At 37.4% G+C, this 68,381-nt stretch overlaps 2 protein-coding genes across 4 annotated transcripts in view; both read right to left on the minus strand.

Annotated features, from left to right (window-relative positions):
• Positions 1-12,865: 12,865 nt before the first annotated feature.
• Positions 12,866-55,753, minus strand: pax7b (paired box 7b). 3 transcript variants are annotated; one of them, XM_047807623.1, is made up of 10 exons: positions 55,282-55,753; positions 54,014-54,249; positions 53,203-53,347; positions 52,754-52,882; positions 36,755-36,954; positions 30,212-30,377; positions 29,928-30,124; positions 17,490-17,739; positions 16,865-16,910; positions 12,866-15,032 (listed from the first exon to the last, which is right to left on the minus strand). In XM_047807623.1, the coding sequence occupies exons 1-10, from the start codon at positions 55,364-55,366 to the stop codon at positions 14,909-14,911; spliced, it is 1,578 nt and encodes a 525-aa protein (XP_047663579.1). In that variant the 5' UTR covers positions 55,367-55,753; the 3' UTR covers positions 12,866-14,908. The 3 variants fall into 3 exon arrangements, with proteins under 3 accessions (XP_047663579.1, XP_027026075.1, XP_027026074.1); XM_027170274.2 differs by lacking the exon at positions 16,865-16,910 and having other exon boundaries at positions 12,868-15,032; positions 53,218-53,347; positions 55,282-55,749; XM_027170273.2 differs by lacking the exon at positions 16,865-16,910 and having other exon boundaries at positions 12,868-15,032; positions 55,282-55,749.
• An 8,154-nt stretch (positions 55,754-63,907) lies between these two features.
• LOC113658258 (ERBB receptor feedback inhibitor 1) overlaps positions 63,908-68,381 on the minus strand; it is a 7,704-nt gene continuing 3,230 nt past the window's right edge. Inside the window, exons 2-4 of the mRNA XM_027170573.2 lie at positions 67,067-67,236; positions 66,798-66,871; positions 63,908-66,177 (exon numbers count right to left, since the gene is read on the minus strand). Of these exons, the coding sequence (XP_027026374.1) occupies positions 65,219-66,177; positions 66,798-66,871; positions 67,067-67,113 (1,080 nt within the window). The 5' untranslated portion in view covers positions 67,114-67,236 and the 3' untranslated portion in view covers positions 63,908-65,218. The remainder of the gene's footprint in view (positions 66,178-66,797; positions 66,872-67,066; positions 67,237-68,381) is intronic.

Raw genomic sequence — 68,381 nt, forward strand, 5'->3', positions numbered from 1 at the left:
TAATTCAGATTTCCCTGTGCCGTTTATCCAAATCAGCATGTAACATAGAATCATTCACGTCTTAGAAATATGGCAAAACAGAATCTTTCACAAGTGTCCGGTTGAGTTGAGATATCAACTGCCAAATGCTGTAAATGTAAATGTAAATGAGATATTATTACTATGATGTCCAGAGTATGATGTATGGCTGATATCATTTTCGTAATTCTTCAGTAAACCAGAATGCCTGTGGATGAGGAGATTATAATCCTGAAAAAAAAGCACTCACTTAATAATAGAAATGTTAGATAGAGAGGTTAGATTAGTCAGAAGAGTGCTGCATTGATGTGAGTTGAGTCATTTAGAGAAACAAATAGACCCAGTCTATGGCAGCAAGATGCCCTTTACAGTATAAAAAATCTATCAGCTTTTCAGACTCCCTAAAGTTGCACAGCAACAAGCATGTTTGGTTCATATGGTTAGGGTGCGTACACCAGAGGACGGCGTAAACCAGAGAATCTTTCTTTTTTTTTTGCCAAAGCCCCATCTCACAACTCCTCAGAAACTTATGATGTAGAAGAGTGTACTTTTCACTCCAGCAAAGCACAGGGGTACATGTTCAAGAGATCAGGCATTGTTTACTATATAATCAGAAGACCCAGGTTTTTAAGTGGGCACCATCATGATACCCTATTAGCCAGCTGAAAAATGATGCATTAATCACAGACTGGGCCCCAGTTGTAGACAGGTTTAACTATGGAAACATGCAAACTCACAGTTGTGCCATATCTGTTTCAAAGAATGGCCTCCCAGCTATATTCTGAGCGTGAATACTTGGGAGCAATACAACACTCACTCATGTCACCTTACATTACTGCTAATTCCTATCTCCTGCTTCCTCTCTCTCTCTCTCTCTCTCTCTCTCTCTCTCTCTCTCTCTCTCTCTCTCTCTCTCTCTCTTTCTTTATCCGTCTCTCCCTCTTTCTCCATGTATCCTTTGCTGGAGAACCAGCTGCCCACTGATGACATCACAATGCTTCACATCCAGCTGCATTTGCACAGTGACAAGAACAGATGTTGACTTTTTGGAAACCTTCTGACAAGCAGAATTTTCCTCTCCACCTCCAGTTGCAGGGGTCTGAAAAGCTGTTGACATCTGTTCTCAACATTTCCCGCATAATAAAGCCAACACTTCACTACAGCCACTGGGAACTACCCACCAGCAGTGACACATCAGCTGAAGCCAGATTTCTGGCAATGTGAGTCTGGCTGTTAAATTTTGGATTTGTTCTCATGATGCACCCCAAAATGTATTTGGAGCGATAACATTCTGCCTGCTAAGAAAGTAGAATAGAGTATAGACAGTTAGAAAAGCCAAACTGGTATTGTTTATGCTGCTCATGCGAATGTGTGAACCCTGTTTTCAGTATTAAAGTATTAACAGGACAATATTTTCTCTGTTTTGTTTATCATGTTTTGTTTATTATTATATGTTATTGGAAGGAATTGGGATTAAAACCTACAACCTTCTGATCAGTAGTCCAACACCATACCCGCTAAACTGGTACATTCCCCATCAGTGAATTAGCTTTTCTCCTCACACGAGTGAGAAAAATTAAAAAAAAAAATAATCTTCAATTCTGTACTAATAAAAACATTGTTTTGGATTAAAATTAGGAACTGATTTTTTTTTATCAGTGTGTTGGTATATTTTCACTTTGGATTAACCTTTACCCACAATGCCATTCAACCACCTGCTGATAGTAACACCAGAGAGTCTCATGCTGCATTCAACTAACACTTATACTTGTAATATAATAACTTCCTACCTTTGACTATAAAAAAAACCAAGAACATGCCCCATTAATTCCACTTTGTCATTTGGACATGACCTTTAAAACCGTCTAAATATCACTTCACTGCTTATAGAAGAAATAGAAATAGTAGCATAAAATTAATTTCTAGTAGAATTTACTCCACCATCACCATAAGCACAATCACTGGTTACATCTATAACACCGAACACACTGTTTGCTGTTTTGTGAAAGTAAAAATATCATCTAATCTTATGATCATATTAGCATATAAAATATCATATTTTCATATTATGTGATGATCACTAACATTGTCTAACATTTTGCTAATAAAACAGATGCTTTCCTGGTGTCCACATTTAAAAATCCTGTGCACTGTCTAACTAAAAACGAGAATATTGTGCACTTGTTACTGTTTGAGGTTGACATTTTATCTAACATCCGCTTGGCACAGCACATGATCACTAACCTCTTGTTGAAAAGAGCAGAAATACAACATCATCCAATGGATCTTTAAGGGTTTCACAATTATATCGGTAAGCACAAGTGTTTATGGTGATGCTTTACTTTAAAGGTGCTGAACTTATTTATTTTGTAAATTGGTTCACAAGCAGCTTTTCTCAGACTTTAAAGTACTGATTGTAAAAGAAAAAAGGTTTACAGATGAATCTTTGCCTTGCTGGCATACTAATAATCTCCAGTAAAGTTAAAGACGATCAATAAAAAAAATTAAATATATAAATAATTATATTATCAGAGGATTATTCCACTTTTTCCACTTTAGTGATTGAATAACCACTTTAGAGATACTTGGAAAGGTTGAAAATCCCCAGACTGTACTGAGCTCAAGGCTGGAGCTCCTGGATGCAGCTGTTAGTTTAGCCACTCTTTAAGCACGTGGGACAAAAACATTATCCAGGAACGGGCACTGATTCTACTTTTTACACAACTTTCCCCATTCTGGCATAACATCACAACCTCCCATGCCTCACACACATCTGTTTAGACAGAATGAGTTTGGGGGGATGGAAGAGAAAGGAATCTCAGCTGTTGTAGATGTCAGAACCCTGGGAAAGTGATCTCTCTCTCAATGGCCTTGTAATGCCATGTTCCCCTCCCTGTCTCATGTCCCTTGAAACCTAAGGTCTGTACTCTGATCATATTTTTGGGTGAGTCTTGGTGAAAGAAAAAATAGAGTGTACTACAGCACTTAAAGCACATTTTGTATAAAGGAGCAAAATTCTTAAGAATGTGATTTAAGGCAAGAAGTTAAATGGGTTGTGACATTGTGCCATCCAGACACGTGCTTCTTACAAGACCAGTTGTTGCCTAGCTAGAGATCTTTGAAAGAATGTACAGATTTAAGGCTAATTTAACAAATCATATATATATATATATATATATATATATATATATATATATATATATATATATATATATATATATAGGAAGTCAAACTAAGCATATGAACTCAACTTACACTGTTACCGGCTATCAAGCACTGTAGAGTATCAAACAATTAGATATTAAATAGACAGAGATCCATCAATTCTATAATTGGCAGATGCCCTTATACAGAGTGAGCATTAAGGACTTTGTTAAGGAGTCCAGCGGTGGTAGCTGGTGGACTTGGGAGTCAAACGCCCAACTATAACAACCTTCTGATCAATAGTGCAACCAGTAAGCTGCCATTCAATTCAATTCAATTCAAGGGGGCTTAGTGGTTAGCACGTTCGCCTCACACCTCCAGGGTTGGGGGTTCGATTCCCGCCTCCACCTTGTGTGTGTGGAGTTTGCATGTTCTCCCCGTGCCTCGGGGGTTTCCTCTGGGTACTCCGGTTTCCTCCCCCAGTCCAATGACATGCATGGTAGGTTGATTGGCATCTCTAGAAAAATTGTCCGTAGTGTGTGATTGCGTGAGTGAATGAGAGTGTGTGTGTCCTGCGATGGGTGTATCCTGCCTTGATGCCCGATGATGGCTCTCCGTGACCCTAGAAGTTCGGATAAGCGGTAGAAAATTAATAAATGAATTCAATTCAATTCAATTCAAGTTTATTTGTATAGCGCTTTTTACAGTCGACATTGTCTCAAAGCCGCTTTACATAACATAAACATAGACCAAACGGTTATTATAAAGAATAATATAAACATTAATATAATACAAATTTCAAAATAAATATTAGATATATTTAAATGTATGTGCCATTTCCCCAAAAAAATCCCTAAATATCACTAATCCCTCTGCATTTAAAATTGTTTCAAACAATCTGTTTGTGTCACTCTTTGATTTCAACTCTATTTTAAAATTATAAGTGGTCACACTGTATAATGTAATCCCAGTAAAACCTTGGCTGAATTTTATAACAAAATCTGTAATAAAATGTATACACCAGCGTGTGCTCGGTGTCAGATCATATGATGGAGATACAATTCCCAAAAATATTCCAGGCTTTTTACATCATCAATAAGCACGATCCATTTTGCGCAGAAGATAGCCCTGGATTAACAGAAACAATCTGCAAAGTGAGCTTGATGCAGGATATTTTACTATCCAGTAGCATGTTTTAAGGTTTTGCCATTCCGACTTTTATCATACATAATGAGTCATGCGTTTCATATACTGTATGTCATATGCCATCCTCCTACTTGTGGCTATTGAAGTAATACTATAGAAGCAATCACAATATGACATTTTAATGAAGAATTATTGACACGATCCAAACTTTTTTGTCAACCATCTTCGGTCTCAGTGCCACTAAATGAGATGTCGGTAGACATGTCAAATTATGTGCTCTAAGACACTGATCTCATGATCAAGGAATTTTTTTTTTTTGCTAGATTTGTCTCTGACAAAACGATTCAGGATAAACCCAGCTAAAATCCCATACCTCCAGCAGTGCTAGTCCCAGATCTTGAATTAGCCATTTGATTGTAATGAAAGTGGAACCACTCTACTGCTAATATATGGTCTTGTAATCCTTCGCTATCCCACACTTTAAATTCTATTGTAATTGCCAAACACAGGTATCCCCAAATACAGACATTTACTGTTCCATGGGCAAGGACATCAAAAAGAGGATTTTCTCCTAATAGGAATCTCAATAAGGCTGAAAATGTTTAATACAGGTGTTCATGAGAGGACACAGCCTGCTGTTATACTGGGGATTAACTAGCATATTCCTCAATTATATGCTAGTCATTCTTTCAGGAGAGTGGGATTTTTTTCTAAAGGAAATTATGTTTATTATTCCGTAAATGAAGTCATATTTAAAAGGCCTAACATTACCAAAACAACCAGTAGAGATATTTGATGATTTAAATAAAGGAAGTCTGTCTATCATGTAAGCTGTTTTTCTGAATGTTTCTAGAATCAATCCTAAACAACACAGTTTAATTCCTTTATAGAAATTATAAAGCTGCCAATCAAGACAAGTCAATAAAAAAATACAAGGCATTATTAAAGGATAGACAGTATTACAAGATGCATGGGATCACTGGATGATATTTAATACCACTCAGACAAACCAAAATGTAAGCAAAGCTCTGATTATAGTGGACTCTCAATTTCATACTCCAGACACAACGTACAGCAAGTTCAATGAAAGTCAGTGATGTTATAGGCTGTAATGGTTCGACACACAATGTGCCCCTGAAGCCTGAAAGCCGCCACATTCATCAACAGCCTCCATGTTAACAAAGATTCCTCAGACTGGCAGAGGCTTGCTGGCAGAACACAGCCACCTTTTATTACCATCATAATTAATGACCCACAGTGGAGCACCTCTGAAAAGCAGCTTTTGAAGCCTGTCTCCTTATAAAAGAATTAGAGAGTCAAGATGACAGCCAAAAAGAACTCAATTAATAATAAAATGTGCCCAGCGCTGGGAAAACATGACAAGCAGGGCAGAACATTGCATTTGGCGTCATATGAATTCATCAGTCAAACACTGAGACATGTTAGATAAACAAGTGCCTGATTCTTGTGTGCAGCCTAATAGCTCTGATGGGACATGTGATGAAATTAGAAGGCTCTGGAAGCTGCTATCAGCATGCTTGAGGATAAACAATAACAGCTTGCATATACAAGGGGCCAAGGGAGAAAAAATACAGCAAACCACTGTGTGATAATTTGTACTTCACAATCTCTTAGTCGTGCAAAGAATCGGCGCAACAAATGACTCAAAGCCTTCAAACAGATGGAATCATTTCCACTATAAATGGAAGTTTAGGTTTTCCACGTGCACATGTTGTAGTGTCAAAATTATCTGTTTGATAATTACATTTCTAACTACGGTCTACTAGAATGTCAGCTAAAATGGAGCCAAAACACTGAGCAGCAACTACATCAGACAAGGAGGTCTTGATAAAGATGTCGCAGGTGTATGAACTCCCTTCAACCGACAGGCTTTTAAGGGCAATGATTCTCATTAATACCATGATCACAGCTCTTTGAGATGACTAAAAAACATTTGCCTCCTCTTGGGCTAAGGAATGATTAAAAACCACCTTATTCTGAAATCTCTACTAGACTTTGGCATTTCTGTCATCAGACCAACTAATCATCTTTCAGAGAGGAAATACAAGAGGAGCTCATCTGTCTAAGCAGAGCCTGGGCCACTAGGTGATGAATGACTCTTACCTGCAAGTTGCATCTCACGTCATCGTTGCTGGACAATATTGTGCACCTTCAAGAGCTTATACAAGGTTACATCAGTCGTTCTAGTGGCTTGAAAGCAGATTTCCGTTCAGAAGTTCACTCATGACATTTTAGAATAATTTATTTTGGAATTATTGATTTTCACCCCTGGTGGTTATCCAGGATTGATAGAATGACACTTGCATACTGTATGTAAAAATGCTTAAAATAGGACAGATTTAAAATATGTCTTTATTTATGCGTATTCTGGAAAAGTGGGTTACACATATAAGATTACCATGTACATACAATGAACAGAGCATCATGAACATTTTGGTGCATTTTAGCATAGTCAATTCATTTTATTGCACGTTTTGGAGGTATAGGAGAAAACCCAAAGGAAATCCAAATGGGCATGAGGTTGAACATGCAAAAAGCAGCACAGACGATGAAAATTATTCTAGAATCCCTGGAGCTGTGTGTTGCTAAACACTGCACAACCAAGCCTATATCTGGTCATTTATTTAAGCACTTTTAAACTTTACCTACATATGTTCCAAGGCTTATACAAGCACATTTACACAGCCAATAAATGACACGCATACACGTCATATTTGTAAATGTTTATAACCAACAATTCTTATGCTAGTTTGATGGGATGACAGGATATTTCTGAAAACCTCTTCGAGTGCAATCAACCTAGATTATTCTGTAGTCTTTTACAGTTTTCTATATTATCTGTCTTCTATTTAACAAATGCTCAAACAATTCTTATTACACAACCTGTTACATTATTCTTGACTGTATATGTGACAAACAAATATACCAAAACAATTAAACTATGCTGAAAGTAAATAGAAAACAAAAGCAGTGCAAGAATAATTTAAGCTGTTAATGATACTATTTGAAGATAACCAAAACATGTTGTATTTGAAGATTTGTATCCAAATCTTAACCCACACATAATGGCTGGCATTTGTTTGCAGTAATATGTGTCAATCTTCCTTGCAGGAGGCTGTTTTCTCTCAGGCTTCATGCTGGGCTTCTGAGCTCCTCTGCTCTCTCATGCAAGAGCGATTCTGCTCTCTCTCCCCCTCTCATGTTTAGTTTGCAAAGTCCAATTTTCAGCTAATATGAAGGTCATGACAGAGGCCACACAGGTCTTGGTAGGACATAATATCAACAGAATAGTAAATATAGGCTTTAAAGAGCACCAAGCATAGAGGCGGGGTTAAGGTGAGGAAATTTCTACTAAGCACACACAGTCAGTACTGACACACAGTCTGAGCGGATGAAATAGATTTTTTATTCCAGTGTGTCACATTAGATTTTTGGTGGTGCTGTGTGGCAGGTACATATCATTAGTAACACGTTAGCACCATAATGAGCCTTTTATTTATCTATTGTTTTCTTCATGAATGCAAAGGAGCTGCTTCCAGCTGTGTCTATGAGCAGTGTTATGACAGCAAAGAAGAGAAGTCAAGAAACTTATGGAAATATGTTGTAGTTTGAATCTCTATATGTTGGATTTAATTTATTGAGAAAATACATATTATTGTAAATTAGCCAATGATTTATTTGGTAACTAGTGAATAAGCTCTCACTGTTATTAATAAATATAATGATAATGTTTGTGAATAATATGCATTAAGATGTGTATAATACTCTGAATAACTGAATAATACTCTGAGACTTTTAGGGGTTAGTGTAGCAAGATGTAAATTTAAAAAAAAACTGTTTCAGGTCAAATTTAAAAGTCAAAATTTACTAAATCAAAACTATATGCTGCAATATTGGTATATTGTGTCCTGAACACTGTTAAATTAAACTGGCCATCAGGGATCCATGTTTTTTTTTTTTAACTTAAACTGGCCATCAGAGATCCATTTATTTGTTTGTATGTTTGTTTGCTAACAATTATCAGAGTTATCATATTTATAATTAAGTTCTTTTAGTTATTAGCCTGTTTGACTGGTCATTTGAACTGACTGGGTCTAATCCAAACATCAATAACCTTGAAAATTGTTCCGAAATAATGTTCATAAAATAAATTTGTACTGAGGGAAAAAATATAAAAATAAGTAATAAAAAAATGTGAAAACTGAAAAATGTGAAAACTGCTGGTGAAAAAAAATAAAAAAATAAAAAAATAAAAAATTATGAAAAATGTGAAAACTGCTAGTATACTGTAGAAACATGCAATTATTTGTGAGAGGAAAATGTCATTGCAAATACGTTTAAAAATGTATAGGCATTATACTGTGATTGAAATGTGGTTTATACTGTAATTTGTTTTCCCTTGGGAAGTTTTACTTGGTTTTTTTTTCAGGATTTGTTTTTTAAAGTAAATACCACCCAATCCATAAGTGAACAGAATAAACTGTCTATATACTGTCTATATCCATTTAAAAATCAACTCAGGGTGTTTTTAATACCTTGCTTGTGCTCTGCAGCAGAGAACTGTTCTCTCATCCTGCCGCTTGTGTCCCACAGCAATGTGAGCCAGTGGCTAAGCCTCCAGCAGGAGCAGACTGAATTCCTCCAGCTCCCAGCAGCACTGTTCCTCACTCCTACCCTTTGTGGTTCACAGTGTGCAAGAGGCCAGAAGAATGCGGCCAAAGGCAGGCGGGGCCCGGAGCTGCTGCCTTGGACAACTTCAATGTTAATTTCCCTTTCATCTTGTGTGTGAAATTGGTGCTGGTGTGGCGCTGACCTCTGGCATTATGAGGTCAAGTGTTGAAATCTGATGTGTGCCTCACAGACAGACTGGAATCAGACTGACAATGCTCAGAGATAGATGATGAGGAGGGCAGTGGGATCAGGGTCACTTTACAAGTTCTCTCTCAGTATTTTTGAGGAAATGTGGCCTGGATTTCACAAATGGAAGAAATTGACACTAAATCGCTAAATAAAAGCATTGTGGTTAGTCATACATACAACAACATACACAAATAGTATACATATACTGTGGAAAAACTTTAAAAAACAATTGTGACAAATATTTCTTGTATTTTATCCCTAGGCGTGCTTACAGTATGTGTGTTTCTGTATACAGAAGTAAAGCCATCAGCAAGCATCCTCATATTATCCATAGTCTCTATCTTCTGAATTACCTGCTTCTCCAGTTAATCTGTTCGCAATTCGCCACAACTTCCAAACTCAAACACACGTTAGCATTTCTAAGTATATGCATAACTATAAACAGAGTAATGAATGCGAGTGAAGAGTGAAGCAAAGAGACATGGAATGGGAAGAAAGAAAAAACATCAGAGCAGATCACTATTAGATATGATTTTCTAGATAAGGCTAGATAATTTGTCTTTTACAGATAACACCAGACGCTGGCAGGCTGAACAGTGTCAATTTACTATTTGTATTTTTCCTCGTCTTTTTTGTGTTTTTTTTTTTTTTTTAATCCTGACTGTTGAAAGGCTTTTCATCTTTGCTGCTTTTCACTCTCTTTTATTCCCAGAAGGTGAGATCACAATCCAGCAGAAGGAAAAACGGCATGCTTTAAAGCAACGGGCAAAAAAATACAAATATTTCAAAATGTATTTCATGGTAATTATGTCAAGTTTCATGGCCTGAGCAGAGCACTGAGGCACCGCCTAGATGCCTTAATTTGTATAGAAATTGTAATCATTTGTTCATTTCAAGGTGAAAATTGCATTTTTTAATTTAAATTGTATCCTGCGTGATAGGCCATTATCTAGCAAAATTGTCTCTCTGTATTAGAGTCTATGCCCAAGCGTCACGCGTGTTAGGTGCTGACTGCTTTCAAAAGGAGACTTTTATGCGTGTATCTCCTCATAAAAATGCACTGAGGCTTGTGCATTATGCAGGTCATTTCCATTTTTTGCTATTAACATGAATTAGTTTGGAAGCTGAGCTGTTTTCAAAAGTAAACATACAAATAGCCTTCATGATTTATGTCAAACTTATGTCTTGGCTCAACAAGCCTACCTTCAATTTCCTTTTTTCTGTCAGGTGAAATGGAAAGAATAAGATAAATAGGATTCAGGACATGAAACGACCAACGAGAGAGAGGTTGGGGTCATTCATTCAAGTGTGGACTGCTCTCATGCAGGACTTTCCACTAGGGCGTATTGAGTGGTTTTAAGAGTGAGTAGCGTTAGCAAGACTTCCAGTTTGTTCACAGCTTAATTTTGAAGTGATGCTGGCGTGTGGAGATTAGAGACTGGGGGCAGGGAGGGGCATATGGAGGAGGCTGCCTACGGAATACCAGGGTTACTATGGAGGACTATAATCTTGTATTCCAGTGCCTAGAGACGGCAAATGAAAGGCTTGGCTTAAGAGGAAAAACTTCCTGAGAATTGAAGGGAGGAATAAAATTGTCTTAGCCATACTGACATCGACAGTGAAAAAAAAACTCCATTGTGTAAGAGAATAATGTGTCAGAAAAAAAGGAATATATCTAACAATGGTTTTGGCTGAAAGGATACATTCTTTCTCAATAACAATCTCCTACTAAGTAGTCTACTTACCAATCCAGGTTATTAGGCAATCATGCGATCTGTCGGTGTAAGCTGATTGTGGGAATGTAGAATCCCCTCAGTAGAGATCAGACAGCCAGGCTCAGGTACATAATGTATCCTGGAATAATTATGGGATTTAAGGAGATGTTAGGCTTTGTAAGTGCTTCCTTTGTGACATTTTCGAGAGGTTGACACAGCACAGTCTCTACAACACAATAGCCTTAGGCTCTGTTTGAGAGGAGGGGTGTCAGACTTCTTCAGACGTGTTTTAATCAATTCATACCTTGTGGCATTTTCTCGCTTGTAATGATAATGTTTTGCTGACCCAAAATACTAATTATTAAATAAACACCAGGCTCTTGAAATGCTTTGAATTTTTTTATGCATTCCTTCTTTAAATTACATACAAAATAATCACATGATGATACAATTTTCACCTTTGCTTTTGCTTATTTTAGAAAGCAGTTTAGATTTCTCCTCTTTTATAATGTATAACAGAAACAAAAACAACAACAACAACAACAACAGCAATAATAATAATAATAATAATAATAATAATAATATTGTTATTGTTATTTTTTATTGATTATTGTTGTTCTTATTGATAATTATTCTTATACAATTAGACAATTATAATTCTTTATAATTTAATTAATAAATACACATTTTTATATCATTATTCAATTATAATTCTTTATAATTTAATTAATAAATACACATTTTATATCATTATTACAAAAACAACAACAACAACAACAGCAATAATAATAATAATAATAATAATAATAATAATATTGTTATTGTTATTTTTTATTGATTATTGTTGTTCTTATTGATAATTATTCTTATACAATTAGACAATTATAATTCTTTATAATTTAATTAATAAATACACATTTTTATATCATTATTCTTATATATTTATTATTATATTCAGTTAAATAAATTGTTTAAAAATGTATTGTATGCCAGTGTTTTTGTTTTCTCGCGATAATTTGTTTTGTACATGTTGACATGTTTTTAGATTAAAATTCTTAAACGCAGAGAAAGAACTAACATTGTTTTTAAATAACACAACAGCTGTTTTCTTGATGGCAATATTGCTCACATGTGAAATGACTTTTAATGACAGCACAAAATACCATGGACAGCTGAATCATAAAGAGGTACTCCTCAGCTCAAAACCACATACCAGTGAGATTTCATCATCATCGCATCCAACTGCTGTAGGATGCACAGCTGGCTCCTGACTGACTCTTCATCATACATATTTTCCTGTAATTCTGTTAATCATAAAAAGGAATGTCTCTGTAGCATTCGAGGTGTTTGAACAAGTACTTAGTGCATTGCTTACTCTTCAGGCTCATGAGTCTCAGGCCATAAGCAGCACTCATTGGCAAGTGTTCAGATGCTTTGTGCCCATGCGATGCCCTCGTGGTCAGGTCTGAGACACATGGCCTGGGGCTACTGAGCCGTTACACAAGCCTTCTGTGAAGACAGCGGCACTGAAGCGTCTGTGTTGTGACACTGCTTTTAAGCTCTTCTTTATTCCCTCACAGCTCCGCTCAATTACTGCCAACTATTTTTAGTATCGTAAATCACTCTGACTGTCAAGATGCACTTGACTTCAAATACGCTGAAAAACACTGCATTGTGGAAAAGGGGATTAAAACATAACTGCTGTTTGTAGCGAGATCAAACGGCAGTATGTATGTATGATACATGCCAATAAATATTTCACCCCTTAAAAATGACTGAATAGAAACATCAGTGATTAAAACATGTATGTAGGCTGTATCAGCTCTGCATGTGCTCAGAAAAATATGTAATGATATTTTAGTATGGAAAATTGCCCTTTTTTTTAAACTATGGCTTATGTATTTTTGGCTAATGAGAGCCACATGATTGCAAAAGAATTCACAAAGAATTGTCATCCAGGTTTCAAAACTTTAATCAATAACAGTGCTACAGTAAAGACACCAACAGGCTGAATGTAGGAAAACCAATACAAGTTCTTATTATGCTATTGTTTCATACAGCAGAATAAATTATGCCATGATAATATACATACATGCTGAACAGAAAGGTAAAGCAAATTACAGTTGCTGAAGAAAGACCTATATAGGAATGTGATAGGGGAAAAACTGAAGCTAGGAGATCATTTTGGAACTCAAATAGTGCTTTAAATATCCAAAAGGTAGACTGTGTTAGAAATGAATACTACACACTAAAAACTTTTTACACTCCTTCTTGATATTTTATTTATTTTTGTATTTTTTTCTTAACAAAATATGTGAAGTGTTAAATGAAATGTTATCAGTCCTTGGGGGCACATGGTCACGTGCCTGAGTGAGTGTACAGTATCTTGATTTCTGTTTGTCCTGCCATCTATTCTCAATTTCTGACTCCTGTTAAAATGGTTCTAGGAAACCACCACCATCATTTAACCTCATTATGATGTTCAGATTGAATGATATATCTATACACCCAAAAATGTGAAATGGGATGCCAAACAAGAGAGAAATGACATAGGTCCTGGACAGCAGATGAACATTATTCTTGGCTCATCATGTATTTAGAGGTCTTTTTGTTAATGGAATGATTTGTGATGAATAAGACACTCCATTAAGAAGAGATGATGGGCACAGTAAATTCAAACCACTAATTATTTATATAAAGCAAAATTGCTTTCTTTACATTCTTTACATTACATACTTGATGCAGTCGAAAGAAGAAATTTATCTAAAGAAGGGAAACAGAATGCATTATATTAAAACGTATGCATTATTAACGTCTAGTCGCTCCACCCACACTTTACAGGGACCAATTATCAGCAAGTGCTATGACATTATTTTAGCTCAAAATATTTGTTTTTAATTGGAATACGCACCACTAGAATGCCCCAGCAAAGGCTATTTTACATTTATGACAGCATTTTAAAAGAAAATCGTGAGGTAATCATTTCATTTGTGAAGTATCAAGACTGCATACAAGAAAAAGAAAGAAAAGTGCAAGACGTATGTGGAATGCTAAGTAATACACTGTGAAGGTCCCATGACATAATTAAGGAATGTTCTGAAATGTAGTACCAAAAAAGAAAGGAACCATAGTGACTGGAATATCATAGTGGTAATAGTTCAATCAAATTAGCCTTTTCACTAATAAACTTGGTGTGATATTTCAGGAATGCCGAGTTATCTTTTCTCTTCAGGAAATATCACAAATAATACTGATAACTGTCTCTCTCTAAAACTTGCCCATGGTGTAGATCAAGGGGTCGCTTTAGGACTGTTTTCATTTCCAACTGTTGTAGTTTTTCCCAGTGGATAATCCATGTGGGAACAAAGGGGCAAGGATTGGAAACTCTAGGTGTCCTTATTGGCCAGACCCACCCAGAATACTCTGCTGAGCCAGACACCCCACTGACAGGTCCAAATCTCTCTGAGAGTCAAACTCAGATTAAAAGGTCACATAACCTGCACTGCGGGCAACTTGAACTGCCACCCGCCTCTCTGTGTATAGGAAACTGGCTGAGAAACCAAAAAAGACAAATATAAGATGTAAACAAAACATTCTAACAATAATAACTGCAACAGTAATAGAAACAACCACAATCATTATATCAAATATAAATGTAATACCATCATTTTAAATCCTATTATACATTAACTTGGTCCAAACCATGTCTGAATGGGACCGTGGCCTGTGTGTTAACATTGCCTGCTGTGATGCTTGCTTTCTCCTCCAGAATCCTGAAAGAGTCTCTTTGTGGAAATGATCACTGGAGGACGAGAAATGGGATGGATGAGGAAGAGAGTCGAGAAGCGGCACTATAGTGTCTGTTTATTAAATGGCTTTTGTATTCACTCAGCCATAGGTTAGGGATCTAAGGCTGTCTTTGAATTTTGCTACTTCTCTTTTCTCTCGCACAGCACAGTGGATGGAAGGATGCTGGTGAAAGAGAGAAGTGATGTTCCACAGGACTAGTTTGTCAATAAGCTTGGCCTGTCTCCACTTGTAGCAGTCCCAAGACGGCTGAGTGCTCCCCAAGTTTCATCCTCCTTTGTGTGGACAAGCTGACGTTCTTGGCCAGGTAGTCTACAGCAGCTGCAGGAAAAAACAGAATAACAAAAATGACTTTAGGATACAAATTCTGTTCCATAAGGTGCATTTGAGATGAACTTGAGTCCTACTATCTAGCAATTATTCAGAGCATCTCTTGGCTACTAATATGCAGCTGAAGGCTGTTTGAGGAAATAAATGAGCCACCTGTTCCCTGCTGTCTTTCACTCCTGTCATACCTGGTTTTCCTCTGTGCATCACTTATTATTTCTGTCATCTCTGCATTCTGTGTTCCACACTCCATCATCTAGCATCAGATCTGAACATACTAGTCATGTGGTGATATAGATCGTCATTACTTTTAATGTCACCACAGAAAAATGTGTATGCCTTTTCAAAGCAAGCAGATTTTGCCGATTTATCTTAAGTAAACTGCTAAAAAATAACAACCCCATGTTATTTAAAGAGCAGCATGGTGACACCATGGGTCCCAGAGTGCTTCACTACACAATTTCTTCCAGTGTTTGATTCTCAGCTTGGCGTACTGTCTGTGTTCTCCGGCTTCCTCTTACCTCCCAAAACCTATTGCTTTATTGGTCAGACTACTGTCACAAAGTTTGATTGAGTGTTGCACTATACCCATTCTTGTTTTTTGTTTTTTTTTACTGTTCCAGAATAGAGAGTTTACCATAATTGATTGATTTGAATGAATGAATGTATAAATGAATGGATGAATGAATGAATGAATGAATGAATGGATGGATGAATGAATGAATGAATGAATGGATGGATGGATGGATGGATGGATGGATGGATGGATGGATGGATGGATGGATGGATGGATTTGGATAAAAACTCCCACAGCAAGTGCAAAAAAGCAAAGAAGGGAGATATTTCTAACAGGTACATTAGTTGACCTGATACATCCGACCTGGTGTGAGTATCACAGCATCGGAGAGCACAGGCTCTTTGGGTTGGTTTGCAGAAGTGCTTTGATTCCATTCCTTTATCAGGATCATGTGTGAGGACTAACCTGAACACCCAGGCAGGGTCAAAAATATTCACCCGCTGCCTTTAACTGGTGCATTGATCTGGCTTAAACTTCATACGGTTTCAATTTAAATGCACAAGTTAAAAGGATTAAAAACATTGTTTCTGCTTAAAAAGGCAAGGGAATAGGGCAAAAGGTTTTGAGGACAAACCAAGGGCAGAGTTCTGCTAGTACAGCATAGGGACAAAACTAAGGAAACACAAACTAACCCCTTCTACCTGCTTCCCATTTAAAATGGAATAGCTACCCAGGACACCCTCAGTGTTTAACCAATGGCTAAAGTGAAAATGGGTATTATTAAGTTAGCACAAGGCTGGGCGAGAGTGTACATTTAATGTAATTCTTTACACAAAAAGCAGCAGTCAAGGCCTGTATTAAAAAAAAATAAGATGAAAGTAGTGAAAATGGTATTTTTTTTGAGCCATTAAAAAGTTTATAAACAATAATTACTAAATCAGAATGACATCTGTAATCACAAAGGCATCTGGACCAGAAAAAACACAAGCCATCATTATTAATGATAAAAAAAAAAACCCTCTTCCATTTTTATTTGAATTACCATGTTGGTATTATCTGTTGGCCTGTCAGGTGTGTCAGATGCATGGCAGGTCCTTTGATATCACTGACTGTTGGAGAAGGTAATTTTCACCTTTCCTGCTTCCTTTGTGGTGTGTAGCAGCAGCAGGGTAGGGCGGAGAGATGTTGGACGTTGCCAGGCATCTGTCAGTGTGACGGTAAGTGAGGTTTAACACGCGCTAGCGTGTGTTAGCATGCGGAGAACTGAGCCTGTCATGAGCAGGCAGTGTGCACGGTAGCAGGCACATACCTGTGGGTGGGCCAACTGTCCTTACTGCAGATGCTTAGCCTGACAGCTGGCAAAGTAATCGCAAACGATTTAACTCTATACTCTCTTCTCGCCTCTCTTGTCGGAACCCTTTCACTCTCTGTCATCATAGGTTTGCTCTTTAAATCTGCCTCAAATATATACTTTGCCTCACCTTTTCCTACAAGACATGCTCTATCTGGCTCTCCCAGTCATGGAGTGCACATGAAACACACTCATCTCCCTGCAGCATGCACCGTCTAAGCCTCCATCTTTCCAAGTACATTTTTATAAATCAGACAGGTATTCTCTGACACATATTAACTCCATTTTTGACAAAAACCTTTAAATTAAATTTTTAATACCTTTATTTATATTAGAATAATTTTGACCTCTGAGTATGAGTATGTGCAAGAAGATCATCCTTTAAGAAAGGATTGAAAACCTCGGATGTTCTGTCTGTGTGCTTTTAATCATTTTGGTTACATTGCTATGCATTTGTATGAGGATAATATATATTAGATATTTCAAAAGGAGTCTTTAATAAACCAAAAGCAACCGCCTGGGTCAATGGGGCATCCACTACTAAAAATCTGATGATTATGGGTTTGGGTGGTGTTGTACTCACTCTGGCCATACTGGCTGTACTGGTAGCCAGCTGTAACTGGGTCCACATTGTAGCTGGTGGAGCTGTAGGTGGGAGGGCAGTAGGATTGAGATGAAGCCAGGCTTTCTGCTGTCTTGATGGGCTCTGAGCGTTGACTACAGCTTCCTGAGATAGGGTTGGAAGCCTCAAGTCCATTGTGCAAGGGTGAGATGGAGAAGTCGTGTTGCGGCTGAGGAGCCAAGGCGCTTGGGTTGCTCAGGATGCTCATAACCTGCAGAAACAGATGTAACTTACAATCAACAGAGCACTTTATTTCTAGTTATTCACTGGGTATTACAACAAGCACACAAGGTACAAGGACTCATCATCGGAAATGGTTAAGTGAAGGCCCAACAGCATCTATTCAGGGCATCCCGAGGGAGTGTTTAGTAGCTTAAAAACAGCTGTCAGAGTAAATAACATGAAGGGGTAATATGGAGAGTGGTAAGAAGGGACCAGAAAGACAAACAGACATAGTCCAGGTTTGTGTGACCTCAGGCTAACTGCATAATAACCTCTGAGGAAGGCTTTAATCAGAGGCCTCCAGTCATCCCACAGCGTCAGACCTCATGAATGATTAAAATGTTTCAAATAATAGATGCTCACATTAAACATCCCCGGAGACCAATGGCAGGTAGGAGTATTGGTCTCAGAATGCAGGCTATCATTTGGGTTTAACTTAATATTAGTCACAAATCAAATTCAACAGGTTCAACTGATCACAATTTTAACCTGATATCACCCCAGCTTCAAACCAAAGGGGAAAAATAATACCACAAGCACATTTTCAAAATGTCAGGAGAACCTGGCTAGAAGGTCTATGTGTAGAATAAATGGTAAAAATGGATAAGGGAAGAGACGAGAGATAGAAAGGAAGGAGGTGGGGGGAGGAAAGTGCACATTGAGAGACACAGAGAAAGAGAATAGAGCTACTTGTAGAAGCTGCTCTGTCTGCCACATGCTCCCCATCCACAGGCTGACACAAAGCATCCTCCTGAACATCAGGTTCTCGTTGCGTCTCGCTACGCCCCACTGGCCTTTGGCCATCTCAGACCCCAGCCTGCTAAACCAATTAGCCCTTCACAGGGCTGCAGAGAGCAAAACCAGGCCCACATGCACAGCTCTGACAACATCCATGGGCTATTTGCTAAAGGTTCACACAACCTGCAAGTGCATAAACTAATTTTGAAAACTCAGCCACTTCTGTGTGCTAGGCAAACCAGTGGGCATATGGAAAGGTTAATACAAGTCCTAAAACTATAAGTGAATTTAGCTTAATATCCTCCACCCAAGGGTTCTTGGAAAACTCGCATCACAACATAAATTATATTAAAAACATAAAGCAAAAAGTGAGTTCCTATGCAGGTGATATGTGCACAGAGAAAGGAGGAGTGTGTGACCGATTGAGGGTCTCGGTTTCACTAGCATTGACATTAGTGTGACCCTAAGCATGGTGCTGTAAGGTCATGCCCACTCATCTGATCACCCACCTCATAGGGGAGAACAACAAACAGATGAGGGAGAAAATGACTGAGAATGGATTTTGTATGTTTGTTGTTCTAAATAATGTTTGCATATATTTCAAATACATATATAATTCCACTAAAAAATCCTACTGCCATTATGAACTTCAGGTAAATTCATTTTAGTTTTAAAGTTGCTTATATTTTTTTCACAGGATATCAACTATAATAAAGTCATGACACTTCATAATCCCCTGTGTTCCCTTAAACCTACATTTGGGTGTAATTGGGGGTAATTTTGGGTAATAGCAAAGCAGCAGCATGCGTATTCTCAAACTCACGGCAGGAGTGGAGTTTTAATCAGATGAGCGAAGGCTGAAGCACAACGGGTGTCGGGGCAGAATGCCGGGGTGAGAGCTGAGGGAGAGCACCGGGCGTCTGACACCTCTATTCAGTCCTGCGCTTAAGCAGCCTGTAACCTCGGTGATGGCATTATGTTTCCGAGAGGCAAATTATTCAAATCTTCAAATTTAGCATAACCTTATTGACATCAATTAAAGTTGCAAAGGGAATATTCCGGCATGGCAAGAGGTAGCAGGCAACTTTGAGCAGGCTCAGAACAGGGTAAGGGGGAGGCTGTCAGCCCAGTCTTCTCATCATGCCCAGTGTGATGATGCCAGCGTGTCATGGGGCACAAAGCCAACCAGCTGAATTTAGCAAAGTCAATAAATAAGCTGCCCAAATACCCTGAAAAACAAACCTATAAGCCTTAAAAACAAATTAACAGAATCAGCAAGTCAGGCTCTGTTAGGTTTATTGTTTATTTTGGCTAAAGTCCAAACTGCCTAATGCAGAAAAAATCTCTAAAATAATTACAAGAATTAATTTATTTTACCTTCTGATATTAAATGAATGTAATTATGGTAGAAAAACAGTATTATACATAGAATTTGGGTCTAGACTATAAGATTCTTTGAGTACTGGGAGTGAACAAGGTCAAAAGCTTGTCCAGGCTGGAGGTTATAATCTATTACTTCCTGCTGTACTACCTTCACTAAGTTAAAATCAATATTCTTTCCACATGTGTAACCTTTGTGTATCTGATATGGTGGTGGAAGGAAACAGGAGCATTTGCCAATCATCCTGGATGACAAACATCCCCAGGCAGTAGAGATCTCAAACACTATGAGCACTAGATGACAACTTAGAGCGCACATATGTCTCTCTCTCTCTCTCTCTCTCTCTCTCTCTCTCTCTCTCTCTCTCTCTCTCTCTCTCTCTCTTTCTCTCTCTCTCTCTCTCTTTCTCTCTTTCTCTCTTTCTCTCTGCAGTAGCTGGGATTCCACCTCTTTCATTTGGAGAACTGCAGAAGTAGATAATGCCAAGCAGGATCCAGTTTAAAAGACATAGCCTCAGGCATCCCTCTTCTCTTTCCTTTTACAGAAAGATTTCTTCAGAAATAACAATAAAACAATAATTAATTCATTCAACTCAAGGCTGCAGCTTTGTAAAATGTAAAATTGGAAATTCATACAATGTGCATCCTTTCAGATAAATGAATGGTGTGCACAATTTTAATTTCCTTAACTGTCAAATTATAATTTTTGTTCAAATAAGTGTTTTACGCAGGTTTACTTCTTGTTGAATTTTATTATGTGTAACATAGACAGGCTCGGGCTTAATGGCACGTGACTGATACGACAATGTTTCATTAGTTCCTTCTCTCCAAAATGAGTGGAATATTAACTGGAAGGAAAGCTTCCCATGTTAAAGCACATGCTTTCTTTATTCCAATATTTTAAAACTGCAGTGCAGAAAATATATATATATATATAAAAGAAAACTCATATTAGTTATCTTCCTTAAGGCAGAATTTATAAAAAAAAAAAAAATTGTTTCCAAATGTTTGCACCAACTGGGCACTTTGAATAAATGACGAACAAATGGTCTAACTATGTAGGAGCTTTGTAGCAGGAGTGGGTAAGAACCCTGCTGAGCTCAATGCTACAATGGCATTAATGATAATAAAGAAGGCCCTCAGCATCCTCACAATCGGCCTGTCCACCTGCTCTATGTCTCCTTGCACTCAGGCAGAGGACGGAGACAGTGAGAAGAAAAGCCTTGAGGGGAGAAGAGGGGGAGACAAAAACTCAAGAAGGACTGTGCTTGCCCCAGGGCATGCCTGCCTGCAGAGCAGATAGGACTTCTCTCAGTTAACTCTTCAGCACACACACACACACACACACACACACACACACACACACACACACACACACACACACACACACACACACACACACACACACGCACGCACACACACACAGAGTGGATTTGCAGGAGTGTAGGAGTAGGCTCACATTTCACTCAGATGATGTTGTGAAGCCAAGCAAGGGTCATCTGTACAAAGAGCAGCCTTAAGCAGCACACAAGGTGTGAGAAGGTTATCTCCACAGCACAGGGCTCTATCCTCCCTTTATCCACATCCAGACACTTTACACCACACCCACACAGACTGCTGTTCACTACTGAGTGTGTGGAATGATCATTTTCAGTATAAATATATTTGAAAAAATGACACACCTCCCCAAAGATATGGGATTTGTCGGATTAGGAGGCCTGACACATTGTGCTCCTGAGAGACACAAACACGAGAACATCTCTCTCACACACAGCGACATTTCATTTTTCTGCAGGAATATCTGATGCAATGCAGCTGTAATTAAAGCAGAAAATAATGCCATTCTCCAGCAGGCAGATGCATTTCAGAGAGCACCCATAATCCTTCTGCAAATCCCAACACCCCCATCTATCAGCAAATTATGGCAACTGGAAGGACTGTATGCAAACAAACACATTTCTGGCCAGGAAATTTAAGATTCTGATGCAATTGCTGTCTGATTTGAGAAACTGTGAGAGGTCATTAAACATCATTCAGTATTCAAACATCATGAAAATGTTTAGATTGGAATGTGGATTAATAAACTTCCACTTAGCATTAGTCTGATTTAAATGTCAAGATAATATTACCGACCCATAGCAGCTAAGCTGACCATATTGACCTTATATTGGACTCAATCAATGTGTGTTTGAAAGAAAGAAAGAAAGAAAGAAAGAAAGAAAGAAAGAAAGAAAGAAAGAAAGAAAGAAAGAAAGAAAGAATCAGGTGATAATTTTAGAGTGTAAATACACTTTCATACATTCAATTAACTGATTAACCATGACTGCAGGTAATTATTAAATCTATCCTCTATCTCGCTTTCCTCTTTCTCCAAGTCAATATTTCCTTTCCACTCTCTTCCTCTAATTTCTCTCTCTCCCTCTGTGGTAGGGATCAGATGACAGAGATGATTTCTTCCCCTATCCGTGTGTCATTGCATTAATGGGCCACTGCACATTAATTGAAAGTGAAAAGGGGCATCAGCCAAAAAAAACCTGTGAGGGGAACAGGGGTGATACAGGAGGAAAGGGGGAGAACGGCTGGTCTATGAAATAGACAAGAAGGAAATACAATGAGCGGAGGGGGAGGAAAAGAGGAGAGAGTCGCTTAGGGAGACTTTAATTGTTTCAAATTAGGTATGTGATTGACAGTGACAGAAAGTGGGCACTGACAAGCTGGGCCCTGATGAGAACGATTAGCATGCAGCCAAACAAGCTGTCACTTTTAGCAACACGTTAGCTATGGGAAATACTGGGCATATGGCTCTTTTAACCCTGTATGCTAACACAGACTACTAACGGACTCCTTAATCCATGATTGATGGATGAGGAAAGACTGGGTGGCCAAACAAGAGGGCATAACTCATAGCAACTAGATGTGACTTATATTACTGCATGGGATGAAAAGTGATATTTTTATTAGATATTTTAAATCTCTACAAAAACCTGCAAATTTCTAGCGATTAGAATAAAATTTTATCATGTTTCCCTACAGGCATTTATAATGTTCTGTCAATGAATTTCTTAAACAGCTATGTATGCTATGTAGCAGATTGTAAGCATATTAATAAAGGATTTATATCAGGTGATAGAGTATATTAAAATGAACATCTTTTTCTTTTAAACCCAGCATAGAACACACTGCAAACATCATCTTACCAGCAACAGCACTCCCTAAATATCTTAAAGTGCCACGAGGGCTCTCGCTAACCAAAGGTTAATGTACCCTATTGGGTTGATGTGCAGCACCAGATCGCACTGCAATCCGATTACTTTTTCCAATATGTTTGCAGCAGTGTGGGATGAATTCAGGCAGAGGAACAAACATCCCCCTCTGACCTCCAAGCCGCTTCGGTCTGTCTGCTTCGCACAGCCGCCTCCCCTAAATTAAACGATTGCTTAAAATGATTTCATAAGAGTGGATGGGAGGGCAAGGCACGGTAACTGGCTCGAAGAATAACGCAAGGTGGAGGCAGGAGTCAGTGGGTGGTGGGTGGGTTGGATGGGGGAGGTCGGGGGGGGGTGTTTTCTATAAACAGCAGGCAGCAGGCACAGTGAAGAATGTCAGGTCAAATTGTTCTTGACAGTGTTAATATCGGCACCTCATAGAGATAATTACATGTAAATAAACAGTGAAATAACTCTCAGCTGGAGACCGGGAGCGAGAGCAGAACAGTTAGCGGAGGCCAGATGGGGACTCCAGCAGTGCTTAGTGTGGAAAAAGAGAGATAGTACAGCTCAAGCGTGTAGAATACAAACCTATTGTAGCAATATACAAATAATTATTAAAAAAATCACAAGCAATGCAATAAAGCATCTAAATCCAGTCAGCAAGACTGAAACAAAGAACAGCAGAAGATAGTAGGGAAAAGTTAGTGGTTTTTGAGGTTGTAATAACAATCACAGATTCATGCCTGTCACAACGGTATCTGGAACGAACTCATCACATACAGACTGAACCAACGTTCCACATGGTGACATGCACACGTCTGTAATTGTAAAAGTGCTTTCCTACTGTTCAGTGACCCCACAAACTACCCCAACAAAATAAACATACAACCTTCTCATTATTATTTACAGACATACTGACTCTCACTGTATTTGTACAATGATGATAAAGGCATACATCTTTTACCTCATATTACATTCTTGACATTATTAACTCATCGTGTGTTTAACGTTATATTCAGACACATTCAAATATTTACTGAGCTCCTGTAATTAGCAGGAAAATTTGACAACTGAAATCTAGGAAGAGAAATCGGTCTATTGTAACTTTATAGTATCCAAGATGCAAACTGTATAGACATATGAATATATATTACTTATTTAACTCGATAGTATTGTACATATGGAAAATAGCATTCCGTCGTGTGAAAAAACTTGAATGCATTGAAATGTAGGTAAGCATTCAGGAAGATTAGTAACTGTGATCCTGTGCCTTTTAATAGGTGACAGCTTTGAATCTCATAGTCACTTCCTAATGTACGTGACATGTAATATGCATCTCCTAGGATTTGGTGTAAATCATATTGGCCACTTGTATGAGATAAATATAAATTGCATTCTCATATATTTTTTATTTATCAGGATGCAACAGCTCACTTTGTGCAGGAAATATCTCTCACCCACAACAAACACTCTTGAATTTAAATAGTGGTTTTATTGTCTGCTTTGGCCTTTCATCTACAGTATGCATGGGGAATAATGCACTCTCTCTGGGAAGAGATGGAGAGAGCGAGTGATAGAGAGAGAGAGAGAGAGAGAGAGAGAGAGAGAGAGAGAGAGAGAGAGAGAGAGAGAGAGAGAGAGAGAGAGAGAGAATAAAAGGGCAACTAGAGAAGGAAGTGAGAGGACAAACCATGAGGTAATATTTTAAAAAACAAAAAGTGGAAAAGTGGAAATACTTTTATAATAACGGATGATCTAATAGGGAACAATGGTGGGTAGCAGGATAGTCGAGTTTGTAGCAGGAGAGTAGTGTTTGAGTACAAAATACAATGTTAGACACGAAGGAGACATGCCAGCACATGTCATTTATTTCAGCAGAATTCTTATCAGCAAATCTAAAAGTAAAAAGAGTTATTAAGACATCGAGAGAATTCTCACGAGAATGCTTACTGTGTCTTGCGACACACTGTATGTAGGTGCTTAATACACTGACATAGCCTTTATTCTACAGCTATAACATTACCACTGCAATAATTTAGACACAAGCATACCCGTTAAACTTCATCCACTAATAACGTCCACAGTGTCATTAAAATGCCTCTGCTATGAGTGAGGAGCACAGGAAGATCTGAGAACTCTACTATCTGTGATTAATATATGCATGGATGCATACAATTCCACTCAGTTCAAGTAAAGACATATAAAGAATTAGTGTGTGTAGGAGAGGGAGGGAATAAATTTGTGTAGAAAACATTTTGCCAGTGGGCATGATTTAAATTCCCTGAATTTTTTTTTTTGGCATCTTCCAAGCAGGTCTCATCTCTTTTATTTCTAAAGCTGCTTACTTTTTAATTCTTGCCAAATTGAAACAGCATCCATATTTAAGAAACATTTTAATTAATGAGCATTTTCCTTGAGTGATGTAAATATGTGCATCTATTACACCTTTTAATTAGTTTGATGAAAAACAGTGCCAGCTTTGTGGTGAGAAGTTTACAACATCACTACATAGAGACAAACTCACATACAGGTGCACTATGTCTCATAAAAAAGAAGGGTGCTCCAACAGGAACGACCAAAACTCAATCATATTTCTTTTTCTCCTCACACCCCAACCCCCACCACATAACAGTTTCATTTTTGGCAACCCCTGTGCGGGCTTCTTAAATATAATTCATCCAGTTTAAAGTGGCAGCAGTGCTAATGGGAGAGGCGAGCAAGGTTTGAGTCCCCCCTCCCTTATCTCTAGCTGACAGTTGTCAGGAATCACTGGAGAGGCCTGGGCTAGTGTGTGTGCGGCTCAGGCGCCGAGGCCTGGGGATACAGATCAAAGGCAGCGCGGGTGAACGCTGCTCTGCCTCTGATCCCCCAGCGCTGAAACCCAGCCTAGGCACTCTCCCTTCCCAACATCAAATGCTAGCCAGAGTTCCTTCATTCCAAAACACAAATCTTCCTACTGCAAAATTACATTCTCTTTCACCGCATCCTTCGTTTCCTTCCACATCTACTGCAAGTCTATATGTATGTTCAGTCGGGGTTTTTTTTCATATGACAGGTTGCTTTTCTGTACGGTGGCTATAAATGTTTCTGAGAGCAAGAGGTTTAACTGCATAAAATGTGGATGACTTGCAGCATTCATTTCACACTTTTTACATATTATATTACACCAAACATTGAATTTCTATTCTAAGTTCTAATTGGGTAAGAGGTTAAAGGTTAGCACCCAATAACACTGGGTACTTTCAGAGAGGCTCCAAATTATAAAACAGAAATTTTAGTAACGAGACCATAACCATAAATTTCAAGTCAGTCTTTTTGACAGAGGTGGTCAGTTCTAGTCTGAAGACTAAACTTAAAACAATATTGTGGCAGTATTGAAGAAAATATTAAGAGCAATTCAAGAGTGTGGGTCATACCATGTTTTCCAGAAATGCAGTGAGAAAGTGCATACTTGGCAAAGACTAAGTGCTATGTGTGAGCTGATAGCATGCACCTGTTGGTGTAGTGAGCCCAGTAGGATTAGGTTACAGCCTGGCAAACCGCCACCTCTTTACCAAGGAGCAGGCGTTTCCCTCCATTCCACCCCGCTAACAAAGTGGTCTGTCTGCACCTCAATGAGAAAGTGTTGCCCATCTGTGTTTCAACATGGACGTTCTCTGTGGCAAGAAGGTCTGAACAAGACACGTCCCTTGTTCCAGTAACCACAGGAATGAGGATATCAGCTACTTAATAGCATGAGTCCAGAGAAGTGTTTAATCCGTTAAAGTATCTTTCAGATGTGTCAAAACCATTTCTATTTTCATGGGGAAACGTTGTGAAATCGGTCTGACACTTTTTGTTACTTGAACAAGAACAAGGACTAATTTATCAAGATATTGCCAAGAATAAACAGAAAACGAAAAAAAAGACCAAACAGATGACTATTTAAATGAGAAGCTTGAGTAAATGAGTGCAGAAATATAATGAATGCTTACTGGACCTAGCAATAAAACAGCTAACATCCTAACCTGCTCTCCGGCGTGTATAAAGGTGACCATAATTTTGGATCAAGATCCGAAAAGATCTATTGTGACTTTGAAATTGTTCAGTAAAAAGGCAGTAAAGGTTTCAGTGGAAACAGTGAATAAAATGGCATCAACTAGTAAATACAACTGAAAACTGTTGCTGAAGGTGAACATTCAACAACCGTGATGCTTGTGCATCAGTCTGAATTGTGAGGAAGAACAGCAGAGCAGCTGTTACTCATTTGTTAATGTCAATGCAAGATACATTCAGATTATCACCAAGAGCAATCTTTTTATAGCTTCATAAACATGGATTTAGTAGTAGAGCTGCAGTATATAAAACCTTCACTCAAAATAAGAATGTATATTTGATGAAAACTCCATAAGCGCTGGCCTACAGAGATAATGTGATTATGGTTAGATGAGACATCCTTAACCATGTTCTTGAAAAATACACATCTGGCCAAAAATGGTGGGAGAAGGATAAAGTTGGATCTGATGTACAGTATGTTAAGTAATGGAGCATTTTGCCTGCATGCTTTAGGTCCTCCGGTCTCCTTTAAGGAAAAACACTCCAAATCAATACAAAGCTATTCTGACAGTTCACCTCCATCCTTTAATAAACCATCTCTATTCTGATTAGATATCAGAGTGGTTAGAACACAAGGGATCACTGACCCTAGCCTGAACGTGACCCCAACTGAATACCAATGGGATATTTCACAGCATCCAAACAAGTAAAGGAGGCAGTTCATGTCTCTAATGCAGTTCCAGAGATGCCAAGGTGCAGCCTAATACATCACTAAGAGACATCATGATTGTATGATTATTTTAAGAGACTATTCATTATTCCTTTCATTTGTCTGTACATCCCTAAAACAGAACTGTAAATGATTCTTGTTTATTCATCTTTGTCTTTTTATTTAATGTTAATAATAAATATTTCAATATTATTTGGCTTATTATAGTTATTTGGCATTTTAGGGCTGTTCAACATATAATTTGTCTATGATAAGGGCAATACATGTGGGATGTGGTAGCTCAGTGATTAAGGTGTTGGTCTACAGGTTGCAAGGTCCTGGGTTCAAACCTCAGGTCCACCAAGCTGCCACTGCTGGGCCCCTGAGCAAGGCCCAGTTGTAAGTCACTCTGGATAAGGCTGTTTACTAAATGCCGTAAATGTAAATACATGCTTTTGCAATTCTAAAACTTTAGAAGCTAACAATATGCTAATTCAAATTCAAAGGCAAGATCTGTGTTTTATTATGATTTTAAGATGCTTCCTTTATGTTTCGTAAATAATATCAATAATGTAGAAAATCAGATCATACAAAAATAAAGATGTTGTCTGTAAAGCTAAAAGGAACCGAGGTGTGTTGGTGTGTGATGGTTGGCTGAACTATGAGACTCCTGTCAAAGAGGACATAATTTTTCTCACAATAAGGACCTGATTGACTTGCCATATGTGCCATGTGCAAAAGGGTGAAAGGGTAAAAAGTGGAGGGAGGTAATATTCACAGCACAGAAAAACTTAAATCCAAGCTGAACAGAAATACTTATTTACTACTTTTGTACATCACATTTATCACAAGAATACTTAGCATCAGACTAGTTTTCAGTAGCGAAAATATGAAGTACAAGTTTATATTTACTGCAGTGATGAAATACTAATTAAATGTTTACCGCTGCCAGATTTATCATTTATTTTGTCTTTTAAATACTATACAAGAAAAAAAATCTGTAGTGACAATGAACACACGAGCAATATGACCTTCCAATCTGCTTTGAGATGTATCATGATGGTGTGGACTAAGCAAGTGACAATAAAATGTGTGAATCAGGGGGTAATTGCAGACAAATAAGGCAATGAATTTCATTTTCATTTCCTTATACACCATTTCAATCTTATTTTATGCTTATTAGACAGATCTTGCTGCTAATGGTGGGCAGAACTGCCCAGTGCTTGTGTGTAATTGTATATAATTTACTTTTTACTAGTGATTAGCATCAATATAATCCAATTTTGATTACTGAGGAATTAATCGTAATCAGAGAGCTTCTTTCAAATGAATAATGTTTGTGGCAGAAGTAGGATACAAAGCAGAACACATGAAAAATCCTCTTATGGAAAAAAACAACAACAAAATGAACACAAAGCAGGCCTCGGAAATTATATCTTGCTATTCAGTATAAAATAGAGGTAAAACCTATTGATGATGTACTGGCTTCATATGTATAAAGAGGCAAAAGCTCCTGGAAAACCCTACACAAGCAGCAGAGGCCTGCCCTCATCTCAGCCACACTGATTCATTTGTTACACTTAATTAAAGCATCTTGACTTTCTTAAACATATATTAACTCCGGAAAATTACTTGCATACAATTAGATGAATAGACTAATTAGTCTGGAGCGATTATTCCTTTTCTCCGTGAGCCATGGCGCTGTTCTTTCCCCAGCTTTCATTATGCAGCAGCGGATTTGTTCTCTGCAGGGTATCAACTATTGTTTCAAATTCAAGCTCTAAAGTCCTTCAAAGCAAATTATTATTGCTTTTTTTTAATTATGAAAGCATGTAAAATAGAAGAAAATTAATAACAGAAATCTTATCTTCACAACACCTAGATGGGAAAACACCAGGGAAAATCTTTTCCTATCTAACAACTCCTTCTTTAGAAAAAATCTCTTTCACACCCAAGAGACGCATTTAATCACAGCACAGACACAGCAGCACACAAAGCACACTCTCTTTATCATCACAGAGCTCTCGTAATTCCACTTGAGAAACTCCTTGACATCTGTCTATAGAGAGGAATATTTACACACTTTGGTCAATGACCCTTACTAACCTGTGGAGAGAGGCCATTGTTGACGGTGTTCATGGGGTTGCTGGATGCTGACTGGCTCATGAAAGTGTCAGTATAGCTGGAAAAGCTGTGCCGATTGGACGAGAGGCCGTAGGCGGAGCTGCTGTCACTGGAGAGGCTGCCTTGATGCATGCTGGAGGGGGGCAAAGGCTGCGGCCGGTGCACTGTGCTACTGCCATCTGCAGAAAACATTGATATCATTAGCACATTCCTTGCACAAATCATCAAACCAGCCTCGTATTACAGGGTTGATTTTAGAGACATACCCTGGGATAGTGTGGTAGCGCTGTAGCTCGGCTCAGGGAGCTGGTATGTTGGCAGAGTTGGCATGCCTGTCGCTGGAAAACCTCCTGGTAACAGGTGGTTGAATGCAGCAAGCTGATTGGCTCCAGCTTGTTTGCGCCATCTGGCTCGTCTATTGCTGAACCACACCTACAAAACAGGAATAACAAAAATACAAATTGAGCCACACATAGAAAACTCTATACCAACATATTCATATGTGCACTTCTCACTCTGCACTGATTTATTTAATAAACCAGCATTCTAGGAGTGAAATCGCTTTTTTTATTATTTGTTACACGATTTAAGGTTGCAAGGAAAAAAGATGACATGAAAATGAACTGATGTTTAAATAAAGGGTACAAATAAATTGAACACAAACTCACAGCTTCAATGGTTTAAGTTAGAAATTTAAAAAATAGTGTGCCGCTAATAACGTCTGTGGCAAGGGGACAAGGTCCTGCGGCTGTGTATGCAAAAGAGTGAATGACGTTGCCTTTGAGGGGCCATTCTTCAGACTTTAATACACTGGCAGCGCAGTTAATCTACTGTTGTTTTTCAAATGTGCTCGGCCATTGTGAATGGTGTTGAAAGAGAGGGACAATAGCCTCCCGATGAATCAGACACAAAGAGAGGGTGTCCCTTTTAAACAGCTCCTTCAGAATGATGCTTTCAGCCAAGACATCGATCAAGGAGCTCGAGCAGACATACTGTATGTGCACACACTCTTTATCTTCCTAGCAGCCTCTTGAAGCTTTGCATGCAAAAAAAAAACATTTTGTCTTCAAAGTCTTTAAAGCAATATACTGTGTTTTTAATGTAAAAAAAGAAGAAAAAATAGACAGTATGAGGACACATTAAAATAATTTCTGAGCTACCAAAACAAAATGAATCATGGACTTTAAGGAAAATAATAATAATAATAATAATAATAATAATAATAATAATAATAATAATAATAATAATAATAATAATAAGATAAATCATTGTTTAAAATAAATCATTGTTTAAAATAAAACAGTTAAATTCTAGGTTTAAATTAAACTACTGAGTGGACATGCAGGATGATTGACCTGTAATAAGCATGAGCCTAAATCCTAGAAACACCCAACTCCAGAGGCATAAATTAGTGTTATTAACCCACCAGGGAACTAATAGATGGTTATTATGTGTGCTTAGGAATTATCAGCCTAAATATCTTGACCTCACCACCAAGTCTGGACATCAAAAGAATTTCTAACTTTGCCATTTTCACCATAATACAGTATGTGCCTACTAATTAATAATCAACTATGCTGACTATATATTGTTTCTGCTACATATGATGTGTATTGGATTTCTAAAGTACATCATTGTTAACATTAACATTACCATTGTTTTTAAAATCTTTAAATTTCTTTCCATTTTGAAAGTTGAATATTTAAATACATAGTAAAGTGAATTCAGCAGTTTAAAAGAGAAGATAAGTATACTGTAGGTAACAAATATTCCTATTCGAGGGTTCTAATGATCGCCGTATAATCAACATTCCTTTAAATAGAACTGTAATAATAATAGCATCTGCTTTATCCTTGGTGCTTTTTCATCTACCATGTAGTCAAAAGTGTAGATACAATGTAAGAATGTATTTTCAGCTTACAATGTACGGCACCAAGTATTTTACAAAATAAAGTGTGAGTAAATGTCCGTAAACTTTAATGTTCAAAATGTCCCAAAACTACATATTTATTTATTTAATACTAGGTAATTGTTTTTTGTGTTCAATTAAATGAAACAAGTCATAATGAAAAAAAGGTCATTAATCATCCGGTGTCTTGTTCTGCTCCATTCTACACCAGTGTAGTAGTGCTTCACAGGTATAAGCCGTTCCAGTGCTAAACCCTTTACACAGAGCTACCACTCCCACTTACTCAGGTTTCATTTACTATACATGTTCTGGTAAGGAAGGATCTTTGTGATACTGAGGAGAGAGCCTTGGGCATTAGGATGTACATATCTCTGTATAAGAAGCTAGAATGACTGCCCCAGCACCTCAAAAGAAGCTTGACGGAAGTCAAATGAATGCCAAAGTCTGGACCCTGGTGACAAAGGCACCTTGAGCAGGGATTTTCTCTCTTTTGCTGTCTCTAATTCCCCCTCTCTTCATACAAGCGGCATACCATGCTCAGCATGGCTAAGAAGGAGGTCTGAGCTTGAGAGACATTTCACATTTCTCAGAATATTTCTGAGGAAAAAAGAGATCCGAAGCAGGACATTTATGAAGGGGTAAAGCTCTGATTGGAGAGGAAGAACCTGTTATCTGTCGTCATTGAGTATCAACAAAGTATAAGTGGAAAAATTCAATATACCTCAATTCATTGGCTGTGCAGAGCCACATGAGTGCAAAGACAAAAAGAAGGAAGGTAAATGGAAGACAAATCTGATTGTTCTGTACATTTCTACATCAGAGATGGGAATCAAAGCCAGCTGAGGTACGCTGGCCTGAGGAAAGCACCATCTACTCTCATCCTGTATCAATCAGCCAAGTCTTCCTATCAATTCTTCTCTCAATCTAACACACAAGCCAGTGGCTAGGGGTCTACATGTCTTTCCAGGATTGCTAAGGCACTGCAGCATGGCTTGGTAGGGGGTGAGTGGGCGGTGGGCAGTGAGGAGTAAAACCTAGCTAACGTGATTGAATTTCACAGCAAAAAAGAACATAGCGGTGGTTGAGAGGCGTAGAAAAGGTCCACATCAATCTCTCTGTGGCTGTGTGTAGTGGACTGGAGTGCTGCTGGCCTGGTCAGTACTGAGTGGATGTTAGAGAAAAGACAGATATTACTATTCAAGGTCCTGACGTCACAATGTGATAGAGTCTGATAAAAACTTCAGTAGGGTATTCGACCATTCCTATTTTACAGACAGACTGAATAATGCTTTACACACACACACACACACATACACACACACACACACACACACACACACACACACACACACACACACACACACACACACACACACACACACACACACACACACACACACACACCAAAAACACAGTACAACTCCAAGGCTTTCCTTTGTAGGATGTTCCCATTCGCCATGACTTGTTAGGATTAAACACAAGTCGATTGGCTCCAGATTTTCCTGCGACCAATTGTGGCTTGTGCGATATAATTCTCCAACACAGGAGCTTGCACTCATGACCTGGATGTCTTGTATCCGGAGTGGATCAAAGAGTGTAAGAACAGACAGGAGAAGTGAAAACAGCCCTGCGTCTGTCTCTGTAGAGCATATGGAGTGATATGGAGCCTTTTTTTTTTTCATTTTTCTATCCAGAATAATGGAGCATAAGGAAAATCAGGCACGCTTCTTGAATTAGATGCAAGTTAAGTTGCCATATATTAAAGCATACTATATAAAATCAATCCAACTTTTTCACAAATGGCACATTACAGGTTTTTTTACCTCATCAGAGAAAATACTTGGTCACTGTGATGGTCACTGTGATAAGAAAATTGTTAAAATGGATAGTAGTTTTATTTCGAATCTGTCAATCTCTCTTCCCTTTTCTGAAATAGTTGCAACATTGAATATTTATGTAGAGATGACACATGTATTTGGCTATATCACTGCTATACACATACAGGATCTACTGCATGCATGTATTTCTTTGTGTAATACTCAAATATTTCTATTTTCATATGATACTTTTCCCATACTGTATTTTACTTGAGATATTACTCATGCGTGACTACTGACCACTTTATATATCACTGAATTTTTATCATCTTCAGACTGACTTTAGAAAGACTTCAGTCACTACAGATGGATATTAGCTTAAATCTCCATCTGGTGGTAGTTGTGTAGTCATGTTTTTAGAGTATTGAGGGGAAACACAGGTAGCCATGTCATAAGACCCAAAACCCTGTGGTTAGTCAAATATAGATCACTTCCTATCATGTGTCCTTTGGGGCTATAAATCAGTTATATCATGAGAAAGAAAAATGACTCAGTGACAGTGGCTGATGATGAACACAAGATAAGAGAAGAAAACTTAAGCTAGAGGTCAAAACTCTGCCAAAACACTACCCCCCCTCACTCTATTACTACACCATGTCTGACTGTCTTTTTTGTAGGCTATACCCCCTCTATTCCAACCTTCTCCCGCTGTCTTGCTCCCTCTGACATCTGGATACTGTGTCAGCACAGCTGTGTTCAAGTGGGTTGACATTCAGGCCACGGGGTCTGCCAAAAGCCAAGAGGGTCAGACACCTTCCCCAGTACAAAAGGAGTGATTCTAGGAGTCTGGCGTACACACACAGCTTTTATTTTTTTAAAGATATGACTTTATAATGTTTAGTTAATTCTTCAAAATTATAAGACAAGACAAGGCTGATAATTATGATTAAATCATCATTTTCAACATGATTTTATTTACACAGAACAGAAAAGGCGGCTTGTTAGCACTAGGATGTTTGCGCACTTGTCTAATTTGCATCAGTTACCATAAAAACACAAAAGGACCACATGCATCTTGGAGAGCTTTTCAGTGAAAGGAAACTAGGCCAGATTTGGCAGGGAGATCAGCAGGGTCTGCTTTGATGCCAACTAGACTTTTGTCTATCAATAAATCAACACCAAAACTTTATTATTAAATACTGTGAGCCAAATATGAGATATATATACTTTATATTATATTAATGTACTACAATAGCAACCTGTATTATTTCATGTGAATACTACCTTATACTTGGAAAACACTAGAAAAAACAGTATTTCTGAGAGGGAAAAATATTTGTAAATGTTTTTGGAGACCCCAGTAGACTGTGTTGTCTGCAGTTGGAGTGGTGGCTATGCTGGGAAGTGATGAGCTTTAAAACGGAAATGTTAATCGGAAATCACAGTTCAGTCAAATCAACATGTGTATTTTAAGGCCAGATTGTTCAGAAATATAGTTTCGTTTTGAAAGTCAGTACAGCAGTGTTTAGGTCAGCTGGCTCGAGCAAACCACTAATGAATGCAGTGTCTCCTATTCATATCTTTATTTGTATCGGTTTTGAACACATTATCTGTTTATTCCAAGTAATGTATTCATATTTATTGTTTTCCTACACAGTATTGGGGGCATATTATACAATTATGACATCCCGAGTAAATAAAACCAATTTTCCATCATTCAATTTAAATCAAAAGTTGGTTAACTTAAACTCCAAAAACGTAAGCGATGTAATTAATTGTTATTGTATTGTATGTAAGAGAGGTAAAGAGGCAGAACATTCCTAAATATAATGGCAAAAAAGTGGGTTGGACTTATTTTTTGAAATTTTGCTTGAGAAATAAAAAAGGCAAATGATCGAAAGAGACAGCTGCAGTCTAACTGCAGTACAGTATGTGATAATCACAACAGTCTGAAACGTTCTTTTCCTACATGCTTGACATCACATACCATGAAATAAAATCCCTTTAACATCATAGTCTAGCAGATTATAGGAAACAGTGTACCGTCTAATAAATTTGTCAACTTTAATTATAAACTGTGGTAGGTTTTATGCTGTAGCTAAACTCATCGCTGTTTAGGTACAATGCAAAACCGTAGAGGTGTCAGAGAAATCTCACAACTGAGGTAAACTGACATGTTTTTGCCCTTTTCATTTAGAATTTTTTTCCACAAGCTCTTGATTGATAAATGTTGCTTGTGTGGAGGACTTCCCAGGAGAGCACGAGGGATCCACAGTGATATGCAGCAAATTTTATAAGGAGCAGCGGTGGGCTTGAAAGTGGTGGGAAGAAACAATCTTAGCCAAGTGAGAAATCCATCAGGAATGCACTCTTTCTCGTTTCATCCCCCTCCCCATATCCACCACAGCTGTTGCTATAACTCTACTGTAGTTTCCCTCTTCACTGTTTCAGTTATTTATGTGAGGAGGGGTTGTAGCACAGATGAGATTTAAGAGAGGTCTGTTTAGTGATGGTAAATGGTTCACTTGCATCATTAATGTTTAGGGGTAGACACAAAAAGCCCTTTCATAAAACAATGATGAGAGTCCATTGCAGCTTCTTTCTACCCAAAAATGATGGATGAAACCAACGTTTTAACTTTCTCCTTAAGGATCAGGGTTTCTTTTTTAAAATAGCATTCACGAGTGATTAAAGACATGGATGGTAATGAACAAAATTCCTGGCCATGTTTCTGTATTCTCAGCAGGTCACTGAGTTTTGATTGACAGTCCTAGTGGGTTTTACCACTATTTGTATTATTTAAGATGAATTTCAAATAATTTTTAATATTATACATGTTTAAAAAAATCTCAATAATAATTGAATATAAGATGCATATTTTATTTCAATATTTAAGGTAATATTCATTGAAAACGTCATTTCTATTCCTTTCCTAAGTGTTATGTTTAAATTTCCTTGTTTCTTTTTGAGAGTTGTGACACAAAATTAGTTTCTGTCTGTCTTGGTGCTTTCTGAATCTGATATTCTCAATGCAGGCATCAACACAGGATTAAAAGCCAGTGGTGGAAAGAGAGTTAGTGTACCTGTACTCGAGCCTCTGTGAGTTTAGTCCTCTGAGCCAGCTCCTCCCGGGTGTAGATGTCAGGGTAGTGCGTCCTTTCGAAGGCCTTCTCCAGCTCCTCCAGCTGCTCAGCGGTAAAGGTAGTTCTACTGCGTCTCTGCTTCCTCTTCAGCGGCAGGTCTGGTTCTGAGTCCACATCTGATCCGTCATCGACACGACTCCCTGTTATTTCCAGAAAGCGACAGAAATTAGTTTTAAGTTGAAAATCGAAATTTAAACCATACAGATTAACAGTCAGAAGCAACTAAAGTGTTTTAATCATAATAATTTCATGTCAGATTGCACCTCAGGGTGAGGATAGATGTTGTGTGAATGAGTGACAAGGAATTTAAAGTGATAATAACATGATTTTCAAGCAAAGTGTTTGCTTATTTATATGAAAAAAATCAAAGCTTCAGTAAAAGCAATTCTGTAGGAGGACAAATCCTTACTGGCCCCGAGGCCATGATGGAGTGCTGGGGGGGTTAATCTTAACAGACCACCTTAGCAAGTCACTATTGTTTCTACACTGAAACAAAACTGGAACTGCCTTAATATCCATAGTATTTTATTATGTGGTGTCTTTAAAGCAGGTGCATAATATCCTCCTTTGCGTTTAAAATGCAGACAGCAGATTATCTACAACACCACAGCTATCCATGTCTATTTCAGATAACACACTAGTGTTGTTTAGTGGCTCAGTGGAGGAATGTTTTCAAATTACAAGCGAATGAGATTAAATCCATTATCTAACAGAGGGCAAATATGTGTAGGTGATAACTGAAGCAGTAAATAGATGCTTGAAAAATAGTTATCTTATGTGAGCATATGTTTCAAATTTTTCTAAATGTTTTTGTAAATTTCATTCTACGTTTTTATGGTCGTTAACATAATGCATGTAAATCATTAACAATGGAAGGTAGCACTGTAAGTAAAATATCATTTGTATAAAATTAAAGAAAATCCATCCATGTCATACTTGGGGAGGTTTGTTGTTGGTATATTATTTTGTTTGTTTTATCTTGTTCAAAATTCTCATCAGGTCCACCAACAGTCCCCTCAAAGACAGATATAAGATAAAGCTATTTTTTGCTTTATTCTTTAAGTCACATCAAGAGCCTTCACCCATTCCGCATTAATGGAATGATAAAGATAGGCTCTAAGAGCTTTTCTGCCTTGAGTTTATTCCTTATTTATTTCCAGTTTGGGCAGCACTGGGCTGATCCTCTAAAAATCCCCCTGGCAGCATCAGGGGCCCATTGCTGCAGATGCAGGCCTTAATCCAGGCCATGACTTCCCCACAAATTTAAGCCATTCCACATTAGGGACGGCTGAACCCTGGCTCCTCATTGGCCAGTGCTGCCAGGGGCTTCCCAGCCGGCTTCCTCTGAGAAGGGGGCTGATTTTGGAGGAGATGGAACAGCCACTGTATAGCAAGTGACCCTGCTACTCCTCCAGTCTCCACTACTCAGCCCTGAGCCTAGATCTCATCACTCACACTCTCACTCTCTCATGATTGACACCTCCACTTCAATGACAGTTATTACTTTTATCGCTCTTTGTGGTGGTATTTGGTATGGAAAGGCCCAGCAGGAGGACGGTTCAGGTGGAGGGCTAGATGAGGCTTTATAGGAGATAGCTTTAGGCAATGTTATTGTAGAACGATAGAGTTTAATTAATCTGGGACATGAACTGATAGCTCTGACCCCCATCTGACCTGTTCAGTTCAACTCTTGTTGCAATGACAGATAGCTTTAGTGTCAGAATACATTCAAATGAAAGAAGTGAAAACCAGCAGAAGTTGTTTAAAGTGAGCTTTTTGAAATGTACAAATGTGTAAAATCCAGCCCTTCAGCCTGTCAGTATGAAATGGCCTGGCTGTTTTGGATAAATAAGCTGGAAAGGAATTTGTGAGGTATATCACTGTAATGATGACAGCAACTCATGTTCACTCGCGCTCTGATTCAAGACATGTGCTGCCAGAGGGGACAGCAAAGAGGTGGAGGTTGAGCAATACCACTAAATACAAATATCACTGGAAAACAAATGCTTATCATATGAAGAATAAGTGTGTTATAACTGTTAATTATAAAGGGATCTGACATTATAACTGTCAATTATAAAGGGAAATCACAAGCCATTAATCCATGCACTACGGCACACCGATATCTCTGGTTGAAATTCCCTGGCTAACTTGTAAAGTGTATAAAATTTACTGTAGTTACTACTCACAAATCTGTTACTAGTGTAAGAATGCATGGACATTGTAATTGTTACTACCTCAGAACATGTTTAGACAAATGGTAAGCAATTCCTTTAGAATTATTGCCAAAAGGAAATATAGATATAAAGCTATATACAGTGGGATTATTTTTTTTATATAAATGAAAAACTGGGATTGACAGGAAACTGGAAACATAAAAATTCAACCAAAGAAAGAAAATGTTCCATATCTTGAATATTTAGTATACAACTATTTTAGTAGGTACAAAAAGTGATAATCATTCCTTCTAATGAAGTGTGTGTTCACAAGACACACCAATGAACTTGACTAAAATGTGGATTCTATGCTTGCTCATGTGCATTGTCATTGAATTCATGTCAATCATTTATTTAAAGAATTCAAAACGGAAGTACGTACACTAACAGTCTTGGACTTTTGAACTTCAAACCCAGCCTAAATAAAAGTGCATTTCAAAAAAAAAAAAGCTTAAAGAAAGCAAAGCCTTCAAAGTGGCTCCAAATTCAGGCCAGCACCACAGTTTAATTAAACAAGGAATTACGGGATTATATAGAGACTCTCATTACAGACCACTTGAGGAGTCTTCTGGTGGCTGTCTTTTTGTCTCCCAGAGCTCACACTGCACAGTTCTCAACGGATTACATGTGGCCGTAGGACATGAGGCCGCATTAATTAAATCAATTCCTCTGCTTTTTCTCTTTACAAAGATTCCTTTTCCCCCAAGTACCACCTCCCCTGAAAGACCGGGGTAAAAATATACTCATAAACATACAGCGTTGTACATGTAGCAAACATCCCTTTATTGACTTTGACGGAAGATTGCGACAAAGCTGTTTGGCTTTAAGTCACCATAACAATACTCCAGGCCAGTGCAGAAGTCCACAGATCACCTTCCAAAGGCACCTTCTGAACCTTAGGGGTGGCTGAAGCTTTCATTTCGAAGCCAGCATGCGATTTATTTATGCTTTCCTACATGCTGTTGGATTTCAGACAGAGGGAAAGAAAATCCACCAATATCCATTCTTGCTTTGCATCACCAACCCACATAGTTATCTGGACAGATTCAGGTTCAGTCAGAGATCGGTCATCTTAAGGTTTCTGATCGCCATTCTCATCTACCCCACTACAAATTGCCCACCCACCCAAATACCACCCTGTTTTGTTTTTCTCCACCAGCTGCTGAATAAATAAAAGTAATGTATTTCGAGAGGCCAGACACTTGGGAGAGAGGTACATGCATGACTGATGAGTATGCATCCTGCCACATCTCATTCTGCCCTGGTCACAACAATTACAACGTCATTTAGCCGCCACATCACGGCACATGAGCAACTGGGTCTGCGGCACACGATAGAAAGAGAATAAGTTTGACAGCGTGCTCCTGCTGAAGGTCAGCGTCTCTCCCTTTCTGTCCCTCGCTATAATGAAGACAGGATTATGGTAATGAAACAGATGCTGGTGCAGATACGAAGCCCAAACCTGAACCTCATCTTTGTCTCGGAAAAGAGATCCCGCAATTGGCATGCTAGATCCCTTCACACAAATGGGCCCGTGGCAAGTTAGTAGATATGATGAATGTGCTACAGCATAAATGGAACAGAGTAAAACATATGCTGCCTAGAAGCTCAGCTTTGGTATACGGTAAATGGAACAAGATATATCTGTTTTAAAATTCCATCAGGAGTACTTCTTGAGCTGTTCATCTGTCTCTGTGATAATGAGCAACGTCCCGATTATACTGTAATAAAAAGACATGTAATTCTATTTAAAAGTTCAAGGGATGCTGATAAAATGTTCTTGTTTATCATGAAATGAGAGCTTAATTAAAAACTACTGAGATGGCAATAACCTTCAGGGTTTACTATTTTGTCAAATGCTCTAATGTTGATGTGAACCTGGTTGGAATCCTAGTGAGTGATTAAAGAAAAGTATATCGAATGTGATTTTTACTTGCGTAGCAACTTGAACAAAACAGCATATTTCAGATTAGACTAAATGTTCAGGTTGAATGCTATGGGGGTGACACCCATACCCAACCCATGCTTGTAGGAACATAATTAACAACATAATGGATCATATAAACAGCAACAAAATTGATTATTGATTCATAGCTTTAAAATCAAGTGAAGGAAAAAATAAAAATAAAAAATACAGCAAACTTGTCAAAGACTTTTTATACACAATGCGTGTTATTGAATATCATCAGCCCTGAGCTTTAGGGCCGGTTAAAAATGGCCCAGTCCAGGATGGTGATTAACTGCTTTGGGTGAAGTGTGACTGAGGCCAAAGAGAAGTCATGACCACCCAACACAAGCTCCTCTCTTCTATCTTTCCCATCAACAGCCAGCACAGCCAGGGAAGCAGCAGATGGGATATTCATCACAGCCACACTTTCCTCCTCTCAGCCCTCCTTTCATTCTCACTCTCCTCCAGCCTCTCCTGCCAGCAACTAAAGGGGCCTGAGGAAATGTGGCACTCCACAGCTGCACATTCTTGAAAGGGCATTGCACTTAGTACGGTGGCAAACATTTACACATTTGTCTTCATCAACCCTGGCAGTCTAAACAACATTATAGCTTGTGTCACACATTAGCCAGGGCACATTATTGCTCTTCTCATTTCCAACAACCGACGATTAGCAAATTAGAGCAATAGGTTCAGCCTCTGCTAGCCATGGAAAGTAATGAGCCGTTGCATGGAGCCTCTGTAAATATACTCTACTGCACTACATGTACTATTATTTATAATCCAAAGTGATTCTTCAGAAGACCACCCCTGTTTTTAAAAGAGCTAATTCTCTGCAATGATTTGTTATGGAAATTACAGATGGGGTTTTTTCCATTTTCTTAAAATTCACCCTTTACCCTGCCTCACAATAAATGTAATCTATTTCATATTAAAGAAACTACAGCAAAACTGCCAAAAAAAAAAAAAAAGGTGCTCTCATCAACTACTGTAATCCAACTCCAACCTCTCTCCAATTTCTTTTGTTTTCACAGTTGCTCCAGTGTCCTCTTTATAAGTCAGTTTGAGAGCAAAAAAGAGGGAAGAAATACTGTACAAACAGACTATTATAATCTTCTATCTCTGATGTGCATCTGCTACAGAACAGTCCGTGTAGCTTGACGGCTGGATTTAAGCTGACCTGTCGATTCTAACATCTGCGGAAAAAAACGGAAATATAGCAGCAGAAGGAGACAGAGGTGCAGAATGACTGGGAGATTAAATAATTCACACACAATAGAAACACACAAAACAAGACATTAGAGTCTGTCTGAAAGCACAATGGAGATTTATGTAGACATGAGGTTTGTTGTAAAAACAATTATGCATATAGCTATATGTACTGTATTGAAAAAGGACATACAGTATGCAGTGACTAATTGTTTGGGCACAGAGTTCATTTCTTTTAAACATTTTACCTGGATTATTCTATCTGCACAATCTGTAATATTTAATTTCATAGTTTAAGACGCTGGTAACATGCAATGCCAGTGTGTTTAGGGGTGAGACTCCTTCTACCCAATGTCCATTCCTTTCATTCCATGGGATAAAAGCACATCCTCAAAAAAAGAAGAAGCTGCATAAGAAAACAGATAAAAGGAAGAAAAGGGGGAAGGTTCTTTAATCTCCAGCTCCCACAACAAACAATTAGCTCTCTTTTCTTTCTGTCGCTGTGCACAAAAAAGTTTGGAGGGAAAAAGGGAAAATGTGAAGGAGAGGTGATGGGTGATGCTCTTTTATAGGTCTTGTCATGTGCTTGAAGGCTCAGTGGTCTTTTTGTCCATTGCCTGTGTGTGTGAGCATGCTCACCTTAAACAACAGAGAGCCTCAGGGGCCTCCCTGGCCTTTCAGGCCCAATAGAGGCAGCACCTTAGGGGACCATTTAAGCCTGAAAAGAGGGCTGAAAACCCTGCACAGCTCTGTGGGGCATCAATAAATGCTGACATATTGACTTTCTGTGCCCAAGCGCCACTGGAAAGTGCTGCCTGCATATTAATCCATTAAGGGGTTGGGGAGAGGGCCAGCACCATGGTGAGAGGGGGTAGCCAAGGATAGATTGTGTCTCTTAGGTTTTGAATGTGCTGGAATGTGGCAGCAGTATGTTTGGTCTAGGAAACGGTTAAGAAATGAGTCGTAATCTAGATCACTTTGGGTAAAGTCATCTGAGTCTGGCTTGAGTTGTAGTAACACATGAGAGACCGATTTTTGCTTTGGTTGCACAGCCTCTTGACATTTCATCACTACATTTTAAGTGAACATATAAATGTCTGAGCAACTTGTCCAGTCCCTGCTCTAAAATTTAATTCTGTGTGTTAAGATTCAAATTTCTTAATATTGCTTCAGGCCATTTAAGGTGATGGTAGAATTTACTTTTGCTTGCTACGTGAAAAGTGGAGTCCATTTGCTGGGAAATGCTGAGGCAGTCAATAGAAAACGAAGAAAGTTGTAATTCGGTTTCTACCTGCCAGCATTGTTCAGACTGCTGGTAAAAAAACAGGTGTCCATTTACATCCAGCCTCATTCGCTCTTTTTTAATACTGAATTCATTTCCTGGGATATGGATCTTGGTAATTGAGGTCAAAAGCAATCAAAATGGCAGAACTTAATCAAAATTTCTAAAAGGAGGAGAGATTCGGAAGAAAATCAGACCTTTAAACTTGCACACCTTAACTGAATTCCACTTTAATACATTCTTCAAAAAAGAGATCGCTTGCACAAGTGCTTGCAAAATGTTTCCAAAATAACAACAGCACCAGCAGAACATTTTTCAGCGTATAGATACTATAATGTATCATTTATTATTATATTATGTACATGTATTTAAATATGTTTAAAATGCTCTTGCACTAAATAAGAAAATCAAGGCAGATGTGTTCACTTCAAACAAGCTGAATACACATTGAATCTAAAACTGTTTTACAAAAGAAAAGGGAAGAAAAAAAAACATCTAAAGCATTATACACTACAATGATGGAAATTCCAGGGAGATTCCTGAAGCTGAAGCTTTCTGGTTAAAATTTTAAACTGATCATAACTATTAAAAATACATTTGTTGTGGAGGCATTATGTCTTAGAAAGTCTTTATCTGCACATTGCTATAAGCGCAGCATTTGTGAGACTCTTTCTGAGATAAACAGAAAAGTGCTGACTGTCAGCTCTATCAGCGATTTAGCTTTAAGATTTAAATATAAATCTAAATATAAAGATGCAGGCACCAAGTGGACAGTGTTGGGCTTAAATGTACAACTTTTTTTATTAAATGCATAATCTATTTTTTTTTTTTTAAATAAATACAATATTTTTTTTTCTTTGGAAAGAATAACATTTGGGCTCAATGAACCTCCTTAGATAAAGTACTTTGTAGTGTGGTTTATACAAAAGCAGGAAACTAATACAATGTCTTTCAGTAATCTAGAGATACACATTTGAATATAAGCTCAATATTATAGTTTACTCAATATTATTAATGCTGCATAATAAATACCTATATTATCTAAACACTCTGATATACAGTATAAACATTTACCGCTTAATAAAAAGAGTGGTTGTTTATAAGGGTGACACAAATGAGAGAGAAAATCAGTGTAAAAATAGCCTGAGCCCATTTTGAAGCTGCATGGGGAGCCGGGAGTGGGTCCTCTATCACTCTCACACTGCCCGACGCTTTCACGTTCTAAGATGGTGGAAAAAAAATCTGAGCACATTTCTGATTTGTAACACTCTAGGAACGTGTTTATTGTCTTTGTGTGAGTGCACAACTTATAAATAAGGCTAATGAAGAATCTTGGGGTGAAGGCGCTAAAGAGCATAAAATGGGAAATTTTATGGTTTTAAGTAGCGTGGGCTGATGCTGATTTTTAAGCCATCGAATTATGGTGTTAGCTGCTAATCATAAGACTGATGCGGGACAAATGCCTCTCCACTTAATTAGTGCTAGACATTACATGGGCCATGCTTCCACTGTCATCTCAATCAGGTTGAAAACTTTAGCCTTTGCAAACTGGAAGCATGCGTTGATAAAGAAGGTTTTATATGAATTATAATAAAAAATAATATTATGCCTGAGCTGCACATGGCATTTGGCTTTGCTCTATTTTAATTTGAACCATAATGGTGAGAGGATTTGTTTGGTAACATTTTAATGGAATTGTAAAAATGAATAAATCAATACTCATTTCTTCACATCTTGTATTTAGTGAGGTGTGCATGCAAATAACTGATAGAGAGAAAAGTGTTAATATACTTTCAGCTGATAAAACCAACACAGGGCAACAGAATTCCAAGCACTGTCGATTTCACTGTCAGTCAAATACATAAAATTTAAAAAATAAGTAAATAAGAAATCAATCTAGTGAAATTGTTAATTGTAAAAGTAAGTTATTTTACCAAATCTTTGGGTTTTATCTGCATCAGTTTGTTTATAGATTTAAGATAATTAATAAAACATTACTGCTTGGACACATTGTGATGTCCAGATGCTGAGACATACAAGCAAATAAATGGACACAACTAATCATCTTTGGTCAATTCAGATATTCATAGACAGCAAAATTGTGAATTTGAAAATGATCAATAATATTTTTTGTTTGTTTTAAAAGGCATCATTGTACTATTATTATTGTTGTGGTGTTCATATAATGCCATTTTTCATAAACTGGTCCCTGTATAATAGTCCTGCATTTGCCATGATCACCTTGCATTTCCATCAAAGCTTTGTTAAATTCTTTAAAATCTAATATCCAAAAAATAGCACATGTCAGGGTGAATGGCTTGCCATCCCTTCTATCCTGCAGAACACAACACTTGTGAAAGTGTGGACATTAAGTAACAAATCACAACATCCATTCTTTTTAATCAACCGAACATTTATTCTACTTTTGTATTTTGGAGATTTTTTTTTTCGTTATAATTGCTCAGATGTGATCTCACTCTAATGGGATAGAAAGTCCAGCTTGAGCTGTCAAAAAAAAATAAAATGCTTACTTTATATATTGCAATATATCTGTTCACTGAAAGACAAATATGCCCTACTCCTACTCATTTTTTATTTGTCTTAATATAATCTAAATTTTTCTTCATTTTCTAATCTAAATATATTTTACTGCAATAATGTACACCACTTAAAATGCAAAATGAAAGTTTTATTTTGGCTATTGCTATTTTCCATACAACAAAGATAACTTCAGCTTAAATTATAACATCTAATAGTTTCACGAGAGAAGCAGCCTTGACAAGCAGCATACAAACATTTTGAAACCTTTCTTCAACAGTCATAGAAATGCAAATCCTATAACTTGCATTAAGACAACATCCAATGCTACAAAAAGCCAATTCCAAGTCACTCACTTGGAAAACAGTCTGTTTTAAGGTCTTTTTAAAAAAGGGTTGACCCTTTTCTTTTTACACTTGAGATTACCATACTTCTCCCAGGCCTGTGACACCTGCTGCCCACTGTGGGCGTGCAGAACACAGACTTTTACTTCAAGCAGTCTAAAGACTGCGGCTCAGCGTATTGACCAAGGGCAAGAGTGCCCAGCTTGGAGCCCTCCTACTGCAGATGTACATTAATGCAGGAAATATACTGATCCCTGCAGCCGAAAGAAAAGGCTCTCCTTTTAACATGCTGTTGTCTGACTTGATCATGTCAGTTTGATAGAGCCCATTCAAAGTTATTCATGCACCCGCCTTTGAGGAACAATGGCAGCCAGTTTATAAACTGTCTCCCTGCTTGCCTAAAAGCTTTAGGGCCTTTTGTTTCGCTCCTCTTAATAAACTTTTGGAGGAGTTCATCAACCTGCCTGAATAGTCAATGTGGAAAAGCCAAAAGACACCAAACAAGAGAGTTTCCTCTTTTCTCTCTCAAGAAGAGTGACTGTATTTAAGTCAGCTGTGGAGGCAGTAAAACAACAGAATGATCTTTGCTCAAACAAATGGCCAGAACATTGAAAGAACAAAAGAAGTTTTAGAAAAGAATAGAATGTTGATTTTTTTACATTCCTTTAAGCTTGAAAAAATCTTTTCGTGAAATACTCCAACAACAACTTTTGCTCACATTTGCTGTCATTATTGCTGCTATTTAAAACTAAACTATTTTTCAGGCTGCTGATTTACTACTAAATTCAATTCAGTCTTATTGAAATAATAATAATAATTTGTTTTGTTTTTGTTTTTGTTTTTGTTTTTGTTTTTGTTGTTTTGTTTTGTTTTCCTTTGCTTTCTTTAGTTTTTTGTTTTGTTTTGTTTTGTTTTGTTTTGTTTAACATTTGTGACACCTTGTGCGTTTTGTGCAGTCGTGCTATGGAACTGCTTGTGATGAAGGTTCCTGTTTCAGTTTCCCTTGTAAACAAAGATGATCCATTCTAAATGTATAAATGCTACTTTTCACTGAGACACGCTTTAGTTTTCTAGCTGCCCTGAAGCTGCGCTTCGCCTGGTCAGTCTTGTGGAAGAAGTGCCTTTTGTTAGCTGATCAGCGTCACAGCGGCTCTCCACACAAGACCCTCGGCATTTTGTCGGCGAAAATGAAAGCGGGATTAACGACTGGCTACTGAACACTCCATGGCAAAGGAGCGGGCCTCGACCCACCCCCCGTCCCTCTCCCTCATCCCATTAAAAAAACCCTTTCCACTTTGGTAACTCCTCTTTTTGGTATGTTTGTATTCCCAAAGAGACCATTAATGCCGTTAGAAAGCGAAACGAACAAAAAGATATCGCAAAAAATCAACAAGTTTTGCAAATGCTTTGCTTCAAATCTGGCTTCTATCCTGTCTTTTTGTTTAAAATAGCCTATTGGCTAATTAACAAATTATCACCTACTTTTTTTAAAGGAACCACAATTGTGACGGTGATGTTACAACGACCGAATAATTAGCTGGCAGTTTCCTAAGTCAATAAATCTGGTCAGTCTGGTACATTTTAATGGATTATATTTATCTAATGGCGGTTTTAAAGCTTCTTTACAATATCTAGTATTCTAGATTTCTAATGGTTCTAATTTCTAACTTGTTCTTTGAACTCAGTAGAGGTGGAAGAAATAGATAGAAACTATTTAAGCTTTTATTTGGCTTTGGGTCAGAAAGAGTTCTCTGGGATGCCAGTTTTATGGTTCCGCATCCAGCACTGAAGGTGGTTGGGCGATCAAAACCACTTTTGTGCCACTACATAGGAAGCCCGAAGGCCAATACTTTTATTGCTGTCAGCAGGAGTTTCCCTTGTCGTTTGTTCATTTTGCTCTTCTGATCTTGCAAGACGTGGTGCACAGCGCGGTGCCAGTCTGCATGAAGTGTTTCCGACTCGTTCCTTCTGAACCACCAGCCTTCAGAATGAACTCATATCAATTAATGCTTACATTCGAACTTAAAGATTTGGTTAAATGTTAATGGAAATGTACGGAAGATGGGCTCTTTATGTTAGTACGCAAAATATTTTCCCCATTCTGATCAACTCTATTACAAATTTTAAAATATCCATCAAATTTATGATTTGTATCTTTATAGCAATATGAAACATAAAAAAAATTAACACTTAAAATTTAAAAAACTCTCTCTCTCTCTCTCTCTCTCTCTCTCTCTCTCTCACACACACACACACACACACACACACACACACACACACACACACACACACACACACACACACACATATATATATATATGCAGGCAGGTTAGGCACTCTGTAATATGATGAACTCTCATTGTCGTGGTGTCACCACAAGTGTTTCTGATAAGCAAAAGCGCCCAAGGATCAAAAGACTTTAAGCCTCTCGATTTCCCCCAAGCCACCTCCAACCTTCTGCCCAACCTAACGTCTATTTCCTCTCTCGTGCCTTTGAATATAAACGCATAAGGAGTTTTTTTTTAGCCGTATGCAGGACCTGCCCTCAGGTGAAACGGCCAGCAGACCAGATTAAATAAGATGAAGTAATTTATAGAATATCGCATTATGTAATGATGACTAAATCTCGCAATTGATTTACTTTCTTTTATTTCCAGAATGCACAAGAATTAAATATCTGGAACACATGTATGCAATCATAATCGTCCAAAAATGCTGAAAAGATACAAAAAAGAAAATAATAATTAATAAACCAATATTTGAACCATTGGGCTACATCAAAATCTGTGTTTTTTTATATAGTGAGTGTTTACAAAGTAGGTCTATTAACCAAGCACAGATAATTTGTGAGAAAGTATCTAGGTAACCTGTAATCTTGTGCCAAGTGCTGCTGTTTTACATCGTGTGTTGTTCTGGACGCGAACACATACAGTGCTGCAACCTAAACTAGCAAGATGTTCCACTTCACAATGACGGTCACTGCTTTGACTAATTTGATTCGTTCCACGAATTACGTCACTTGGTTTTTATGGATTTACGTAGTCAGTTTTATTCTGGCTGAGCCCTATTTCACTGCAAAAAGCACGATTAAAATTAAACAGCATGTAATTCACTTATTCTGCACACGGTTCCGGTTCCGGTCAATCAGTTCTAAATAGTGTCCTTTTTAACCATTATTTTTTAAACCATGATCTTTTACCTATTATTAGTAGTAGTAGCAGTATTAGTAATAGTAGTAGTGGTAGTATTCACCACTACAATGACTAGAAAAAAAAACATTCATTGGAGATTATTATTATTATTATTATTATTATTATTATTATTATTATTATTATTATTATGTTTTGTTATTATTATTTATAATGTATTGTTATTTCATTATTATAATTTATTATTATGTTGTTGTTGTTTTTGTAAATATTATTATTATTATTATTATTATTATTATTATTATTATTATTATTATTATTATTATTGATGCTTGTTATCGTGTTGATAAAAACTGTACTATATATTTCCGAATACCAGAGTTCCAGTGAAATGTGATGGGAGGCAGCGCGTTGAGGTTAATCCGAGTTTAATACACTGATGCTCAGCACAGGAGCGGCTGTGATGATTGTGTTATCTCTGCCCAACATTTGGGTCTCCCTCAATTTGAACCCAGCCCAGTAGCTGCGAGAAAGTGCAGATGGAGCGACTCTCTATGCCCGAGGTTAAAAAAAAGGTTATTAATAGCGAAATAACTTCCCCATACTTTAACTAAACCGATGTCTGTCACTATTCATGATCCTCTCCTTCTACACTTTTATTATTTCATCGAAATTTATTTAAAAAACGCGCTGCTAGTCATTTTTTTGTGTTTATTTTTGTGTAAACAGGACTGGTGGAGTCTTGGGCCGTTCACTGTCTTAATCGTGCGCTTCAGCTTGTTATGTCAAAACAAACCTATGTTCGCATATTCATAGAAATAATTCCACTGAATATCCATACATTTCAGTCTAGAGCCTGTGTATGAATTGTTATGTTATTAAATTATTATTTATTCTATCAAACTTGGCCATTTACGTCATTGAACAGAGACACACTATTTGAGCCAGAGAGCCTAAATTAACGTTTTGTGCAAAGCTGTGATTTTTGCGCATCAGAAACTGATCGACTGGCAACAAACAAATAATTCGATTTATTATTAGAATATAACATAATTTAATATCTTGGTGCTTAATATTGACAGAAAATAACAAGCTATATTCTACCTACTGTATAGCTAAAGGTATAGCTAATGTAGGACTTGAACGAGCAGTAGATCTAATGCGCTCTGATTAGACGTATAGGACTAAATAAATAAGAGCTGATTGAGAGTGCAGGCTTAGACTTGTTTGTCCATATGTTTTAAGGATTTGTTTGGTATGGCTGTCACATTCCGCTCCTTCCAGCATCCGCTAAAGCAATTGGAAAGTACAATAAAACAAAATAAATCAAATATCTATATGAAACCCTAACAACTGCGCGAGAAGCGAAAATCTCATGAATTTGTGCCCAAGGCTAGCCGGCGAGAAGCGTTTAGAGATGAAAGTGGAGAGAAATAAAAGGCTCAATTTAAGCTGCTTTAAACCCCTTCATCGTAACGTTTGGGTTTGAGTGCTGGGGAGAGAAGGCGCTAAATACACTGCGCACTGTGCCTGAGAGCTATTACACCCCTGCCCAGTATCTGCACATTCACAACACAGTTTCCATTACCAGCTCTAATAAGTCTTGACGTTATTAAATGCCAGCAGGATGATAGAGTGAAACAAGACCAGAGATGAATTTTTTTTTTTACGTTTGGAAGAAAGCAATGTGTGCTGAAGCTTTGCGTTCATGCGCCACCGTGACAGCTATGCATGACAAAATAAACTCCTGCAAATAAACTGGAAACAAATTCAGGTCGTAGAGTCTAAACGCAAAACATATCCCAAATTAATAAGTGAATATATACTATTAAACAATTTTTATAATGAAACATTTGTTAATGATTGATGGTGAGGCAGCAGGAATATCTTTATGTAATCTCGGATGTTACCAACATCTATAAAGTAAAACAAAATGTATTTAAAATTTGTCTTTTATTGAAAGTTATTTTTTGAGCATACTTTGTCTCCAGTGATTATATGTTAACTCAATGTTAAAAAGAATGATAAAAAAAACAATGATTCTGCGCATAGCAAAGTTCCAGCATGACGAGTCACCGAAGGTCGCCATAGTTACAGCGGGTGGCATTTTATTTTCACCTAGTCTACTATTTATTAAGAAGGAATTGGGTTTAGGACGCAGCATTAAATATGCGATAAATCTGTAAGACCAGTGGAAAGTTTGGAAAACGCTGCCTTAGACGAATACATGGAGGACAGGGCGAAAACCCCCACAATATCTAAGAAAAACACAATAACATCCTCCAAAGAAATCCTGCGTATTTTCAAGTAAGAATCAAATATTTTGCACTCTACAAATCATTCTTTTCCAGTAGCAGATTCCATAAAATGACAAAACTATCTATCAGTGGGGTGTATTGAATAATTCATCTCGCTTTAGTTCTTTTCTTGGTCTTTTGTTTAAAAGTTTTCTCTCCTCGTTTTGAATGTGAATGAACGGATCTAGTCCTCTTTTCCACGCCTCGCTTTTGGATCTTGCCATTGTAACGCAGATTCTTTACTTTCAAGCCTTCAATAGAATGAAGGCTTTTTTGGAGTGAAGTTCATCTTCAAGTTTCATGAATGACTGTCAGTGTGAAGAAAACCATTTTCTGCCATCGTTTGAACACAGCTAAAAAAAACCATTACAAAGCGCGCCAACATTTTATTACCACGTCATTTAAAACTCATATGGCGATCCAAGCATTTAGCCTACATGCCGTTTAATGTGATGCAAGAATGATGATGGTAAATAGCAAAAACAAGCAAGATCGCATTAATACAAATCATACACGCGTAGGTCGTGGCCTAAAAATGCGTTAAGGTGAGAATTTGAGTGACACATGATGGCGTGCACCAGCGCGCAAAGTGGTGAATCTACTGAAGGTAATTGAATTTGATTGCCACATCGGTCATCTGTCAGGCACCAGTTTTCTAGAGCGCATTTACGCAGCGCCGGAGGAGTCTGTTGTACAAACGCGGCAAGCTCTAAATACCTCCCGTCAGGGCCAATATAAATAATTAAGTAGGCCAGATCAAATGGCGCAATGACAGCACAGCAGCAGGACAAATCTGCAGTGTCGGTCAGACACTGCGCATTAACGCCAATAAGCATGCATTAACCTCATACACTGCAGAATTCAGGTCCACTGAGTTAAGACCCAGAGAGCTGAACTGAAACAAAATCCCGCAAATTACTCGCAGTGAACATAAATTTGTCTCTAATTTTTTTTACCTTTTTCCCCGAGTATGCCATCAATGCTGTGTTTTGTTTTCTTCTCCCCATTGTCATCTTTTTTATCACAATCGTCTTCATCTTCTTTTCTGCCAAATCTGGCGCGAAGCACTCGACTTATTGAGCTCACTTTTAACAGAAAAATGTATACATTCAGATAATAATTATAATAATAATAATAATAATAATAATAATAATAATAATAATAATAAAAACAACAACAACAACAACAACAACAATAATAATAATAATAATAATAATAATAATAATAATACACTTGAAATTACAGCATTAATGTCTCATTAAACAGTTAGCGATATGTTTTCGCTCTAGAGATCAGAGGTGTGTGTGTGTGTGTGTGTGTGTGTGTGTGTGTGTGTGTGTGTGTGTGTGTGTGTGTGTGTGTGTGTGTGTGTGTGTATGGTCATCGTATAAAAAGGGTCGCTTACCAGGTGAGGCCTCACCTGAGGGAACTGAGCTTCTGTCACACACCCCGTCTTTCAACAGTTTGTCGCGTATTTCCCAGCTGAACATACCGGGATTCTCGCGCTTGTATTCCTCTATTCTTTTCTCCACGTCCGGCGTTGCTACCTGCTTTTAGGGTTAAATAGGAACACCCACGATAAAGAAAAATAAAGAAGTGGGGAGAGAGAGAGACAGAGAGAGAGAGAGAGAGAGAGAGAGAGAGAGAGAGAGAGAGAGAGAGAGAGAGAGAGTAGATAAACATAAATTTTAGTTGTCTACAGTTTGACGCAAAACAACAGATATATTTCCTATTTATTTTCACCATTATTTTTGCGTTAATAATAATAATAATAATAATAATAATAATTATTATTATTATTATTATCATCATCATCATCATCATCATCATCATTACCATTATTAATATAATGATAATGATGATATTAATAATAACAATAATATTGATAATAAGAATAATGTACACTTATATTATTATTATTATTATTATTATTATTATTATTATTATTATTATTATTATTATTATTATTATTATTATTATTGCTGTTAATTTTGCACTAAAATTATAAAACATTATAATATAATGGGGGACACTGTACTAGTGGGGACTCAATAATATTTTAATAATGAATATTATTTAATAAATAATGTTTTTATAATTATAGTGCATAAATAACAGCAATAATAATAATAATAATAATAATAATAATAATAATAATAATAATAATAAAGTAAAATAAATAAATACATAAATAATGTTCCGAACAATCAACTTACCCTGGGTTTACTTCCCCCTATAGCTCCAGGTCGGATGGAGCCTGTCTCCTGATACCTGCACAGGATTTTGGACACGCAGCCGTGGGAGACCCGCAGCTGGCGCGAGATCACGCACGGCCGAATTCCGTGATGCGCCATTTCCACTATCTTATGTCGGATATGGTTAGGCAAAGGCCTGCCGTTAATAAAAACCCCGCCAAGCTGATTCACACGCCCTTGTCCCAAAGGAGTTGAGACTAAAAGAAAGGGTTTAAAGGGTTTAAAAATATTCAGAATGGATAGAGTATATTGCTTATAAAGAGGGAACATAACTTGTGTTACAGTATGTAATTTTACTAGGAATTCTTATACGAATATGAGAAGGCTATAAAACTGTGGTTACTTTAAAGATAACAACAGGTTTGGGGATTTTTTAAACATGCACATCTCAAATATTATCTTTCATCATGGCTTTTACAATATTTACTTTCTAGCCCGTAATTTATACAAAATTATAAATAAAACACAGTGTAAATGCATTTTGAATTGAGTTTAAAAAAAAAAAACCTGCATGCAAAAATCTGGTTTCAACACGTATTTCAAGACTAAAATAGTTATTATTATTTCCATTTATATTTATTTGAATTGTTGACAAGTAAGGCCTAGTGTGCATACTTTGACTATCTAAAAATGTAAATAATTCTAATCAAAAATCTAAAAAAAAACTTTTTTTGGTCACAACCGAATTTCAGTTCGGTTATAATTTGCCAGAAAATTAGGCCGCAACACATTGCTTTTCCTCCCTGCTATTTTGTTCCATAAAACTACATTCACCAATATGTCAGTAATTTAATAATGCACAATATATATATATATATAGTGGCTCTATGGGAACAGCTATTTCTCTATTTAGAACAAGCTGTAAAAATTCTAGGGTCCGCTTCATTCAGTCCACCTCTTCAAGGGTTTATGTGCACTTTTACTTCCACCTGCATCCCTTGAACTCTTCACTAAATCCTGTCTGACATCCAGATCATTGGCAAGTTTTATCTGTACCAAGACCATTTGCTGGGAACACGACAATAAATAAAGACCAAATTCTCAAAGGTATGTATGAGCATCTTATTACCGAATTGAAAGAAAGAAAGAAAGAAAGAAAGAAAGAAAGAAAGAAAGAAAGAAAGAAAGAAAGAAAGAAAGCTATTAAACTAAAGCGAAATCGTTAAAAAAGAGCTATGACTATTAAATAAAAAGTTGAAATCTTAAGCCAGATTTGAAGCTAAACCCACCTTCTAATGGGAAGCCGGTGCGGGGATAGTTTTGTCCTGGTGCTGGTCTCATCATCCGAGGTACTGATCCCGGTAAAGACGACATTCTGTTTTTATTTTGGAGGCGCAATACAGGCCGAAATTCACAAACTGGTGTCCACACTCGATGATCAATGCGGTTTTTTGGTTTGTTTGGTTTTTTTTTTCAAACAGGAAATCCGAATCCAAAACAAAACAACAGAAAACCGTCCAATCAAAGCGCTGGATTTATAAAACTCCTAAACTGATCGTTTTAATGAACGTTTCTCCTGTTTTGTGGAGAGGAACATGAGAAAAAATCACAAGTGGCAACAAAATGCCGTGCGCGTAAAAGAGGAAGGAGGGGGACCAACTCCTTTACCTCTCTTTAAGTGGACAAAGGTTACTTAATTTCTTCGCAGTGTTTTCTGCAAAGGTCCGGCAGGTTTAGATGACAAAGTGTGCGCCGAGCTCGAGTAGTAGTTTAAGTGGACAACTTTTTGGCGCACGGTGCAGGAGGGAGGCTCGCATGCGCCAATAGGCTCGTTCAGCTTTCTTTTATTTTAGGGGCGCAGCCGAGCTTTAATAGACCAATCAGAGCGCGGCTACCCACTCGCACACGCACTCACACTTTTCATTCACTTCACAACAGTGTTCCTGAATAGAAAACAAACAAAACACAACACTCCTCAGCTTCCTTTTCATAACAGCACCAGCGGGACAAGACAAACAAAATGTTTTAGTCAGGACTCCAAATACGCCTGATCTCTGCTACCAAATGGTTCAAAATGACTCACTGATGCGGTTCACTTGTGCACAATATTGTGTACACAGAGTTTAGAGAAATAAAGCAATGCAAAGCAATATATCTACAAGCGCACAGCACACAAGGCAAGTCAAAAAGTATTATAGGAACAGACATTGCTGTTTGAAATAAATTAACAAAATAAATCAAATACCAGATGAATCGAGTTTGGGTTTTGGAGTTTTTTAAGCAGCCTTCTTTAGCCGACATTGTGTAAGTGTGAAGAAGTCTCGTTTCCAGCAGGATTACAATAAACGTTTCCATTAGTGGTGAAAGTTCCAGGAAGTAAATGGATTTAATTAAATCTTCTTTGTTCTCAAAATCCAGAAAAAAATTGTTTGCTGAGTGTCCTACTATCCAGCTGCTTATAATGCAGTGGCGTGATAGATAGATAGATAGATAGATAGATAGATAGATAGATAGATAGATAGATAGATAGATAGATAGATAGATAGATAGATAGATAGATAGAATAGAAACTGTATTGCTATTGCATAGTACAGGTATATAATATATATGGCATATATATTTTACATGATTGAAGGCTTACCTTTGATAAAGTTTCAAAAACATATCATGTACACGGTAATAGGTGCCCAGTGTTGCCATGCTTATTAGTTTTTCTGTTTCACTTTTTGACAGGTTAAAGGTCAGGTCATGTTTGCTGATCTGAAGCAAACAAGTGAGAAATTTGCATAAACAGTTGTGCATGCTCAAACAGCCTTACTGCAATTTCCTGTGGTTTTTAGAAACTGGGGAATTGAACAGTGAATTTGACCTGATCCATGTAGCAGTCTGACTGTTAATGATTTAATAATGGCAGTAGTAGAAGAATGGCAGGCAACTAAGCTGTTCAAGATAAGGGCTGACAATTTCCTGACCTTGTCTACTGAACATAGTAAACAGTTATAAATATTTTATTGAATCGCTAAACAATTTATGGTTTAAAAACCTTATCAAGCCAGCATCATCAAATCATTTGGTAATGCATTATTTATACAAATTTCACAATAAGATTCACACATGAGAAGTCTCTGGCTGTTCATCATCAGTCTCTAAATGCTGCTTTTTTATGATGTCATAACACTGATCATGTTGAAGTTGACCTAACAGAAGATTTTGTTCAAATTTTCTTCCAGATAAGACCAACAGTGTAAATAAAACTCTGCGCATGCGTAAAAGGCGAATATCTACAGGCTGTGAACTTGGAATAAAAAATAAATAAATAAATAAATAAATAAATAAATAAATAAAGATTTGTATAGCATTTAAATTGCTTGCTATATTATAGTTGCAGGGTGTTGGGTTATTCATACACGCCGGTGTTAACAATAATGTCTCAGTAATTGGTGTAACATGAGATAGTATTGCCTCTGCAAAGCACACACGATCCTGAGAGACCAAAATAATTCCTGCTTGTGTGATCCTTAAAAAAAAAAATAAATAAATAAATAAATAAAACATACGCAACAAAAATTTATACTACGTTATACTAAACTCTAAAGCTTGATATGTCTTCCTTTTTTTAAATCCTTGAATCAAAGAAACTGAAATAGAATTTTAATATTCATTATAAGTTTGTTTCACTATATGTATTTTTCCATTGTGTTTCCATTTTCTCATTGGGCTGTACAGTTAAAACAAATCCATGGCCTTGGGGAGCATGGGGATCGACTGACTAAACTTTAAGAAATATGTTTTGTCATAGAAGAAAAGCATCCAGTAGATGGAAAAATGCTATTAAACTATATGTTTGATTAGTTTGCTTGCAGTAAGAGTGCTAGCACAGCATCGTTCAAATCATTACTGGGTCAGTGTCCATGGTATGAACCTAAGCTTGAGTTACTGTCTGTGTGAAGTTTGTCATGTTCTCTTTGTGGATTTTCTCTCAGGTTTGCCAGTTTCCAGCAGCTTTTAAAAAAACAAGCTGGTAGGTGGACCGGTGAAGATGTAGGTGTTTATGAGCAGGTGGATGTGTTTGTGATCTTTCATAAACAGGTAATACTACTACTATTACTACTACTACTACTACTACTACTACTACTACTACTACTACTACTAATAATAATAATAATAATAATAATAATAATAATAATAATAATAATCTATAATTAATAATACTTACATAATTATTTAGTATATTTCTTACTAGGTGATACTAGATGGTAACTGAGAGAAACCCATCAGTCTTGATGTCTAATTTAATGCAGAATTTCATGTGTATGTATATTATTTATTTTGATTTTTATATATCCTGAGATTAGATTTATGAGATTCTTAGAAAACATATTATTTATTAATCATTATTAATATAATCAATCCAATCATTGTTAATTAGATGCATTATACATTCTATATATATGTCAGCATGTCCAGTTTTACCAGATACAATTCATGTAAACGTTTACATCTGTAAATGTAAGTTAAACCTTTTTTGGGGATACTTATCTCGGTTTGATTATCATCCATCAATCAATTTTTTGTGCTGCTTATCCTACACAGGGTTGTAGAGAACCTAAGGTATATCACAGGGGACATAGGGGGACACCTTGGACAAGGTGTCAACCGGTCACATGGAACAAATCGCACAGATACTTAAATTTAGACCTTGTCTAACAACATAAAACATGTCTATGGACTTGGTGAGGAAACCTGTGTTCCCAGAGGAAACTCCTAAAAGCACAAAGAAAAAACATGCACACAGGACACAAGATCGAACACCCAACCCCGGAGGTGCTTGAACGTGCTTATAGGTTCAGCTCGTATTGCAGAGATGCTTTGCCTTTTTGTAGAGCCATAGAAAGAGACAGCAGGTGCATCTGATCATACAAAGCCTGTCATTCTGATGTCGATTTCCTCATGACACATTTAGCACTGTAGTGCAGCTGGAAGTGGTTAAGGGTGTTAAATCATGGGTCTGGTAATGGCACCTTGTCACAATAGATCACTGCAAGCAGAGGAAAGAATGTCTGTGAGGTACAGCACATCACTCTCACTCTCTAATTCCTGCAAACACACATATAGTGCACATACATTCAAAACCCACACATACACACAGCTTTTTGATGGCCTTTGACCATTCACATAATTAGTAGTAGTAATGCAGCCAATTATTGCTATGCAGTAAACCTACACCTAAGAAAAATACGTAACCAAAAGCCCCCCACATCATCAACACACACACACACACACACACACACACACACACACACACACACACACACACACACACACACACACACACACACACACACATGCAACTGTTGGCTGGTAGTTCTCTAAAGTAGGGCATAAGCAGTTTCCCTCATGAGATCCATACCATGATATAAACACAGACACACACACACACACACACACACACACACACACACACACACACACACACACACACACACATGCACACATTAACATTATAAAACTAATTAGTAAGCATGTTTTCTGGTGTTTTTCATAACAAAATATTTCAGTTTCAGCTCAGAAATAATAAAGGTGTATTTCAAAATCTGCATAGAAAGCACTTAAAATGTCAGGATATGTTGAGTGTGTGCTAACAACTCTAATGTCAGGTGAAGTAGAACAGTGACTAGCATGCTACAGTACATGCAACTTGGCCCTTTTACCCCATGTGCCTCTTAAATGTGCCCACATGTGTGTTCAGGTATGGTGTGTGTGTGTGTGTGTAAACACATGAGGAAGGTCAGGACCTGGTGGGAGGTCATGCTGTGTGGAGCAACACAGCTCTCATTACTTAGCTGAGAACATGCTTGCTATGTTAAGCCCTTCAGTCAAGAAAGGGCATTGCAGGGCCTGCTCCTAAATCAGCTCTATTGGCTTTAGGGTTAAGTTCATCAACAGGTGTTTCAAAGAAATATGCTCCAGTGACAGGATATCACATATCACATCAGCATTACTCTGTTAAATCGATAAGACCATTATACAATACCACTTTCCATCTGATTAAAGTATCAAAATCTAATTTTAGTACATTACATTTTACATGAAATACATTTGTAAATTCCCTCTCATTAAATATTCTCAAAAAAGGGCAACTAGTTTGCCATTCTCGATGTTAGTGTGGTGAAAGAGACATCCTTTTTCCTATATCAGAATGTGATGAATTGCTTTTTTTTTTTTTTTCATTTTTTGCTTCAATCAGTTCGTGCAGGTTTTATTTTTGAAATGTCAGAAAAAATGGCTTGTTTAATGTAAATGAAAGTAGCAGAGACAATTTTACATGCTGCCCCGATTGGTTTCACTAAATCAATCTGAAAAACTAGCACACAAGGAGAACATGAAGCTCTCCATAAATGTGACATCTGAACCTTTTAACGTTCTAAAACTTTTTAGAGCATCAAAACCAATAAAAGGCTAAGTGTCGTGTCATAGACTTTATTACATGTTTAAAATATTGCAGATTGAACACAAGCCCAATTTTTTTTTTCCATTTCTTGAGTAAATAAGACAAATCATGGTGATTTTGTAGTCTAAACCAGAAAGTCTTGTGGAATTCATCCAGCTCCGATTGTCTTCCGTGCCATGAAGATTTTGGATCCTCACTGAGATGAGGCCAACCATGTGAGGATCCTGAGACATCTAGAGATTTACCAGCTCCAGTTGGACTTGATGGACTTCATGAAGTATTTGGACATAAGAGGATATGCCAACTACATGTGGTCTTTAAGGACAACAAACTTCTCATCTATACAACATATGTCAGACTGTATATTGAATTAGCATATATTTCTAAACACACCCTCCAGTGACAACCAAATGAGGATGGGTTCTGGCTCCTCTTAAAGTTTCTTCCTTTACCGTCCAAGAGAGCTTTTCCTGAGTCACCTCAGGCTTGCTCACTGGGGATAAATACAAACACATTTAAAAATATTTAATATTAATCTTAAATTTTCGTATTATATTACTCGTTATATTAACCTTTTGTTCTATGTTTATGTTCTGTAAACCTGCTTTGAGACAATGTCAATTGTTAAAAGTACTATACAAATAAATTTAAATTTAAATTTAAACATAATTAATTTACCATGGTGACATTTTTATTAGCTTCCCTTAGATGATAGTAGACTGTTGTTGTTGTTGTTGTTGTTGTTGTTGTTGTTGTTGTTCTTCTTCTTCTTCTTCTTCTTCTTCTTCTTCTTCTTCTTCTTCTCTTCTCCATTAGTTTATAAGTTTTATAGACAGTTTTGCACTGTGACATAACCAGATACACAATGCCTGTAATTTGCTAAATAATTTTCAATTCTAAATAAATAAAATGCTGGCCACAATATTGCTAACATTTCTTGCTTGCACCATGTATGATTTTATATATAATTTATAAATGTTCGCCTGTTGTTCAAAGAAACTGTATTAATCAATTAAATAATAATTATTGAAAATATTTAAATGTGTCCCTTTAGTCCCTGCTTATTCTGAACAAGTTTGACTGACCTCTACTCACATAGTTTTATATGATAATTAGATATATAAGATCAGATAGAATATAATTCATGTCAGTGGTTCTCAAATTGGGGTCAGTGAAACTTTTGTTCTTGTCTCTTTTTTTTGGCCAAATTACAACCTTGTTTATTTGTTATTAATTTCTGATAGTTATTAACCAAATTTCCTTCACTTGAAATAAATGGGTTTAATCTAGTATATTAATTAGTCAATAATAAAAGTCGAACATTAGTCAATAATAATAAGTCGAACATGTAGTCGATAAATAATGTCATCTCAGACCTAATGTATTCTGTTAATACACTGTTTATAAAAGTTTATAAATAGTTTTGGTAAATCTATACCCAAACAAACTAAGTGCAAATTGTTACCTCACTGTTATACTGTAGATTTGTTTTAACAGTGGAAAATTCAGGATTAAATCACACTATGGCTCTAATACGTTGACAGATTATTATTGCAAATAATGGTCATGAAATAAATCTGTACTGATTGGTGCCCTTGGTATTTATTTTACATTTAAAGGGTTCCCTAACTACAAACTGATTAAGGGTATAGTGTAAGAACTGATTCAAATTTAAACTGGTATTGTATTCAGATGGAGAATTATTCTTAGTGAAATCATGATGGACAGATTCAGACCTACTATGGACTTTCTACTTAGTCTAAAAACACGAGTCTTTTAAAGTTGTCCAGATTTACTTTGTTAGCACAGTGTGAGGTGGTTAATGGTAAAATTATGATAATGGTAACTAAACAACTGGCAGTATAATAGCAAATAAAAATAAATACCACAAAATAAAATACTTTAAAATATTTAAACCTAAAAAAAGTATAATAGTTAATAGAATAAATTAGAAATAAGTTCACAGGTCAAACACTCAGAGAAAAACTGACTATTTACTGACTCACCAATAACCTTGTTTTAAAGTCATACCACAATATTTTAATCCTGCAGTGCCACCTGGTGGACAGTAATACAGGCCTTAACCAGCCAAACCAACGCTAATCAGAACCTTATTAGTTTTTATACACCGTCCTAAAATGTAATTTGTAAAATAATTTTTTTCTGTCTTATAGTATCTTAGTACTATTCATTTGTTTGCATAAACCTGTACAGGAATGGATTTTATACTAATGTTAGTTACATGATGAAGAGTGGAAGTTTTGACACGTTATGCCATTATAAGGAAACATGAAAAAGTTCCATGAAAGTCATGTCATACTGGTAAACATCATTTCCTCTTACACATGAAATATTAGTAAAGGTAGTTCCTGTAGTTTCCAGTTGTTCCGGTAGATTCTGGTTTTAGACAGTCAGATTAAACAGGTTAGCATGGTTGGTTAGCCTGGTTCAAGCTGGTCAGGTTCTTCATCTAGTCAGGTTGACCAGTCAGTTTATAGCTGTTAAGGATGACCAGGTTGGTTATGGTGGTTCTAGCAGGTCGGGAGGATCAGCTTGATTGGTCAAACTGGTTCTAACAGGTCAGACTGGTTCCAGCTGGTCTGTAGAATCAGCCTGGTTGGTCAAACTAGTTATATCTGACAAGCCTAACACCAGTTAGTCCAGAGTGAAAGCCAAGTAGAAGTTTGTGGAAGTGGAAACCAAACCAGTCTAAATATAAATTTTATTAGTTTTTTTTTTTAAACAGGGTATCTAATACTTGCATTGTTATGTAGTACATAACGTTTGATGTTGTTCTCTTTAAAACGGTAAAATTATAAGCAAATATAATGGTATAATATTTTATAGCAATATTAATATAAACTTATGTTAAAACATTTTTTTAACGTTTTATACTTTCTTCCGGGGATTATATAGTTATATTTTTTTAACTGCAGTTATTATACAGTTACTGCTGTTCTGTTTTTTAGAAAAATTGATATTTTTAGAAGAGGGATCATTAGTACATTTAGCCTTTGTGTTTCAGGTAAGTGGCTCTTAGCTGGACACCCAAACTGGCTAAAAAATTAACATATGGATTCGATCGATGGGACTGAAATGAACAGAATGTGTGAAAGACACCACATCTTTGTGACATTTGTCACTTTAGTGTGCTGGAAGTCAGAGGAAGTGAGTAAGGCAAGAGCCAGGAGTTTAACAATCTGTTCATTATGACTGCTCTGAGCAAACAACAGTGAGATAACGCCACACTGCATTGGTAACAGCGGATATGACCTCGGAATACATCCTATAAACTGATAAAGTTTTGTGAGAACACTTCCCTGTACTAAAAAGAAAGGTCAAAAGCACAACATGTCTCTGTGGACGCTTAAAATTGACAACAAGAAGGATTCAGGAAGCAGTGATCTCTTTGAATATTTAGATTATAAGCAGCTGTAAATAATACATGTCACAGCATAACTGGATCTCATTTACTGATAAATAAGTCACTTTATTTCTTTAAATAGATCATAGGTGTTATGTGAAAAACTACAAATACTGCATGTAAAGACAAGTGCAATGCAGTGCAATAACAGTTAATGATCACGAGCCTTCATATGTGAATAAATAAGCCAAGAATAAAAACATTTTCACCTTTTGTTATGAGGAACATCGTAAAAACAGGTAAAAACAAGGACAGATTAAAAAAATTCATGTAAACAGATGTGTTGGCACATGACTGACTTAATCATAGGAGAATGAGCCAAGAAAAACAGCAACAGCAGACGGGTAGAAAAATACATGACATGAACGTGTTAAAGTACAGGATGTGTCAGAGGAATACACAACATTGACCTATTCTCATTTGGCTCAAACAGGCAGGTTGAAGCCGACACACTTTAACAGTTCAACCATCATTGCTTAGCTGCAAAAACAAAGAAAAGTAATGATTCAGATATTGTTAATTGTTTCTTTTAACATAATTAGGACTTCTAAATGTAATAGCAAGCAACTATTATAAATGTGCTTTTGGTTAAAAAGGAAATCAATCGAAAAATTAGCTCGATATTTTCGAGGCATTCTGTTTAGTAATACGTTGATACATTTCATTAATAAACTGGTTTGATGTTCCCTAAAACATTTTTAAATGTAAAAAAATAAGGTCCCCACTTAACATATTGTGGAATAGAAACATTAGCTAGCAGTATGAGTGCAAATACTAGATGATCAATCAGCAACACAAACAACTGGGGATGTGCACATGCAGTGCAAATGAATAAAAATGGCACTTAAAATGCTTTCAGCTCATGGATAATGACATATGACGGATATGATCAGGGTGGTCAATGCAGTTTGGATTTTTCTGCTATTCACAACTACTGAAGCTAGTTTTTAACTGATAAATTTTGACTGAAGGGGAAAAAAAAAAAAAAATCACCAGAATGTGCTGGAATCTGCACACACATGCAGTTCCCCAACATACAGTATAAGACCAGCTTATACTAACCAGTGTTACATGTAAACCATATGTTAAGATGTTTTTAAAAAGGAATACTCGAAGCAGGAGAAATAAAACATGTAAATGATAATAACAATGAATGATCCTACATTTAAAAAGAAAAAGAAAAAAAAAGAAAAAAACACGGTTTCACGATGTCCAGCATTTATGACCTGGCCTCTTTTCAGTACTCTGGGTTCAAGTTGAGGTGGCACCACGCAGCGAAGAGAAAACTCTTTAAGCACCTGAATACTGTAAGTAAGTATGTTTGTAGTTAGCCTAAAAACCCTGCTTATAATTAACATCCACTTTGCACAGATTCGGAATCAGACTCCTTGAAAAATCTTTCAAATCTGTCCAAGTATCCTGGCCGCTCTGGAAGAAGAAAGTAATGTGTAGCACTGGCCTTCTTTCCATCTTCCATGATGGGCAGAATACATGGTGTATGAGAAGCAGGCAATCCTTCATACTTTGCCTTCCCCTGGGTTTTACTCACGTACTTGGGATTTGGGGCGAAGCTTTGTGTAGGAGGCATCACTCCATTGACGTAAATGGGAAGGCTTTTAGGACTAGGAGTGCGTGGGGCCATGTAGTATATTGGCCGCCTGGGTGGGATTTCAGGAGGCTCTTCAACACCTTGACAGTCGGCACTCTTTTGAGGACATGACGGAATGGGAGCACGAGGTGGAACTTCTGGCTTCTCCTGTGTGTGGATATTTCGGAGGTTAGTAGGTTTAAAAGATGCCGCGGGTCCTGAGTTGGAGCGGCGCAGCCTGCGTTGGGGCTTTTCTTGTTTAAGGCTGTCCCTGTCTCTCAGTACCACTTGTTCATTCTCACACTTCTGTCCAATCATATTCTCCTGCACAGCATCACAGTACGCATAGTTGATCTGCCAGCAACCGCGGAAACTCCGCCTGTTCTGCGCTCTGTATTGAAAGGCTGATGGTTTAGAGGCACATTCTGGTATCAGTAGCTGACTCTCGCTGGTGCTAGAGAAGAACTCCACTTCGCTGTCTGCAGCTTCATCAGGAGACAAATCCCCCATGTCCGGGAGAGGAGGAAGAGGTTTAGAGCTTCTCCTGGGAGAATACGGGGGCGCTTGTTCATAGACAGAGAGTTTCTGGAAGGACGGAACGACCTGGTCTCCTTCGGGTGATCTGTGCAGGGAGGAAAGGAGGAGCTGTGCAGGATCAACAGGCTTTAAAGGCTGACAGTGGTGGCTAGAGCTTTGGGGGAAACTTGAGCCAAACATTTTCCCTAGAAGATAGTGGAAAAAAAAGTGCAAGCTTTTGGAATCATGTGTTGCGCATACAAGTTACATTCACAACAAGCAAACAGACATTGTTAGATAAGGCAGCTCAAAAGTCTTGAACCACTGCCAATAACTGTTTTTCTTTCGTCGGTAATAGCATTACTTGAATAAGTGTATTTAAATATTCATTTAAGAATTCACACCTAATTTTATTCGCCGGCTTATCTCTACTTTCCTCATTACATTATACTTTATTTAAAAAACAATAGGTTGTGTTATCTCCGAAAACGGTATAAGAAACAATTAACATGAGTCAAAAAAAAATAAAAAATCATACTAGTGGTTTCAAACTTTTGGATCGTACTGTGTATCTTATAAAACTTTTAATATTAATGGGAGGGCAAAAATGTGGCATCATCTTAACAAAAAGTGCTTATTTTGCCAAGAAAGTGACAAACGTCTGGCTTACTTTAACCTTGTAAATATCCTGAAAAACATCCGCCTCAAAGGCAGAGAACATACAGTGACTAGACTGTGTGATACACTCTTCCCTTCTTCCCTCCCTCTATTCCTCCCTCCCTCACTCCCCTGCTGCTGCTACTGCATTTCCGATTCATTCACTTACTTTCAAAGCCCACAGAGGTTAAGTCTTGCTGATGTCTTTTCACTGTGTAGTCAGCTCCAAAAGAAAAGTACATACTGTAACACAAATGGGAGACGAGTCCTTCATCACAAGCTGGAAAACCAGTACTTTTTGCAATACAATAAAACTCAGCAAATACAGCAATATCATGTCCAGTCCATTGGCTTGCTAATAATCCTACAGGTCAATTCGGTTAGTTTAATATTACAGTATTATTTGGTGTACAGATATGTGCATGTGTTTGTGCTCACCTGTTCACATCATTATACTGGTCCCAGTATGGTTGGGCTGAAGCCATACTTTGCGGGGAAAAAAACAAAACCGAAGAGATATGTCTGTCACATTATCTCAGATTTGGAAAATTCATAGTCTTTCAGCCTCCGTGTTCCTTGAAAACCAAGAAACCATTTGATTCAGGGCTCTGAAAGGAAAAGAAATTGGAAAGTTAGAGAATTTCTTTTCAGACGCTGGAGTGTGTTCAAAAGTGTTCGTTGTTGGGGATGTGATTAATGCGTTAATTTGTAGCCCCTTTTATGTACATCAAACTGAGGAATGTGTGTTTGAAGTGTGGTCATTTTTCACCACCCACTTCACCAGTAGGCATGACCTCTGAAGTCTCTCTCCTCCCCCTTCAATGCCCTAGCAGCTAGAGTTTTCCTTTAATTACACAGCAGCACCCTTAAATCAGTCTTAATCAGCTTTGCAGACTGAAATCCTACAGTCTGGGAAAGAATGTGTGGTGGTCTCTACTACTACTACTACTACTACTACATTTTTATGAAGGATCACATAACATTTTACATTCTTCATAAGACTGTAAAAAACTTGCACAACACCCAAAAATGTACAAAAATGAACCAAGAAAATCAGATAAAAAAATAAACTAAATCCGACAGAAAAACCTCTCTGTTCTACAGATTAGGTTTATGTAGATAAATAAAATATACCAATATTAAGGTCAGTGTTTCAGATGACTATTTTTTTAACCAGTACAACCTTTTAATTGTTCTTCTAATTACACAAATCCGGTCACCCTTACTAAATGAATGAATTCTGTCAAACAAAAGATCCCATACACAGCTTTGTTTATGCCTGTAGGAATACCAAACATCTCAGTCAGCTAAGGCACCATGACATAAGTGCTTTAAAACACAATAACTAGTCTGTATATATAAAAAAAACTAATCCATTTATGAACAGCAATGCTGGCATTCTCTTGCGTAATACTAAATAAAATCAATGGAATACCAGGTGAGCCATGTTGTGCAACGTATCACATGCTTAGCTTCAGGCGGATCTGGGAAAGGCCGAGGCTACGATCATTAATTCTCCTACCACGCATGTACATAAATGGAGCTGCATTAGTGCCTGAATAGTGCTTTGTGCGTTCTTGATGGTGAACAGGATAGATGCATGCATGAGGTCACGTTTCTGTGCGACACACAGGAGCAACGCATGAATGCTCGAACACACGTCCATTATCATAGCCATCTCATACTAAAACAAACACTGGGCAAGGCTGTGTAACTCGACACTATGACACAATATGGGCATGTATACAGTACT

This window comes from Tachysurus fulvidraco, chromosome 23, assembly GCF_022655615.1.
Source record: "Tachysurus fulvidraco isolate hzauxx_2018 chromosome 23, HZAU_PFXX_2.0, whole genome shotgun sequence".
NCBI classification, from domain to species: domain Eukaryota; kingdom Metazoa; phylum Chordata; class Actinopteri; order Siluriformes; family Bagridae; genus Tachysurus; species Tachysurus fulvidraco.

Bases quoted from the DNA above. Each gene is read 5' to 3' on its own strand.
- pax7b (XM_047807623.1), bottom strand. From the start codon at position 55,366: ATGTCGTCTTTACCGGGATCAGTACCTCGGATGATGAGACCAGCACCA. The intron at 30,125-30,211 runs GTATGTCTCTAA...TGTTTTCTGCAG, and splicing joins CGCTACCACACTATCCCAGG to ATGGCAGTAGCACAGTGCAC. The intron at 17,740-29,927 runs GTTAGTAAGGGT...CTGTTTCTGCAG, and splicing joins ACAATGGCCTCTCTCCACAG to GTTATGAGCATCCTGAGCAA.